At 44.2% G+C, this 72,089-nt stretch overlaps 3 protein-coding genes across 3 annotated transcripts; 2 read left to right on the top strand and 1 right to left on the bottom strand.

Annotated features, from left to right (window-relative positions):
- Positions 22,873–23,478, bottom strand: LOC110436456 (translation initiation factor IF-2-like). Its single transcript, XM_021463555.1, has one exon. The coding sequence runs from the start codon at positions 23,476–23,478 to the stop codon at positions 22,873–22,875; it is 606 nt and encodes a 201-aa protein (XP_021319230.1).
- Positions 32,412–38,511, top strand: LOC8070837 (DNA-directed RNA polymerase III subunit RPC4). The gene is made up of 11 exons (XM_002447671.2): positions 32,412–32,561; positions 35,531–35,619; positions 35,711–35,772; positions 35,882–35,951; positions 36,052–36,091; positions 36,862–36,948; positions 37,050–37,090; positions 37,163–37,223; positions 37,304–37,392; positions 37,848–38,084; positions 38,171–38,511. Exons 2-11 carry the CDS (start codon positions 35,557–35,559, stop codon positions 38,318–38,320), a joined length of 900 nt encoding a protein of 299 aa, XP_002447716.1. The 5' UTR covers positions 32,412–32,561; positions 35,531–35,556; the 3' UTR covers positions 38,321–38,511.
- Positions 47,485–55,678, top strand: LOC8070836 (zinc finger CCCH domain-containing protein 27). The gene is made up of 6 exons (XM_002447670.2): positions 47,485–47,642; positions 49,125–50,014; positions 50,482–51,621; positions 51,833–52,144; positions 52,971–53,499; positions 55,163–55,678. Exons 2-5 carry the CDS (start codon positions 49,238–49,240, stop codon positions 53,496–53,498), a joined length of 2,757 nt encoding a protein of 918 aa, XP_002447715.1. The 5' UTR covers positions 47,485–47,642; positions 49,125–49,237; the 3' UTR covers position 53,499; positions 55,163–55,678.

Raw genomic sequence — 72,089 nt, 5'->3', positions numbered from 1 at the left:
CTGAACAACTCGGCCTCTGTTTACTCACAGCGCACCCAATCCGTTTTCAGCAAGGCGGGTTGGTCACCGACAAGGAACGATCGTCACTACGTCAACATGGTGGCAATCCGAGAACTACGGGACGGCCAGGTTTCCAGCACCAACTCAAGCACCGGTTCCGTCCCCACCGAGGTTATAAACACCGAGGACGAGGACTACGACCTGGATTTTCCTTCACACCCTCCGGGTTTCAACCGATTCCCGATATTCCCCCCCCCCCCGGCGAGGAGATATTGTGTTCAATGTCAGCGCCGACGAACTGGTCGTTGACGGAGAAACAGATGACCAGAGGCAACTCCGCGAACAGCGCAACGCCGATCGCGCCCGACGACGCGCAGACGAGCAACAACAAATGCTACCCAATGATCTCAACGATGCCTTTGACATGGTCGGGGACCAGCCAGTCTACAAAACGCCAAGCGCCAACGTGGCTGTCGCCATGGCTAATCTAGATCGGCTTCCTGATACCCCCGAGTGCCAGGGAGTCCGGACCAGCATCCGAGCACACCTAATCGCTGAAATGGGACAGACAGCCACTCTGCTCAAGAGAGTCCAGGACGTCTCTTATACGGAAGCCGCCTCCGACCAGACTAATCGTAGCCGGGCCTCACCGTCTCCCAGCAGGCGTCACCGCAGCCGCTCTCCCGACAACCATCGAAAGGACTCACGGCGCGACGATGGTGGTCGGGACGCCGACGGTCGCCGCAAGCAGAACCACGTACGCGGTCAAGAAGTAAACCAGCACAGGGATCTCTGCCACAGCATCCCTCCCAAAGATGCCCGGGACCGCATCAACAGGCGCGCCACAGAGAGAGCAGTCCACGAAAACCTACGCCGCATCGAGTACGATGCAACGCACGGTCCTCCGGGCCTAAGACAGTTCTCCTCACACCTCCGCCAGGTCGTGTGGCCCCGCAATTTCAAGCTCGAAAAACTTAAAAAATACGACGGCAAGGAAAATCCAGAAAACTGGATCACCCTCTATGAAATCGCCGTCCGATCAGCGGCAGGGGATGAGCACGTCATGGCTAACTACTTCCCCGTAGTCCTCGACTAGGCTGGTCATCAGTGGCTTCTTGGCTTGCCCGAGGACTCCTTCGACTCTTGGGAAGAGCTACGCCAGGCTTTCATCGACAACTTCATCGCCACATGCGAGCAGCCTGGAAACAAGTATGACCTTGAAAGGATAAGGGACAGGAAGAACGAACCTCTGCGCGATTACATCCGACGATTCTCGGATATGCGCCTCAAAATCCCGAAGATTTCCCACGACGAGGCCATCTCAGCCTTCATCAAGGGCCTGCGTTTCCACGAAGCGCTGAGGAACAAGCTGTTGCGTAAACGTCCAACAACGGTAGCAGAGCTCCTCGCCATGGCCAAAAATTACGCCGATGCCGATGACGCAGAAAAACTAATCCGAGACGATGCAAGAGGTCCCGACCAGCCTCCCCGGCGAGATGATGGTCATGGTCGCTACGACAGCAGAAACCACCGCCGCTCCGACAACCGCGATCACCGAGAGGGTTGGGATCGGCGGCGCGACAACCGCGACGATTTCAGAGGAAAGCGCCCTCGCGACTACGACCACGAAGTAAACACATTCAAGCGTCCCAACGGACGACGGGACTACCAAGAAGACTACAACAAAACGTTGAAGGGACCATGCCAACTGCACCCAAAGTCTAATCATACCATGGAAGAGTGCCGCGTCCTCAAAAGCATCTATACACGGCGGGCCACCCAAGACGACTCCGCCAAGAAAAACAACAAGCGAGACGGGCACGACCACGAAGATGAGGACGAGGACCAAGATAGGGACCCCCGACACCAGTACGTCAGCCCCACCGACGTGGTCCACTCCATTTTCGGGGGCAAGGTCTCCATTGAATCTAAGCGAGAAAGAAAGCTGTTAAAGAGAGCCTGCCTCAACATTGACAGCACGGACGGGCTAATCGCAGACCCAAAATTCCCCCCGTGGTCCCACAGGGAGATCTCGTTCAGCAGGAAGGACCAGTGGGCCGCTATCCCAGAGCCGGGCCGTTTCCCCCTGATTCTGGACCCTTGCATCAACAGCATCAGATTCGAGCGTGTGCTCGTGGACGGGGGAAGCTCCATTGACATCCTCTTTCGCAACAGCCTGCCCGCCCTCAAGATATCTCCTGCACAACTAAAACCTTACGACGCCCAATTCTGGGGGGTTTTGCCGGGTCAAAGTTCAGTGCCTCTCGGACAGATAACATTGCCTGTCCAATTCGGCACACCCGACCACTTCCGGACGGAGTTCATCAACTTCGTGGTCGCCGATTTCGACGGGACCTATCACGCCATATTGGGCCGACCATCGCTGACAAAGTTCATGGCAGTCCCGCACTACTCATACCTGGTCCTTAAGATGCCTACGGAGAAAGGTGTCCTAACCGTCAGAGGCAATGTTTACACTGCGTATACCTGCGAAGAGGAGAGCTTCAAGATCACCGAAGCAATCGACCTCTTAATCCGCATGGCAGAAACAGCAACTCAAGCCGCGCAGCTGCTTCCCGATCAGCTCCGGTTACCTGAGCAGGAGACAGCCAGAAAGAACTCAAAATCCAAGAAGCACAAAGAAGTACAACTGGTCGATGGCAGCCCCGAGAAGACGGCCCTCATCGGGGCCAACCTGGATCCAAAATAGGAAGACGCGCTCGTCAGGTTTCTAAGGGACAACGTAAGCGTTTTCGCATGGAAACCCGCAGACATGCCCGGCGTCCCACGAAACCTGATCGAGCACTCCTTAAATGTCTCGAAGACCGCAAGACCAATCAAGCAAAAGCTGCGACGGTTCGCTCGTGACAAAAAGGAGGCTATTAGGACAGAAATCACACGGCTTCTAGCAGCCGGATTCATAAAAGAAGTGTATCACCCCGATTGGCTCGCCAATCCGGTTCTTGTACGCAAAAAGAATAATGAATGGAGAATGTGCGTTGATTACACTGATCTCAATAAACACTGTCCTAAAGATCCTTTTGGTCTCCCTCGCATCGACGAGGTGGTCGACTCAACGGCCGAATGCGAACTCCTCTCCTTTCTAGACTGCTACTCTGGTTATCCCCAGATTTCGCTAAAGGAAGAAGATCAGATCAAAACGTCTTTTATTACACCTTTCGGCGCATACTGCTACACGACCATGTCCTTCGGACTCAAAAACGCCGGAGCCACTTATCAAAGGGCCATCCAGCAATGCCTCCACGACGAGATTCGTGATGACCTCGTCGAGGCCTATGTGGACGACGTGGTCGTAAAGACAAGGGACGCGAGCACCCTAATCGACAACTTAGACCGAACTTTCAAGGCACTCAATAGGTACAAGTGGAAGCTCAACCCCAAGAAATGCATTTTCGGCGTTCCTTCCGGTCTACTGCTCGGCAACGTTGTCAGTCGCGACGGCATACGACCAAACCCTTCAAAAGTAAAGGCCGTACTCGACATGCGACCACCGAAGAACGTAAAGGATATCCAAAAGCTAACCGGATGTATGGCCGCCCTCAGTCGCTTCATCTCAAGGCTAGGAGAAAAAGGCCTCCCTTTCTTCAAACTACTAAAAGCGTCGGAAAAATTTTCTTGGACAGAAGAAGCCGACACCGCATTCAACCAGCTTAAGACCTTCCTCACTTCACCACCTGTCCTTACAGCGCCTCAGCCCAATGAAGACCTACTCCTTTACATTGCTGCAACCGACAGGGTTGTTTCCACGGCAATAGTGGTCGAGCGAGGTGAGCCAGGTCACGCCTACAAGGTCCAGAGACCAGTTTACTTCATAAGTGAAGTCTTAAACGAGTCCAAGGCCAGGTATCCACAAATACAGAAGCTCATATACGCCATTCTAATAACGTCAAGAAAGCTGAAGCACTACTTCGACGGCCATCGAGTCCTGGTGACAACCAGTTTCCCTCTCGGGGACATCCTGCGCAATAAAGACGCCAATGGCAGAATCGTGAAATGGGCAATGGAATTATGTCCATTTTCCCTGGAGTTCCAGAGTCGCACCACTGTCAAGTCTCAGGCCCTGGTCGATTTCATTGCTGAATGGACGGACCTCAACGAGCCTTCCGTTCCCGATGTCTCAGATCACTGGTCAATGTTCTTTGACGGGTCCTTGAACATCAACGGTGCCGGCGCTGGGATATTGTTCGTATCACCCAACAAGGACAAACTGCGTTACGTCCTTCGGATCCTTTTTCCGGCGTCAAACAACGTCGCCGAATACGAAGCATGCTTGCATGGCATAAGACTAGCCGTTGAGCTGGGAGTCAAGCGCCTCTATGTTTATGGCGACTCCGCTTTGGTCATCAACCAGCTCAACAAGGAGTGGGACGCAACCCACGAGAAGATGGATCTCTACTGCAAAGAAATTCGCAAATGGGAAACCAACTTCTACGGCATAGAGTACATCCACGTGGTCCGGGATAAGAACCAAGCAGCAGATGCGTTGTCGAAGTTTGGCTCATCTCGGGCCCAGATCCCGCGGGGTATTTTCATCCAGGACATCCACGAGCCGAGCGTAGGCTCCTCCCTGGTCGACAAGCAACCCACCGAGGCAATGCTCATAGACGACGCCACTCCGACAACCGGTGAGCGTGACTGGCGTACCCCGTTCATCAAATACATATCGGACGGGACAGGCCTTCAGGACAAAACAGAGAACGAGCGCCTCATTCGACGATCAAAGAACTACATCCTGGTCAACGGCAAACTCATGCGGAAAAATGCAAGCTCCGAAGTACTGCTCAAGTGCATACCCCAAGATGATGGTATCAAGCTCTTGGAAGACATACATGCTGGATCCTGCGGCAATCACGCCGCATCTAGAACGCTGGTCGGAAAGGCTTTCCGAGCAGGTTTTTATTGGCCAACCGCGGTCGGCGACGCGGAAAAACTGGTTCGACATTGCGAAGGATGTCAGTTTTTCGCTAAGAGGACCCACGTACCTGCCCACGAAATTCAAACCATCCCGTCGTCTTGGCCCTTTGCTTGCTGGGGGCTTGACATGATCGGGCCATTTAAACCAGCCCCGGGCAATTTCAAGTTTGTCTTCGTGTTAATCGACAAGTTCTCCAAGTGGATTGAATACATGCCTCTGGTCAAGGCAACCTCCGAGAAGGCTGTGGAGTTCCTCAATCAAATCATACACAGATTCGGCATCCCGAACAGCATAATCACCGACCTGGGCACTCAGTTTACTGGCACCACTTTTTGGGACTTCTGCGATGACAGAGGCATAGTCATAAAATACGTGTAAGTGGCGCATCCACGTGCCAACGGTCAAGTTGAACGTGCTAACGGAATGATCGTTGACGCCCTAAAGAAAAGGTTGTACACCGAAAACGACAGAGCACCCGGTCGATGGATGAAAGAATTGCCGGCAGTGGTCTGGGGCCTCCGAACTCAGACCAGTCGAAACACAGGGGTGTCTCCCTACTTCATGGTGTACGGTTCAGAGGCAGTCCTGCCGTCCGACATACACTTCGGATCTCCTAGAATCGAACACTTCGACCAGGCGACCGCTGACAACGCCAGAGAACTCGAAATCAATTGCATGGAGGAAAAGCGTTTAGACTCTTGTCTCCGAACAGCAAAATATCTCGCGGCAGTCAGGCGATACTACAACAGGAACGTCAAGGACCGTTCCTTCGTGGTCGGCGATCGGGTACTTCGATGGAAAACAAGCCAGGAGGGAATGCACAAGCTATCCACTCCCTGGGAAGGACCCTTTGTGGTGACCGAGGTCACACGACCTACGTCCTACAGATTGGCATACCCAGACGGAACACGAGTGCCTAACTCTTGGCACATAGACAAACTGCGACGTTTCTATCCATAAAGTTTTAATAACTTTCCTTTGTAAGTATCTTATAATTGTCAATAATGAAATTCTCTATTTTTTGCCTATACCTTGTCGCACACAGCACTCGGCAAAACTTCTGCAATGGATGCTCTTAACGACTACCAAGACGAATACGGTGACACGTCACTCCGATAATCTTACAGCGCTCAAAACAACAGTCATGACAAAAAGCAAACTTTATTACAAACTTTACATACAAAGTTTACAATAAATACCCTGACGGGCAGACACTAGTCTATTCCTACAGACTACTCTATTGGCCTAGCTGCTCGGGCTGATCACCCGCCTGGCCCTGCTGCCCGGACGAAGGGGTCGGGGCCACCGGCGCTTGGCTGGTCGAGACCGCAGGCGTCGACCGCCCATCTCCCGCAACGGACGCGCCCGACAACTCCCTGGCCGACCTATCTGAACTCGGCTGGTCTGGGGGAGTGGCCGTTCCGCACAGATTAATGTCGCCGATCACTGTCGACGACAAGTCCAGCAGACTACCCCGAAGCTCGTCCGCCTCCTGTGGGCCGACCTCCTTCGGGTACCCCTTCTCCAGCCTGCTCAAGTCGACCAGGGGGTAGTGGGCGCGCACCATGCTGAGGACGTGCGCGCCGGCAAACTCCCCGGCGTCCTTCACGAACTGCTGGAGCCAGTCCCACGCCCGTTGCGCCTTCTCGACCGGGGTCAACTGCGGCGCGCGGGGCTGGCTCTCCGGGAGCTCGGGACTGATCAGGTCTAGGACCGGGGACACTCCTTTCCAGATCCTGCAACAGTTGACCTTCCAGGAGTCCCGGTCCTTGATCAGATCATCCAGGTGCTTCTTGGCGTTCACCTTGAGCACTGCAAACGAAACAAAGTGTTACTTTCGGCATACCAAACAAACAAAGGGGCGGCAAGCAGCAGCTAACAAGGCGGCACCCATTACCAGATAATTCCCGGTCCTTTCGACCCAATTCCTCTCCCGCTCGCCGTCCGGACTCCAGCGCACCGGCGAGCTGTTGGCTGAGCTGCTCCTTCTCTTCACGGAGGCGCGCCACCTCCTCCTCCAAGTCTGCGTGAATCATAAACTGATCAGTAAAGCAAACTACACAAGTACGCAAAGCTGCTCGGAGCGTGTGACTAACCTTCTCGCTGCCGGTACTGGTCGGCCAAGCGACGAGTGAGGTCGAGACGACGCTCCTCTTGGGCGCTCATCTCGGCCACCTTCTCCCCGACTTCCGACCGCAGCCGGTCTACCTCCGCGGCCAGGGCCTTGTTCTCGGCCATGACGCCTTCTATCTGGTCAAAGCACCGTTTCCGGTACTTTGCCGTTTTCATTGCGCCCTACAAAGCGAACATATAACGACCATGCAAGACAAGGCATAGAATGTACAGCAGTACAAAAAGTCGCTTACCTTGACTTCGTCAACGAGGCGCTTGGCCGCGCGCTCCACCCTGGCGGCCTCCTCGGTCTCGGCGAGCTCTTCATGCCCGATAAAGTGATCCCCGCGTTGGCGCCACACATACACGTGTTGGCGGCCATCACGGGGACAACCCTCAATCTCCTCCACCTCGTCCTCGGAGGCCGCCTGAGCTTCCTCCTCCCGCGCTGCGTTGCTCCCGGTAGCGGTCCCAGGCATTACTGGTCCCCGGACCAAACCTGGGGAGCCTGCAGTCGAAGCGGCCCCTACTCGGGGCGGTGTGGAGACTTCACCCTCCCCGGCGGGAGGAGGGGTCGGGGCCCTTCCCTCCCTTTCAGTGGTGCTGGCTGGGGGAGGCGTCCCCATAGCCTCCTCAACCCTGGTCGGGCTGCTCAACGTAGCCGGTGCCGCGGCCGGGGACTCCTCGGCGCTTTCAGGCACGGCTGCAGCCGTAGGCTGCTCTGCGGTCTGCGGGGCCGCGTCTTCAGCAGCGCAGACCGGCTCACTCGTCCCCTGGCCAGCGGCATGGCCAGGGTCGACATCCGACGCAGTGCTAAAGGAACAAAACTACAATAAAAAAAAACATCAGCAAAATACGTAAGTTGAACACTTACAGGTTTGAGCGGCGGTGGGTCGCGGTAAACCTCCTTCTCGTTCGACCAGTCGGCACCTCCGCTCCCGACTCCCCAGCGCGAGGCGCAGGTGGATCGACGGCCACACGGTCGGCAGTGGTCGCCCCGCCGTCCGGACGGCTAGGAGGCCTCCGGACCAACGACGGAACGGCCTCCTCCTCCTCCTCCTCGTCGTCGATTCGAACGAGCCGACGCCGCTTCGGCGCTCGGCTGCTCTCCGCCGGCAGTGTCGGCATCGGCGACGGATCCACAGGCATTGGCCTTTTCCCCGACACCCTTTCCTCGGTCGTTGGGACGGGGTGGGCTTGTTCCTCCTCACTGCTGGTGTAATGAGCACACCGAGCAGCGTCCTCCTCTAGCGGGTCTTCTCCCGCAGGATTCTCCATCCCCGGTGCCAGTGATACATACACTGTGCACCGGTCGACATCGCCGATCTGCAAAAAGCAACAAAGATGAGCCAGCCACATACGATATACGAATACTAAAACAAAATAATCTGCAACATACCTTTGGTGCTGGTCGGCCTAACTTGAAGGCTTGCACCCGATCACTGCCACGGACGAAGCCTCCGTCCGCGAAGTTGAACAGCTCGTTCAACAGCCGTTGTACCTCCGCCTTCTCCAAAATCTCCGGTCGCATCCTGGTCGGGTCCACGCTTCCGGCATACTCGTACGCCGAGTGCACCCTCTTCTGGCAGGGCATCACCCGACGACAAATAAAGTTGCCGACCACGCCAAGCCCATCCAGGCGTGACCAGTCGATCAGCTTCATCAGATCCGCCACTTGACCATCGAACTCCGGGCGGTCGGTCCAGCTCACCCTCTTCTCGGGAATGTACCCCACGTCGCAGAACGTGGAGCTGCCCGGTTCCTCCCTGACGTAGAACCACTTCCTATACCATTCGGTCAAGGACGTGTTCCATGGACAGTGCAGGTAGTGATTCTTCATTCCATCACGAAGGTTGAGGTATACTCCACCTGCAACCTTGGAGCCTCCAACCGCTCCCTTCTTCCTCAAGCAGAAAAGGTAACGAAAAAGATCGAAGTGCGGCTCTATGCCAACATAGGCCTCGCACAGATGAATAAACGTGGAGATAAGGAGAATGGAGTTCGGGTGCAGATTGCAAATCCCGATCTCATAATACAAAAGAAGACCTTGGAGAAAAGGATGAACCAGAACCCCAAATCCCCTCTTAGCGAAATCTTCGAACACGACGATCTCACCGGCACGAGGGTCGGGGAAGCTTTCTCCTTCCGGCGCTCTCCAGCCGCCAAGCTCCGAGCTGTGCAGGAGTCCCATGTCGACGAGGTCACCGAGGGATTTGGTGGTGCTGCGGGACTTCTTCCACTCCTTGGCCATCAGTTCGGCCCTCTTCTTGGAGTCGCTCTTCGCCATTGGAGGTGAGAAGTGGACTTGGGTTACGAAGATGCAGGTGACTGAAAGAGGCGAGAATGGAAGGCTTGAGGGCAATGGCAGGGTAAGGAGTACATGCGGAACTGTCAGGCTCTTATAACCCGCAACTCCACCTCTCCCATTTCCTGTATTCTCGGGAAGTGGGCGGGCCATGCGGCGGATGCGGCGTTTCGGTTTACAATGATTATAGACAATTAATGCGGCGGAGTTTTCGTACCAATAGATGGTTTCCTTTTTCTCAAACCACGGAAAGGGCGGCTGCACAGTTGCCAGGCGCAACTTTTCATGCGTCCATCTGACAACCCATCAGGAGGCCTGGTCATGTCAACTTTAACTAAAAAGATCGTTTCAATAAAAAGAAGACAAATATGTCAGAGAGTCAACAATCCGGGGACTGCACCGACCACCGAGCACTTGACGCTCGGGGACTGGTCGCGCAGTCTATTAGCTCGGAACTTCAAGGACTGCACCGACCACCGAGCACTTGACGCTCGGGGACTGGTCGCCCAGTCTATTAGCTCGGAACTTCAAAGACTGCACCGACCACCGAGCACTCGATGCTCGGGGACTGGTCGTACAGTATAGCAACGCAGAATTCTAAGGAGCGCACTTGGTGCTTGGGGACTGGTCGTCATACTATTATACACCCGGGGACTGGTCGATTAGTCTATTTAATCTCAGACGGGTTGGTAAATTCAATTTTTTAGACCTTGCTACAAGGCTCATACTCCGCCTTCCAGCAAGCTCGGGGACTACATCGGTACGATGCATCTGGCGATGCATCTCAGTTACAGAATTTCTTTGAGGACTTTTATTTTGACCCTGGCACCACGTGCCTACGTCACCTACTACCAGGCTCGGGGACTAAGTGGGCACACTTCACCTTGCGGTGAATATGCATGCTTTTTTGATGTTTATACCTTTCAAAAAAGTAAAGTGGGCACACTTCACCAGGAAAGAAATCTTTTTTAATTTAGAGCACCATGCATTCTTCGAACAACTCGCTTCTTCGATGTCAATGTCGATCAACTGCCTTTTGAGTTGGTCAAAGGACCGTTGCAACTGTTTGGGCGACTTTCCCACTTATTGAAGACGTCAAGTCTCACTGATCGAAGAAGCTCAAGACGGCGTGTTACATCACAATACATGGTGCTCGGGGACTAGCTGTGGGGGTATAAACCCCTATACCCTTACGGCTAGACTTCGGCCAGGAGACTTGGCCCATTACGAGACGAGTTCAAGGCTTGATCCGACAACCTGGAGTTTCGCGCAAGGAAACAAGATGTGGAGATCAAGCAGGATTCTAGTCGGTTAGAATAGGAATTGATATCAAATTATCCATGGCAATTGTAACCGACTAGGATTAGTTTCCAGATCTGTAACCCTGCCCTCCAGACTATATAAGGAGAGGCAAGGGACCCCCCTAGGACATCATATTCTCTCAACACAAATCAATACAACCAGACGCAGGACGTAGGTATTACGCCAACTCGGCCGCCGAACCTGGATAAAAAGCTTGTCCGAGTCTTGCGTCACCATCGAGTTCGTAGTTTGCGCACCGTCTACCGATAAACTACTACCGTGGGTATACCCCAAGGTAGACTGCCGACCAGCTTTCGTCGACAAACAGGCCCTGTCAACATAAAAGAGCAGACCTGTTTCCTGAATATATGGTTAGATAAGTTCGTGTTTTGCGGCCCATCGGCAGGACCAACCGCCGTCTACTTAGCAGCAGCAGAAAATCTGGCTAATGGTGGCCGATTTCCTCTCGGCCGATACCTGCTCGGTGCAGCCTACCACCTCCTTCACCAAGTGACTAGGAAACTCTTACTCGACCAGTCTATCGGCAACCTAGGAGGTCCCTGGTGGTTCATCAACATGTGGCTCAATCTCCATCTACACAAGCACCTTGAGTTTGACCTTTTCGCACAGCGTTTTCCAACGGACATAGCCGAGAACCATCAACTGGATGAGGAAGAATCGGCAACACGCCCTCCCCTGAATTTTGGTGAAGCTGTCATAGTTCTCCCTGGTTCAGGGGGTAATGCAGACCAGGTTAGCCGATTCTTCCAGACCTTGTATGAAGGCTTAACCAGAGATGAGCGAGCATGGTTAGCTTATGACGATCCAGACAGTATGTTTCCTCTGGTCTTCAACCCGTTCAATGATGCCCTTGACACGGACCATGAAGTGAAGATGGCACTGATCACCCCCAGAGCCATACCAGTGAATTTCTTTGGTAGTGGGAAAAACACCATCCAAACCTACGAGTTTTACAACCCATCGGCATTAGCTCGTCAATTAGCTTTCGGCCAGCTGCCGATTGCACTCTGTTATGCCGATGTGATAAAACCCAGAGAAGCCATCACTAGCCTTCTTGAATGGATTCGAGTAGCTCAACTGCCATCAAGTGCCGATACAGATGTAGACCTATCGGAGTGGGTTCCAGCCGCTTTCATTACTCAGGCATACAAACAATGGTGGGCAGAATGGAAGGAACATCTGTTCTGTAAATCGGCTCTCACATATCGCGGCATGATCGACCCCGAGTACGAAGTTCCCGATGGCACTGTAAGTATTCTTGAACTGATGTTTCAATTCTTATTTCTATTTCCATCGGTAACTTACTCTTTATGTGCCTTGCAGGTTGACAACACCCCTCCATCAGTCAGTAGGAGTGGCAAACCGATTGACCTGTTTGCACCAGGTCCAATCTCTTCAATCGGCCACAACGCTCCCACTCTGGCCGCCATCGTGCATCGAGGCATACGCCTCAAGAAAGTTACCACCAGGAGAACTCAGACATCACCATCGGTAGCTGCTTCTACCCTAGCACAGGCTTTTAAGGTAACTGTTAAACCTCTTCATTCATACCGATCTTACTTTTACATCGGCTATACTGCTACTCACAAATTCTTCTTTTCTGTAACAGCAAACCAGTGCATCGGCAAGAACCAAAAGCAAAGGCGCCGATGGCCCCCAGTCCAGCCAACAGAAGAGAAAAGGTGCCAAGAGTACCAGGGCACAAACCAAGCGCCAAAAAGTAGCAACTCCTCCTCCTCCGGTATCTCCCATTCCGGTGGAATCTTCTCCTTCTCCCCCACAAACAGAGACTCAGCAAGCACCATCTCCCCCTCAACCACAAGAAGCACTGCAAGCGGAAGAACCCCAGCAAGAAGAACCTCAATTAGAAGCACTCCAGCCAGAAGACACATCAGCCGATGTAGGCGAGCAAACTACCGATCCGGCAGGTTCAATCATATCGTCGGTAGTTTCTTCAATCCAGACAAGCATCATCCCTCCTCAAGGTAACACATTTTTATAACATTACTACCGATAAACTTATTCCTTTTCGGCCTTATAACCACTTCTGTTAATTTTCAGCTGACGTAGTTCCATCGGCAACTCTGGCCGATCAACCCATGGCTCCATCGGCATCTTCCAGTCAGAGGCGAGAGATAGACTTGAAGCAAGTAAGCCATCCAATCTCCATCAATACTATTTGCCGATGCTCTGATCATAGAATGACTCACTTTGTTTTCCTTTTTAGGAACAGGATTCTCCCGACAGCCTATTCTCCTTTGCCATTGATATCTCCGAAGACGAAGGTGAGCAAGCAAGTTCCTCCCGGGCAGTTGGGATCGCATCGGCAGAGATCAGGGCTAAGCTGGAAGAACTGTCGGCTCTCCTCCATCAAGACACGGCTCAACTGGTCGATGACTCCGACCTGGCCAAGGTTCTGTTCAAGACCCTCAGAGGCCAGATTCCTGTCGATGCCGAAGAAGTCCTTTTCCAGGCCGCACATCTGGAGAGTCGTCAGCTGCAGTACCAGAGGGCCGCCCGGCGCCTTGCCGACAGAGCTGCTCAGACCCGGCTTTCTGAGGAGATGATGAAAGAGAAGCTCTTGACCGATGAGAAGCACAAGAACATCGGCACTTTGAAGTCCTCAGGAAACGTACTGAAGCAGAAGATCTCCGACCTATCGGCAAAACGAGAAGCCCTGTTGGCAGAACTCAAGCAGGTGGAGGATGCCCTATCCCAAGCCCAACAGGAAGAGAGTCAACTGCCAGAGACCATCAAGCTCCTTGAACAAGAACGAAACGCCCATGGTCGCAAAGCATTGCAGTTGAAGAAGAAGTTGAAGCCGATAGAAGGCTCTGCCGATGAAGACGTCAAAGAAGTAGAAGCAGCCAACCAGATCCGCCTGCGCGCTATATCGGCCATCCAAGCGCTGCTAAGTATGTGAACTCCTCATCGGCAACACATCGGCCTTTTCCTGCTTTTCAGCTTTCTTGATGTTTAGTCTAGCCGATAGGACTGTTATCGGCATCTTTTGCAACATTGAGTCCGACCTTAGATACATCTCAATCCAGCCGATAGGAATGTTATCGGCATTTAAACGTTCATGCATCGACCCATATGCTGGGGTAGTATTTCTTTAAATATTTACCATTTACTGCTCTGGGAAATTCGACTCCTTCGAGAGTTTCCAAAATGTAGGCATTACCAGGAGCCGATCGACTTATCCGATAAGGGCCCTCCCAATTAGGAGACCACTTCCCAAACTTTGAAGTTTTAGTCCCGATCGGTAAGATTAATTTCCATACTAAGTCTCCATCGGCAAATTCCTTAGCCTTTACCTTCTTATCGTACCATCTGGCAACTCTTTTCTTATTCTCTTCTATACTCATCAAAGCCCTCAGCCGATGCCCTGCTAGATCATCAAACTCGTCTGTCATCAGAGTAGCATAATCATCGGCAGCCAACTGATCTTGAAAAGATAGTCGCCTAGATCTAGCCTTAATTTCCTAAGGCAACACTGCATCATGTCCATACACCAACTGATAAGGTGAAACCTTGGTCGATCCATGACAAGCCATTCGGTAGGACCATAAAGCTTCGTTTAACAATGTGTGCCACCGCTTAGGATTCTCCTCAATTTTTCGTTTGATGAGCTTGATAATTCCCTTGTTGGACGCCTCGGCATGCCCGTTAGCTTGAGCATAATAAGGAGAAGAGTTTAACACCTTAATTCCCATACCGATTGCAAATTCATCAAATTCCCCTGATGTGAACATAGTACCCTGATCGGTAGTGATCGTCTGTGGAATCCCAAATCGGTAAATAATATGCTCCTTCACAAAATCAATCATATTGGCCGATGTAACTTTCTTCAAAGGAATAGCTTCAACCCATTTAGTGAAATAATCGGTGGCAACTAGAATAAACTTATGCCCCTTGCTAGATGGTGGATAAATTTGGCCGATCAAATCAATAGCCCATCCCCGGAACGGCCAAGGTTTGATAATAGGATTCATGGCCGATGCGGGTGCTCTTTGAATACTTGGTGGCTTGAAACCGAATCCGCCTTTCAACTTCTTAGATGGATCTTTCAAATAATCAATGATTTCTTTTCTCCAATCATCGGCACCAATTGCCGATATTGCATCAATCATAGGCTGATATCCTGATGCATGCTGAGCCAACCGATTGGCCTCTTCATTATGCAATCGAGGAACATACTCTAATCGGAAATCCTTGAATTCCTTCAATAATTGCATACTCCGCTCGTAATAAGTTATGAGAACTTCACTTCGGCATTCATAGCTTCCAGCCAATTGATTTATAACCAGCATAGAATCCCCGAAGACCTCGACAGCATCAGCGTGAACTTCCCTTAACAGTTCCAATCCCTTTATTAAAGCTTGATACTCAGCCAGATTATTCGCCGACGTGGCAACAATCGGCAAGGAAAATTCACACTTCCTTCCCCGAGGGGAAATTAATACTATCCCGATTCCTGCTCCTCGGTCGCACGTGGACCCATCAAAGAACAGCGTCCAAGGTACAATTTCCAAGGCTTCCACCGCGCCACAATGTTGAGTTACCAAATCGGCCATAATCTGCCCCTTAACTGCTTTAGCCGATTCATAACGTAAATCGAACTCCGACAGTGCCAGAATCCACTTACCGATCCTGCCACTCATAATCGGCATGGACAGCATGTACCGGACCACATCATCCTTGCAAATAACAGTGCACTCGGCCGATAGCAAGTAGTGCCTTAACTTGATACAAGAGAAATATAAGCACAAACATAATTTCTCAATAGCCGAATACTTGGTCTCAGCATCAATCAACCTCCTGCTCAAATAATAAATTACACGCTCCTTCCCTTCAAATTCTTGAATTAAAGCCGAACCGATGACCATCCCATCGGTAGATAAATACAATATGAAGGGCTTCCCTTGCTGATGTGGAATTAGGACTGGAGGATTCACTAAATAATTCTTGATTTCATCCAGAGCCAACTGTTGTTCCTTCCCCCAAACAAACTCTTGATTGGCCTTTAGCTTAAGAAGAGGGCTGAAAGCACGAATCTTGCCAGACAGATTAGATATGAACCTTCTGATAAAATTTACCTTGCCGATCAAAGACTGGAGCTCGGTCTTGTTGGTAGGGGCCACTATCTTATTGATGGCATCAATAGATCTTCGACTGATTTCAATCCCCCGTTGGTGCACCATGAAACCAAGAAATTGTCCTGCCGATACACCAAATGCACACTTATTGGGGTTCATTTTCAAACCATGCTTCCTTGTGCATTCCAACACCTTTCGCAAATCGGCAAGATGCTTTGTGAAATCTCCAGACTTAACCACCACATCATCAATATAAATCTCCACCAGCTTGCCGATGAACTCATGAAATATGAAATTCATGGCCCTTTGATAAGTAGCACCAGCATTCTTTAAGCCAAAGGTCATGACTATCCATTCAAACAATCCAACATGACCAGGGCACCTGAACGCGGTCTTTGGAATATCCTCTTCAACCATGAATATTTGATTGTATCCTACATTGCCATCCATAAAGCTAATAATCCGATGCCCAGCCGCAGCGTCGACTAGCAGATCGGCAACTGGCATTGGGTATCCATCCATCGGTGTAGCTTTATTGAGATTCCTGAAATCAATGCAGACGCGAAGCTTCCCGTTCTTCTTGTAGACCGGAACAACATTGGAAATCCATTCGGCATACCGACACTGCCGAATAAATTTGGCTTCAATAAGTTTGGTTATTTCGGCCTTGATGTCGGGAATAATATTAGGATTGCATCGGTGAGCCGGCTGCTGATGTGGCCGAAATCCAGACTTGATAGGTAACCGATGTTCGACAATTGATCGGTCCAAACCAGGCATCTCAGTATAATCCCAAGCAAAGCAATCTTTATATTCCTTTAACAAATCGGTTAACTGTTGCTTACACTCAGAATCTAACTTAGCACTAATAAAAGTGGGTCTAGGCTTATCACCACTACCTATATCTACTTCTACTAGATCATCGGCCGATGTGAACCCCTAGCCTAACTTTCCATCATCGGCGAACCTATCCATTAGAAACCTTTGCCACAACCGACTGCTTGGATCGGTGGAATCTCGTAATCGGCAACCTTGAGAAAAATATTTTCCCAAATTTCTCCTGAAATACATCTAGTCCTTTCATAGGTGTCTGCCTCTGCCGATGCGATGACATAAGAAGAATCTCCTGGGACAATTTCAATCTTGTCACCTACCCACTGGACCAAGCATTGGTGCATTGTAGACGGGATGCAACAGTTAGCATGAATCCAATCTCTTCCCAACAGTAGGTTGTAAGCACCCTTTCCACTGATCACGAAGAAGGTTGTCGGCAAGGTTTTGCTGCCGATGGTCAACTCTACACATATTGCCCCCTTGACCGGAGACACATTCCCTTCAAAGTCTTTAAGCATCATGTCGGTCTTGGTCAAATCATGATCTCCTTTCCCAAGCTTCCGATACACTGCCTTAGTGGTGTCAAATGCGAACTTCTCTAGTTCCTTGTGCCCAAAAGGGCAAGACATCGGCTTCTTATTTTTCACCCATTCTGCCAAACCGATGACTGGTTCTTCATCAGAGTCCGAGCTTGTTGCTTCATCAACGAACGACACCTTTTTGTTCCATGCCCTCTTGGGCTCGAAAGGTTTAATATCTTGATCAGAAATCCTCTGCACCAAATGACTTAAACTTTCAAACTCCTGAGAAGCATACTTGTCCCTGATGTGTGGCAACAAACCCTGAAAAGCCAAATCGGCTAGCTGCCGATCATTCAGAACCAGGCTATAGCATTTGTTCTTGACCTCCCGTATCCTCTGAACAAAACTTTCAACCGATTCATCATTGCGTTGCCTCAGTTTGACCAAATCGGTGATCTTCTTCTCATGGACCCCAGAAAAGAAGTACTTGTGGAATTGTTTCTCCAGATCGGCCCAGGTAATCACTGAGTTGGGAGGTAATGATATAAACCAAGTGAAAGTCGATCCCGACAATGATGATGAGAATAAACGAACCCTTAACTCATCCCTGTTACCAGCTTCCCCGCATTGGATGAAGAACCTGTTGACGTGCTCCATGGTTGACGTGTCATCCTGTCCAGAAAACTTAGTAAAATCCGGCACCTTGTACCGATGTGGAAGCGGGATCAAATCATATGCGGGAGGATACGTTGTCCGATAAGAGTAAGTGTTGACTTTGGGTTTTATCCCAAATTGGTCTCTCATTACTTCAGCAATCTTATCGGCCCAATAAGCATCGACATCTTGCCGATGAGGCGGTTGCGGATCTGGCACCTGCTGGTAAGCTTCCACGCGTCTGTGCGGCATACGATCTGCATGAAATATTGGATTAATCATTTGGCCTCCCACCTGCGGACCACCAAGCTGTTGCCCGCCAATCTGCTGCCCGAGATTCATTGGCTGGTTGGGAATCCCCTGATTCTGGAACCCGGAATAGATCTGTCCTTGCTGAAACCCGGTAGCTTGATGATTCTGTTGGGACGTTTGTGGAAAGATTTGCTGTCCAAGCCATCCATTATTAGCATTCATCGGCATAGGTCCTGCCGATGACTGATAGTTGGGTATCATCATTGAATTGACGCACCCTGGTTGAGTCATAGACCTCTGTTGCACCAGCATTGAGTCTGCCGATGCGTTAGGCATCTGGAACGTTGGAGCTTGAGAATTCCTAGTGTAAGGTCTTGCAGTAGTAGTCGTAGTATACTGGGGACTCTGGTTCATCGGCATATTGGGAGGTGCCGATGCCATAGGAGTCTTGCCTCTCATATCAGTTGTCTGCGACGTACCCGGCGTTAACTCTGGAGGCATACCATAACCCCACCAGATAGGAGGAGGAGTCAATCCTAACATTGCCGATGCCAACAGATCTGTAGCAAGTTTAATCTGCCCATCTGAAGTCTGTGGATTGGTTGGCATCGGTGTAGATTGTGCATTAGCGACTCCCAATGTACTTGGAGGAACGGTAGTCTGTATTCCCGCAGCGGCTGTAGTAGCTGGTGGAGCTGTAACCACCAGTGATCCTGGCTGATGATGAGAGGGGCCTACATAATCTGGTGGTATTTGTCCTTCCTTGAAAGTTCTTGCCACGACATTGAAAACCGTATTAGACAGCACACCAGCTTGGTTGATCAAAGCACGGTTGATAACGTTGTCAACCATCTCTTGAAGTTTGCTAGGATTGGCTTCAAAAGTAACCTGCTGGGGTGCCGGCAGTGCATCCTTCTGGATCACCTCGCCGCTCCTGTTCATGCTAAAGGACCTCAGGCATTGCTGCTTGTAATCCTCCATAGCCCTAACAATAGCTTGCTTCTGCTCATCCTTGAGATTGGCTTCCGTCACAGGGATGACGTTCTCTTGATCAAACTCAGAAGTTGACATGTTGATCTTGATCTTGAATCTGTCCCACTGGGCGTGCCAAAAGATGTGTTGGTGCAAAAGCTGATCTGCAAACACAAAGGGCTAATACCCGGTTCAAATGTTAAGGCGTGCCAGCCGATTTGACCTTACTATCGACAAAGGTGGTAACTCGAATACTTTGGTCCTGACAACAGCGATGCGCCCGGATGTCACGGCCAAGAGGTATTCACGCGGAACTTGAAAACACGCCGAGCTTAAGTCGACGAATTCCTAAGAACTCGTAAATAAAAGGAAAAAAGTATGACAAAGTCGTCGAAAAGTAGATGCTTGGAGTATAAGTTAAAACTTGTGTTTGATTGATTGATAGATAGATGTCATTACAAGGCCCTAGGGTCTACATTTATACCCTGCTCAAAGAGCTACAACCAGACATGACTAGAATTCGAATTCCAAATTTAAACAGAATCCGTATACAAAACGATCTAAATAACTAAGGAAAACGTAAAACTATCCTCACGTAACAAACCAGAACATCCCCACTAGCCGATCGGCAACTTCCAGACTCCCCTTCCGTATCATCGGCAGATTCCCTCGTCGTAGCCATCTGCACAGAAACATCAACACCTATGGACGTAGTCACGTTTAGTAACTCCTCCATCGGCAACCATCCTCATCGGCAATTCTTCCTTATCGGCAACTCATCCTGTAGACAAAACATTGCCGTCTTATCTTGCCAACCTACACTTTACCAATCATGGACACGTGCCCAAAAACGGTGTCAACAGCACCCCTTTTCCCTACTCAAGCGTTATTTATAAGCCCTAGACGTCGTCTCTGCGTAGTTTGGATCTCGCCGAAAACCGCACTCCTTTCCCCGTCGCGACGCGAGCTTCTCGCTCTCTCTCGGCCCGACCAAAGGCGCTAGGTGAGTTCACGGGCTTGGTTTTTGGTGCACAGAATCGCGAGAACACAGGCGCCGGCGAGCTTAGCGGCGGCGCAAATGGTGCACCACCGCGCCGGAGATCAGGAGCCGGCCGGCCCGCCGCCAGCGCCCCCCTGCGCGATGTCAACCGTCCGATTGAAGATCTGCGGCCGAGATTAGAAGATAACCCTTCGCTGCGCAAATTGTTAAAGAGCCCCTGGGAAACTTGTGTTTTGACCCGCGGTCCCTAGCGCCCTGGAGGAGTTTACGTTTTCCGGTTTTAAAAGCGTATTCCTGTCGGTTGAAACCTAAATGCGCTTTCCAATATTTACAGTTTTGCCATTGGGTTTATTTTGCTCATAAAATATTCGTTTTAACTCCGTTTTGGTCCATTCAAATTTTGTTAGATTCGTATTTACGAGCTCTACATGTTAGAGGTAATATTTCACTGTTTTAAAACTTTTTAATTTCCTGGTACTATTTAATTAATTATTTCTCTATAGGAAATCTTGGAAAATGCATAACTTCTCTATTTTAATTCCGATTTTTGTGAACTTTACGTTTGTGTGATCGTAGCGCTGCGTAGAATATTTTGATAAACTTTTATATTTGTTTTACCACTGTTTGGTGTATTTTTCTAATTATAGTTTGTTTGCTTTATGTATGATTGTCTACATTGGATTGCGTGTTGTTGATTGATGATCGAATATAGACGGTGAGCGATACGTTGGTAATCAAGGACAAACTTTTGAAGACCAGTAGGCTCAGGAGAGCTTTGATCAAGATAAGTATAACTTGGGATCATCCTTGTTACCTATTCACTTATAACTACACATATATATCATATGCATGCTATCACCTTGTCAACCTTAGCAAAATCATAGATGATTGTTACCTAGATTCCTTGTTACCCACTTGATACGCATTTGGTGTAGATGTGCTAGTGCTTGATATAATCCGTGATCTTGTAAGATGATTAATAGCTATGCAATGAACGTTAAAAGATGACAAATAACTATATGAGATCTTGTCTGTAAGTGATCACCGGGACAACAGTGCAACCATGAGGGCTATAATGGCTCCGGCTTTAGCTCAGTATGAAGCCCTTTTCTAGCTTGTTAGAGGTTACCCGAAAGGGCGGAGGGGCTGAACCATTTTGGGTATAGTGTGGCCTCTGTCTGTATGTGTATAGGCTGCGAGTCATTGTGCCATCGGAAGGGGGGCTCTATATCTGCGCGCAAAGGAAACCTTGCGGCCCTAACATGTTAGACGAACTTTTGAAAGGCTTCATAGTGATCCCTGCCAACCTCCCTAGGAAGGGGGTTAAGAGATTAGCTACCATGGGCGAAAGGGTAAATCATGACTCATGGGTAAAGATGTACAACCTCTGTAGAGTGTAAAACTGGTATACTAGCCGTGCTCACGGTTATGAGCGGCCTTGGGGGTTCTTGCTGCGCCGACGTTGAGCTTGTTAAGTTTTTATGTTCATTTGATTATCGTTTATGCTATGGATTAATTATGCTTACACTTGATCATGTGATTAATGGATTATTTATGCTACCTTGACATTTGCTATTTAATTATGAATATGCTATCCACCATTAAAAGCTAAATGCAGTCAAACCAGTGTCAGCTATTTGAGCCTCATGAACCTCTGGTTATACTTGTTGAGTACGATATGTGCTCACTCTTGCAATTTCCCAACACCTCAAGATATGATAATGAAGATGACTGGAATGAGGATTACCGTTATGAGTACTAGGCTTGGAGTCAACCAGTAAATAGTGTCCCTGTGTAGAGCTTCCGTCGAGAGCGTTGTTTACTTTATGCTATCATTCTTGTATGAGACTATGTGATATATTATATTTCGCTATGTAATAAACACTGCAATGGTACATTTGAGATTTGTCTACTTATGTGTGCGACTGTTTCTGGGGCACATATGAGTCTTTTATGCATCCTATTTTGTTCTTAAAATATGGGTGTGACATCTATCTTTTCATAAGGACACTTGGCAACAAAGTGATCGGTGCCATCACAATTGTAGCAAGTTTTCTTTTTCTTGTTTGGAAACTTTATTTGGACAACTTTATATCCATTTTGCTTCAGCCCCTTGTGATACTTTCTTATGAATAAAGCCATGTCATCAATTTTCTTGAAATCAGCCCCATGTACTTCTTCTTCCTCACTTGAAGATGAACTTGTATCCTCCCTTGATTGCACTTGTTTTGGTTCTTTAGGTTGACTAGTTGATGCTTGCTTGTTGTCCTTGATCTTTTGTGAGATTCCTTTTTTGCTTTATTTGTTGGCCTTGAGAGCAACTTCCTTGATCTTCATGCCATCTAGCTTTGCTTGCAGCTCACCAAGCTTCCTTCTTTCATTTGCCTCGTCTATTTGCATATCAAAGGTCAACAATCTTCCAACACATCATTTGGTGTGAAGTGCTCAAACTTTTTCTTATCTCTAATCAAGGTGACTACGGTCTCATTTCTTGGTGAGTAGGCTTCCAACATGACCTTCACCGCCTTGTAGTCATCGAGCTCATCACAACCATAGCCTCTAATATTGTCTACCAAGGTCATTAGTCTATCAAACATCTCTTGAGGACCTTCTCCATAAACTATCACAAACCTATTTAGCTTGGCCATCAATAAATCAATTTTGTCCCTTCTCACTTTGTCTACACCTTCATGTGTAAGATGCAAAGTGTCCCAAATCTATTTTGCCACATCAACATTCATCACTCTATTGTAATCATTTCCATCTAGAGCACTAAAAGAATACTTGTGGCTTGCCCACTGAGATGGACAGTAGCTAGCTCTTCATTTGTTGGCTCTTTGGGGTTCTCCGGTGCTTGAAATCCACTACACACAATTTTCCAAAAGACTAGGGTGAAGACCGATAAGATAAGCCCTCATCAAGTGCTTCCACTTGGCAAAGTTTGTCCCATCGAAATGAGGCAGCTTGCCCGTAGGCACATTAATGAAAGACTTGCGGTCACAGTTAGTCAAGTAAGAATAATTAAAGGATACGGCTGCATATTTCTTCTTGGTGCTGCTGCCTTTATCCTTGCTTTCCTTCTTCTTGTTCTTCTCGTGTCCCTTGGAAGCATGATATGATGCATCATCCAAGCTACTAGATAGCTCACTAGATGAAGCATCATATGCCTTCTTTGCTTCTTGCTTTGTTCTTGCTGCCCTTCTCTTTGCTCTTTCTTCACGTATGTGCTTCCTTTCTTCTTTTCTTTTTAGCTTCTCATCATCCTTTTGTTGTTCTTCTTTGGTTTTTCTCCTTGCTTCTCTTCTTGCTCTTCTCTCTTTCTTTATTTTCGCATCGATGGTCTTGTCATCCTTGAGGGTGGTGTTGCTTGCTATCGAGAGTGACATGTCACTGCTGCTACTAACATCTTCGACAAGCACACCACCATATTTTGGCTCATGAGCAGTTCTTAAACCTCCTCCAACTTCCATACTTCACGCGGTGAAGCATATCCAAAGCAACAAGGCTATGATACCACTTGTAGGATCTCCTGGAAGGCAAAGGAGGCCTAGAGGGGGTGAATAGGCCTGTAAAAAATTATCTTGAGTTTCTGTTAGAACAGAGGGCGGTACTACCGGCCTTATAGGGCGGCACTGCCGGCCTTCAACGAAAGCACAGGAAGTAATGAGACTTTGCAGAAAGTAAACTAAAACCGTGAATTACACAATCCTGCAATATGAAGCCATGATCCAATGCAAAGACTAGATACCACAGAAATGTCACACAAGAGTAGATCGGGCCACCAAAACACTGGAAAGGGTTAAACTTAAGAAATGATCTGCAAGAAGTACACAAGACTCAGTGATTTATCCCATGGTTAAGCTCACAACAAAGGCTTGCCTATGTCCATGTTGTTGAGGAAGCTACCAAAGGCTTAGGCTTGCCACAAAGGCTTGCCCTACCCTCTTCTCAAATCAAGAGAGTGAACTCTTGAAGTGAGGGGTAATTTTTTAGCTGCAAAACGAGATTACAAACCTCACAAGGCTGCCACACAAAGGGGACAAGCTCAAGGGCGACGCCTAGATGACTAGGAGCAAGCTCCAAGAGTAACAAATCCTAGAACTGCTAGCCAAACGTGAACCAAATGCTCTTAGACTTTGGGAATCCATGGATCTACTCTCCAATCGAGTTTTGTTGCCTTTTCTCTCAACGATTGATAGTTGGAATCAAGGATTTGCTTGAGGGATGGAGCAACAATGGAGGGAGAGAGAGAGAGAGCTCTAGTCTATCTGAGCACGAGATATGTCGACTGAGGTTGGTGATGACCGTTGTTGGGGTGTGTTCAAAGGTATAGACACCCCTAGGTCCCAACGATCAGAAATGGGCGGCACTGCCGCCCTGGCCAGAGCATGTAAAATGAAAAACTATTTTGCAGGCTGCTTTGGCTAGGAAAGAGGGTGTTATTCTATGAAGATGAGCATCTAATTGCACAGTTGAACAACTATTCTAGAATTCCCTTTTATAGTATGGCTTTTCCTAAACTCAATAAATAGAAATAAAATATAAAAGCTTCCTTGAGTTTAGATCAGCTCACTTCACACTTTTGGATACCTGCAACCTGTTCATCATTCTCAATATTCGATTCCCTACTCATTATCTCGATAAATCTCATTAGTCCTTTAATTTGATGGTCATTAACACCAAACCCATAATAGGGCTTGATTGTACTTACAGATTGGCACGTCGTGTGTGAAAGGATCAAGATGCCCAAGAGGGGGGTGAATTGGGCTTCTCTAAAAATTTAAGCAACCTATAAGCTCCAATTCAACCCCTTGTGCCTAGTGTGACTAGAGAGCTACCGGATAAAAGTTTTGCAACCTACTTCCAATCCTATTCTAGCATGACAATTCTAAGAATGTACAAACACAAAGTAAATGCTAGAATGTAAAGGAGTAGTGGAAGAAAGTGTTCGGCGATGTTTTGCCGAGGCATCGAAGAGTCGCCACTCTCCACTAGTCCTCGTTGGAGCACCCGCGCAAGGGTCTTGCTCTCTCTTGGTCCGCACAAGGACCAAGTGCTCTCTACGGGCTGATTCTTCGACACTCCATCGCGGTGAATCGCCCAAAACCGCTCACAAGCTTGACACGAGCCACCCACAAGAACTCCGGGCGGTCTTCATGCCTCCAATCACCACCGAACCGTCTAGGTGATGGCGATCACCAAGAGTAACAAGCAAAGAACTCTCACTTGACCCAAACAAGGCTCTAGAGAGTGGTGGATGCACACTTGACTCTTGGAAATCACTAGAGAAGGATTCTCTCAAGAAATCACTCAAATCTCAATCTTCTCTAGGCTCTTGCTACTCTCTTGCTCCACAACAAGTTTCTTAGATGTTCAAATGGGCAAGAGACCTCTCATGGACGAGATGAAGGAGTATAAATACCCCCCACGAAGTCCAAAGGTCAGCCAACCATTTTCCACTGAAAACAGGGTCACCGGACGCTGTTAATGTTGCACCGGACGCTCTGCACCGAGCGTCCGGTGCTCCACAACGGCTAACTGTACCTACGTCTGACAGGTCACCGGACGCTATCTCTCAGCGTCCGGTGGCACCGTCCGGTGCTCCGGGGAGTTTTACACACTCCCTGAGTACGGGACCGGACGCTACCCGGTGCGTCCGGTGCTAGCGTCCGGTGCTCAGGGGAAGATTACAACCTCCCTGGGTGTGGGACCGGACGCTGCCCGGTGAGTCCGGTGCCAGCGTCCGGTGCTTAACCCTGAGCACCAAACTGTTCCAACGGTTAAAGACCTCACCGGACGCACTCACAGAGCGTCCGGTGCCCCCTTGGGCACCCTAACTTCGTCGAAACGCGATCGCTCCAAAACGAAGTTGGTTCCTCTCAATCTAAGGACTATCTCTAAGCTACCTAGTGCTAGGTTTACCAAGTGTGCACCACACCTAAACTTAAAACCTTGCCTAAGTCAAGCTACTAGATCAAAGCCCCTCTTAATAGTACGGTCAAAGGAAAACAAAGTCCTAAACTACTCTAAGTGCCCTTCTTTACCATGTGGCACTTAGACCTAGTCTAGTCTTGACGATGTCCATCCATCCTTTGAAAACTGAAACGATTCCACTATTAAGTAGGCATGTATGTCCCTGTTCATCGAGTACCTATTACCATGACCTTACCTATGACTTTGCCTCTGCAAAACACACGTTAGTCATAGTAATCAACATTGTCATTAATCACCGAAATCACTAGGGGCCTAGATGCTCTTTCAGTGTGTGATCACCTCGCAAGCCAAGCGATCACCGTTGGCGACAGTGACCTAAAGATGCTCACCCCCAGAGGAAGAGAGACCGAGGCAGTGCATGGCAGCTCCCTGGATGAAGTTATGCATGGAGCTGGTGTCGAGGAGGGCCAGGAAGCATTTGCCTTTGCAGGTAACCGGCAACAGCATGGCGTTCGGTGGTCAAATGCCAACCATTGTGTAGAGAGAACCACTAGGGAGGTGGCTGCAGGGGCCTCGGGGTCGGCCTACTCCTCTAGGTGGTTGGCCAGGTGGCCATCCTTCCTAGTCGTGTCCCCTGGCTCGTCGACGGGCTTGATGTTGAAGAGGTGCTTGCAGATATGGCCGCAAACATACAGCTCATCACAATTTAAGTAGAGGCCTTATCGGCATCGTTCCATCTGCTCGGCCAGCATGAGACGCCGAAAAAATGTGGCTGCCTAGGGGCGGCAACGGCAACCGGCTGGACCAGAGCAGAGGTAGAAGACGTCATTGCCATGGGTCGAGGGCCAAGGCCACCCCGCTGCTGCTGTTGCAACTGCTATAGAGCAAGGAGGAAGGCCACCATGCGTTGCTCATAGGCGTTCATGTAGTACATTGCCATTTGTAGGTCCGGCGGGTGGTGCATCTCCACATCAACCCTGATGTGCTCAAGAAGACCACCCACATACAACTAAGCCTTCTAGCGGGTGTTGAGGTCATGCTTGTGGTAGAGGATGGCATTGTAGTGCTGCGAGTAGTCCTCGATGGAGGAGGAGAAGGGTAGCCAAGCAAGCTTCACCAAACAAGTGCCCTATGTTAGAGCCAAAGCAAGCTGGCATAGCTCATAGAACCGCTCCCATGTAGGCATGCCCTCATCTTGTTTGAGCACTTAGTACCATGTCTTTGCCATGCCACGGAGGTGGTAGGAGGCTAGCCACATGCGATCGGAGGCGATGGTGCAATGCCCTCGAAAGAACTGCTCGCACTGGTTGAGCCAGTTGAGCATGTCGACGGTGCCATCATAGATGGTGAACTCCAGCTTGTAGAAGCGCTGCGAAGCATGGGCGCCTGCATGGAAGCCACTAGGCGTGCCGGTGAGGACACTACTAGGCGCGTTGCCTTCAGGGTGGTCGTCGGCCCCCACTGCCGAGAAAGCAGGGGCATCACCATAGAGCAGCGTCCCATTGATGCTACCGTAGAAAGTCTTGGCGCTCGGGGCTAGATGCCCGATGGAGGTGGCCTCGGCCAATGGCATGATGGTGGTAGCCGATGTGTAGATGGGCGGTGTCATACCCATCAACGCCCATGACGAGATGGGCGACAGGGAGACTGGCCACCGCATCTGGTGTAGAGGTACCCCCGAGTTGTTCTGTGTCATGCTAAAGGGGAAGCTGGTTGGCAGAGACATAGACAACATGGGTGGCGGCGGCAGTGATGCTAGTTGTAAGGTGGGTGGAGGGGGTAGTAGAAGGAGCCTCGCCAAGGACTGCTACATGGCAGCCATGGTGTGGCTAAGGATGTCCATAGTGCAGCCGATCTGATCCATGTTACGGCCAAATTGGTCGACCACACCGGCCAAACCCTCTAGTGTAAGGGCAATGCCGAAGGACTCTGTGATTTTGGAGGAAGCAGCCGATAACGGGACGATTGATCCCGGCGGTGTCAGGACACCGGTGGTTAGTGGGAGCATGGTTATCGTTCTGTAGTTCCCTCATACCAAGGTGATAGGAACTCTAGTCCTACCGAGGAGGTTGTGGCTTGAGCACACGAGGAAGACGGCGTGGTGGCGTCGTGGCTGCTCACGTACATGAGTTAGGGCTGGAGACTGGGTGGAACTCCCAGCTCCCTTCAGGAATCTGGAAACAAATAATGTTCCTGCTTAATTTCTCCAATAGAGTTTACAAATATTTATATATCTCTAATAATAGCAATTATATGAAAACCCCCTAAGAATATTAATAATAGCAACATATATGGGCTAAGCCCCTCTAACTATCGCCTCCTCCTAGCCACTGGTGGGCTTACAACGCTGGTACGTTATGCCCATCATAATAGGTACAATTTATTTATTTTGATTGGTTGCGGACGAAATTAAATTGTTGGGGTACAATTTATTTATTTTGTACTTAACTATATTTTTTGTGTCTATATTCATATTTGAAAGTTTCCTTTACGTGTACAGATCTGATTCAGATGATAGTGATTCTGACATGGATGATAGTGATTCTGATGAGTATGAGAGGGTTTCGAATATTATGCAATTCATGTGGTGCCATCAAAATAATTTATTTGCTACTGCCCTTCTTGCAACCAAGTACTACATGACTTATGTTGATAAAAATGAAGCAATAACTCCAGCACAGTCTAGATTTGGTTGGACTTTGGAGATGCTCAACACACCAGGTGAAAGTCATAATATGTTTAGAATGAATCTATTTCACAAGATGTATCACTTGTTTGTGAACAAATATGGTTTGGAGTCATCCGTACACATGAATTCTTTGGAGGCGCCCGCTATGTTCCTTGTAATATGTGGATACAGTACATCCTTCACTGCTATACGTGGAATATTCAAGCATTCTAGAGAAACATTTAGTAGGAAATTTGATGATGTCTCACTTATTTGGTGTCCATGTGTGAGGACTACATAAGGCCCATTGATCCTAACTTCTATACAACACATCCTAGGATAAGTAATGATAGTAGGATGATGCCTTATTTTAAAGATTGCATTGGAGCTCTAGATGGCACTCATATCTCAGCTACACCACCTCTGAATGATGTCATTATATATATTGGTCGAAGTCGCAAACTGACTCAACATGTTCTAGCTATTGTCGATTTTGACATGCGCTTCACAAATGCATCTATTGGGCAACCCAGATCTATGCATGACACTAGTGTGCTCTTTCATGCACTTAGACATGACCACAACAAATTCCCACACCCCCCTCTAGGTATGTACATGTAACACTGTAGAAATTATAAAGTTTGGTTGTATACAAGTTACATGCTATTCAATTTTGCTCTATTGTATGTAGGAACGCCGGATATCCAAATAGACATGGATTGAATAGCATTTGCATATCATCCAGGAACTTCTATACTTGAATATCCAAATACAAGAATGCCAATCCGGCACATTTGGATACCATCTGGCCATATAAGGGTGAGAGGTACCATGTGCTGGATTGGTGGAGGGGGGCTGCTCCAAGTAACAGTGGTTTAACCATTTGCATTCAAGTATTCATAACGTGGTGGAGCGCTCATTTGGTGTGTGGAAGATGAAGCGGAGGATCCTTCTTAATATGCAGAGTTATCCGATGGAGAAGCAAAAGATGATTGTCGCGGCAACCGTGCATCTACATAATTTCATTCGTGAGAACCATTCTAAGGATAAGGATTTCAGTAAATGCGATCAAATTCGGATTATGTGCCCACTATACCTCGAAAGTATAGAAAGTATTATGGTTCGCACAGAGATGATACATCAACTTCAGAATCTAATGATCGAAATATAGATAAATTTTGTGATGATCTTGCTCGAGCAATTTATCTTTCTAGATCCTCGTAACTATATATGTTTGTATTATACCATGATATAGGATTTTTGTACTATATCATAACCTTGCATGGACATATTTGATTAACGGGTCTGTACTTGCATTACTACTGCTTGCGAGTTCCTTGTGTTATTTTATATTTATAATTTTTCAATTTTATTTGTAATTAGTAACATTCGAATTTAAAACTTAAGTACGAGAATAGAAAAAAAGCAATGCATTATAGTCATTTTGTGCTTTGGAAGTACTATGAGGAGCTATTTTGCCAAACTGGTAATCAAAACAGTTCGAGCTCCACCCAAAAAGCAGTTCATGAAGCTGAAGAAAAAAACGGCGGGCCTTATTCGTCGCTAGCGACTATTGTCTCTCTTACTTTTGTTGTCCATGTCATATTGGCTAACCAAATAGCTAGCTATTGGGGACGCCAAGTAAAGTCTGAGAGGAGAAACTAAAATAAGGCGGCATCGGGTGTTACTGAGGAGGCGCAAAATATCAATTTTTTTGTCGTGACTTGGTTTATTCATAAAAGTTCTTTAAGATTTGATTATGTTTGCACAAATTTTTTAAAATAAAACGAGTGGTGAAACTTGAGGTAAAAAAAGTCAAACATTTTATAATTTGGGATCGAGAGAGTACAATAGCATTGTGTGAAACTTACATTTGGTGTGTAACAGTCTTCTATCAGTAAGTACAAGCATTAAAGATTAAAATACATTAGCGGAATACAACTGTCTGCAACACTAGATATAGATATAGATATAGATATAGATATAGATATAGATATAGATATAGATATAGATATAGATATAGATATAGATATAGATATAGATTCATTTGGTCATAGGACTAGAGATGGCTTTCGTCAAGCATATTGATACCATTAGATTTTATGGGTATATAGGTATTGAATTTCACATGTTCTCATTATCTTATTTTTCCCTCCTTTATCCCCTCTCTCATAGTTAAATTCTTCATCGCCAACTCGCCCAACTCAATTCACTGACCACCCATTATCCTCTGCTAATTAATCTATCGACTACTCCTTATTCGTCACGCCACACAAGGGCACCTCTCCTTGCATGAGGATTGCTTCGTTCTCGTCCTCTCCTTTGCGGTGGTGGTTTCCGCGATCAATGGGAAGCGCATAGGGCTCCATGTGAGAGACACATGCCCTAACACTATCATCCTCCTCAAGTTCCTTCACACCCTCACCCACATTACCAGTCCAAGCTTGGTACAACAAAGACATGCCAACCCCACCTACTCCCCTCTCTTGCTCTCATCTTGTTCGGTTAATTAAACTAAAAAGCTCAGGCTCCTGTGTAGGTGGATGCAACACATGTGTGGAGCTGCTCTTCGTCTACAATCAATGTTGAGCATGCCGTTGTATGCGGCAACATAGTTGTCGCCTCACAGTAAGGCATGGGCTCCACCACCAAGGGGCTTAACAATGACCAAGTGAGCCTCCATGTTGTGCATGAGTACCTCTACCACGAATTGCAGTAAAGAATGTCAAGTCGAGGAGGAGGTCGACCGTGACCAAAGAATTCGTGAGGATCATGACGACCGATAGAGAAGGATAGGTGGCCAGCGGTAGCAACGATAAATTTTATCATGTGAGGCGACATAGATAAAGGCTAAAGAAAGAAGATGGAAGAAGAAGACAATGAATTAATAATGACATTTGGTCATTGCCATTTTTACTCCACGTCAACAAAACCATCCACCAAAAAGTTGATTGACTCATTCTTGGTTTTCGAGTTTAAGCTAAAATCAAACTAAGGCCTTGTTTAAATCTAAAACCTTTTTGAATTTAGACACTGTAGCACTTTCCAATTATTATCCAAGCATGGATTAACTAGACTCAAAAGATTAGTCTCGCAAATTACAGATAAATTGTGCAATTAGTTATTTTTACCTATATTTAATGCTCTATGCATATGCCGTAAGATTCGACGTGATGAAGAATTTTTTTTTGGATTTTAGGTGAAACTAAACAAGGCTAATAGCCTTTTTTTAAGAAAAGCTATAGAAAGAGTTTTGCACACATGTCAATGTAAATCAAATACAATCAAACAAATATAATCAAAATATTTATATCGGACAGCTGACCTAAGATGCAATTTAGAAATTCACGATTCTCACGTTTACCTTTTGTATTACTTACTTAATACAAACATGTATATATATTACTCCTATCTATTTACACCTACCGATGATTAGTTGGAGACCAATGCATTAGCCCTACGGATCAAAACGAAATTAAAGCTCAGGTTCAGCGTCGTCGACACGCTGTAGAAGAGAGGACATGGACAACCTGCACAAGAAAACTGAAATTTTTTTGCTTTTGCGAACTATAATATTTTTGTTTTTATTTAATAATTATTATCCAATCAAAACTAACTAGGCTCAAAAGATTATTTTATAATTTATAGGCAAACTGTGTAATTAGTTTTTATATTTGTCTATATTTAATGCTCCATGTATGTGCCACACAAGATTCGATGCGAAAGAAAATCTAGAAATTTTTTTGGTTTTTGGTAAACTATAAACAAGGCACGAAACGAGAGCAAAAACCCTAAGCCCAGGCCAAAATTACCCAAGTGCCCCTCGCCGTTTAACCATCTCATCTCCTCACCTCCCCGACGGCGACTCCCCTCGAGCTCGCCCTCCTCCCCCTCCCCCCCGCCTCGACGCTGTCGCCTGCTCCTCCGCGGCCGGCTGTCCTGATTCGATTGGTAAGCCCAATTCCGTTCCACGCGCCTCCGTTCCCTTGCCCAGCAGGCAGGCCGCAGCTCGCGGGAGGCCCCCGCCCCGGCGTGCGTGAGCGCTGCCCTGCTTTGTGACCTGCGGAATGCGCGACTAGTAGGAGCCAGGGTGGGACGCGACCGGCTGTAGTGTGGTGGTTATACTGATGCGATTGCGGCGGCGGCGACTCGTGATTTGTGCCTGGTTCTGGTTTTGGGGTCTCTAGAGCTAATTGCTGTTCGTTGGGAGGCTCGGACTGCAGTTCTTCATTGCCGGGTCTGTGGGTCTGTGGGGGGGCATGGGGTGAGCTGCACAAAATCGCCTCTTGAGTCTTGACTCGACCGAGAGCTCCAGGAGTAGAGAGTGGGACATTTGAGGTCAATAGAGAAGAGCATTTCTGGGGCAATTATCTGTTGGAATGTTATGCCTGTTAGGTTTTGTTTGCGCACCTCTTCGCGAGCAGTATAGCTTTGTAAATCATTTTAGTGTTTCCTATGATAGAGTGAGCCATTGAGCTTGGGTAGATCCGTAGATGTTTTGATGCTTTCATACCAAATTCACATTGGTTTTTAGTCTTCCTGAGGTTTGCTGGACACCATTTTGTGGAGAATGTGTAGATATGGCATTTTGCTTGACCCTATGTGCCTGTGTTTCTATGGCCTGCAATTGTAGTTGGGTACAAACAAATCTCTTTGTGCACAATTTTTGACCTGCTTACTTATATTGTTTGTTCTGATCGACATGAATTTGTATTGAAAGGGGATGTGGGACTGTATGAAAACTCCAGCTAGTGCTATGGTTGTTGCTCAATAGTTCAGATGTGGCATCTCTTCAGTAATAGCAGTTTGCTTTGATGAGTTTGCCTATATCCACCATCTGGTAACAATTTAGTGATGTTTAACTTATTGAAACCCTTAGGGCGTGACTTGAACCAGTATTCGTGTTTCCCATATCTTTCTATGTTTCTAGGAGCTACATAATATGATTGGAGGGCAGAGAAATGTACTCACCATTTTTCATGGTGCCAACCACTTGTATGTATGATGCTGATCAAAATTAGGGAAGCTCAACAAGACTAGTTCCACGGTTACATTTCTTTTTATTGCTGGAGGTGGTATAAGAAAATCTATTAACATTGATAATCGAGTAACTGACTTGATTTGTTGTTTCACTTTAATCATTAAGCATAGCCCAACACCAGTTGCCGAGAGTTTTGTCGGCGACTAGCACCCACCAGAGGTACGCCCACCCCTTCTCTTCTGTTCCTGCTGGGCGAAACGAAGCACCCAAACAATGTTTTCAAGACGGCTGGTCGTGTCTGGACGCTGGGGGACCGTCCAGGTCGTCCAGGACGATTAGTCGTCATCCAGGACGATTAATCGACCCTGGACGAGTCCCCTGGTCGTACCCTACATATGGGGACTGATATATAGCATATATATTATGTAGCTATATACAATACACATTATACCATATATATATACATGTTCTAGGCTCTAGAGTCTAGATAGGTCAGCTGGCCACTTACCTGGCTGCTGCACGTTGCACGCTTGAAGGGAGCATCTTCGTCGTGCAGTCCTCCTCCCTTGCACAGAGAGGGAGGGCAGCTGGAATGGAGGAAGGGAGGGAGGAGAAGCTGGGAGACGGAAGGGAGGAGAGGAGAGGAGGAGGAGCAGCTGGGAGACAGAAGGGAGGAGAGGAGGGCAGCAATGGAGGTGGTTGCTGCTGCTGGACGGGAGAGGAGAGGAGTGAATGTGTTGTGCTGAAATGAGTGAGGGGTAGACAACATAAACCCTAATGGGCTTGGGCCAAAATATAAGGCAGCTTGCTAGGCCCAACTCTGAGATGCAGCCCATCTACTGCCTAGACCATCTCCTGACTGGACGCCAGACAACCTGGACGGACGATTAATCGCGACTGGACGACGACTAATCGGACGACCAGTTTCCTGGTCGTTCTGGCCAAGTCGGAGGCCTGGTCGAGTGCCTCCAACCGTCCAGGACGATTAGTCGCGATTAATCGCGATTAATCGGACGTCTTGAAAACATTGCACCCAAACCCTGGGCCTGCCCCTGCGCATAGTGTCCCGACTCCTGAATCCTCACATTTCCCCTCCCTCGTCCTGTTGAGCGCCGGTGCCATTGGCTGGTTTGCCCCGCCGGCCCGCCCTTCCACAGCCGCGTACTTGGCTACCCGTCCTCCAGCGCTGGGCGCTGTCTGTGCAGCCGTATAGCCGCAGCCCCTGAGCTCCGCCGGATGCCCGGGCTGCTGGCGGCTAACCCCAGTTCGCATCGCGTGTGCACCAGTGCCGGCCGGTGGCCGACCGCAGTTGTTGCTTTGCCTCTGTTTCTCGCCTTCTTTACAAGGCTGCATCTCTAGTGAGTGAAATGAGGAGATAATAGACTGGATGTTGGCGCATGCTTGAAATTGTTGATTGACTGATTGTGAAATGTGAATGGGTTAGTAGGTGGACAGTAGAGAATAAGGACGAAGGTTTCCATATGCCTGAAATTGGTGATTGGTAGATTGTGAAATGTGAATTTGTGATTCAACATATCTGCATATGATTGGGGCTTAAGCCTGAGCACTGATGTGCCCTTCTTTTTTTTTGCTTGTCTTCTGTAAGACCTTATTCTATGTTTCAACAACTTAATTGCTGTTTGTGTAAGTTTTGAACTTTTCTGTTGAATTTAAGGTATTATGAGATCTTCTAGATATACTATTTTTATGTACAAACTGTTTACTTTGCATAAGGGGTTTTTTAGTTATATAGGCTGTAGGCATACCCTGGACTCAAATCCTGAGTCTGCCACTGATTGGTTCGTGATGATAAACATGGGAGCTTAATGTTTTATTCCGTTCCGGAGTCAAAGCAATTTGAAACCTCTCATTTTGGTTGGAATATGTAGATAAATGCAGTGCTGAAATTGATGTTTACTCACACCAGTCTGCTCCTCAGGTTTTGCAGGTTTCACACTTCTTACCATGGACGACAAGAACAAAGTCAAGAAGGAAATAGATGGTCCCCTTGGACCCGCTACTCGCAAGGTTGGCATTTCCTTGGTCATTTGTTATATTGTTTGGCTCTATGCTATTCTTACTACTGCTGCTGCTGCTGTTGTTGTTTTGAAAATGTAAGGGGGGACTTAAATTCGCACCAAAAGTACCTCAGAAGAAACCTGCCAAGGTTGTCCCAAAGAAGTATGTGATTCAGTCTACAATTTATTTCTCCTTGTCTGGATGTCTTCCATTTGAGATTTGCAGGATTGGCAATTTTGGCGTGGAGTGAGATTTTATTGTAACCTGGCAGGGAACCAGTTGAGGAGAGCAAGGAGGAAACTGTGGATAAGGAGTTATTGATGAAACTTAAGATGTCGCAGGTGCTAACTGTTGTCTTTGGTTCTTTGGCAGCTATTTGTGTCTACAAACTTTTCATTTGAGAATTGGTTGATGTATACAGTATCTTGCTGCATTTTTCAGAACAAGAGTCCCTCTGCAAGAATTAAGTCCGGGGACAAGCGTAAGAATGCTGGTTTTTGTTCACCACATGCTTTATAGTCTAAACCTTATCACTACCTGTTAAAATTGTAGTTTCTACTTCCTACTCACTGAGCATGCTCAAGGCTACTGTCATTAATTGTTATTGATTAGTCACTTATCATTTTCTGGTCTGTTTTACATTTTTAGCTTTAATAAATATATCTAACTGTGAATCTTTGAGGCTGTCTATTGGACATGCTTGATTGATTCCTTACCACTTGATAAAACTGCCAACATAACAACTGCATATGTCGTGCACTTATATGAGCAAAAGCAATCTTATTTACTATGTTATATACTTAGCTTCTGTACTTCACTTGAAAAGCAATTTTCTGCCAATAATCCTAAAAGTATATTTGTTGCAATGTTGCGAGTAGTTTTGAGCTGATAAAATACAAGCATGTGATTTGGTTTGCATCTATGTATGATGATGTGCTCTGAGTTGGCTAACTATAATTGTACACTTTGGTTGGGAGATTCATCACTATTTAATACAGGGACATACTTCTGCATTAGGTTGTCTTAAAAATGCAGTGTAGAGCATGTACCAAAATTTTTATTAGATAGAATTGAAGTTTAGTACATAATATAGTATAAAAGGGTAACCAAGGTTTTTGTTACAAAGAAAATAATCTGTGTTCTTTCTTAGGTGTTATGGATTATTGGTGTATATAATTAAAAATTTTAGTGATATTTTTTTTTGTTCTGTTGCACACCTGCTAATAACAGTGTATTTCTGTGTTGGCATAGCAAAAAGTGGTACACAGGTTGCATTTGGACAAGGAAGCTCTTCTTATGCAAGATATTTTCCCATGCCCAAAAAGGATTCTTCAGCAGGTATCAGCGAAAGATATTTATCTTCATTGCTCATGAGTCGAACCATCCCATACAGATTGCTGTTTTTGGACCTTAACACCTTGTTTCCGTTGCATATTCAGGTGAAGCTTCGAAGTTACCAAAAGAATATGCAGAACCATGGGTGTGTAAATATCAAATTACTAATGTGGATTGCTTCTTCAGAATTATTCATTGATTTCCCTTTTTTTTGCAGGACTATACCCATGATTATCCTGTTACTCTCCCACTAAGGAGGCCCTACTCTGGAAATCCTGGTATATTGATAGTCTTTAGTTGAAATTGCAAGAGATTTTCGTCAACCGACCCTTACACCCTTCCTACATCGCTGACACAGAAATTCTGGATGAGAAAGAATTTGGAGAATCTTCTACCAGCAGGTCTGAAGATGCTCAATTATCTGCAGCAGAAGAGCTTGGATTAATGGTATGTATCAATGCAGATTCAACACCTTTTTCACTTCTGGTTATGAAATATTTTCATCTGCACCACCAATTGAGGCCTTGTTTGGATGTAGTCGGATTCACATCAATCCACATGTGTTGAGGTGGATTGGAGTGGAACTTGAACTAAATTCCACCCCAACCCACACCAACACACATGGATTGAAGTGAATCCGATAACATCCAAACAAGGCCTGATGTGTAATTTTCACTTATGCCATCATTCTATGTCAATGACATGTGGGACCAGAACACATGTATCATTGACTAGCTAGGTGGCATAGTTGAATGCCCCTCAATGAGTATCGATAACAATTACCCTCTAGTTGTCATATACACAGGGTTTACTTTGTAAGGTCAATTATATAGACCAAGTATACCAGCTTGATTTTTCAGGCATTGTTGATCTTGCCTGGTATGCATGTTTTGTGTTGATAGGATTGGCCGGCGGAATCACAGTTCCTGTACTTCCAGTTTCCATCCTCTCTTCCTTTACCGAGGCAGCCACAATCAGTTGCTAACCCTAATGTAGTCTCCAATGAGAGACGTGAGGACATGAGGCCATCATCGCACATTGGCTCAAGACTCAAAGAGATTCCTGAAGGCTATATGGGGAGAATACTTGTATATAGGAGTGGTAAAGTGAAGATGAAGATCGGAGACGCTCTCTTTGATGTGAGAATCAAAACTTGAAGATGTCATATTTTTCTGTTTAGGTTTTCTATGCAGTACTAAGGAAGTCACATTAACAAACTGTGCAGGTTTCATCTGGCTCGAATTGCATGTTTGTCCAAGAGGTTGCAGCAATCAACACCAGAGAAAAACATTGCTGTACGGTGGGGGAGATCAGCAAGCGTGCTGTTATTGCCCCAGATATTGATTATATGTTGGGTTCTGTTTACAAGGAATAGTCCATTGGCTTCTCTGACCGTATTATTTGACTCCCAAGATGGATATGGTTTCTTATTTTGACCCAGGAAATTTTTTCCCTTCTCTCTATGACACTGGGTTTATTTTTTGTGCCTAATTTGACACTACCAAGTTTCCACAGCAAACACCGTAATCCGTCAATGACTAGGAGAAAGGATCATTTTGTCTCTAATGTCTATATAGCAGAAGCTTGAGACGTCAGCAGCCTTAGGATTCTAGAGGAATTCTGCGTTGTTTTATCTGTATGCTTAGTTGTCAGATCTGGCGGAAACACCCGAAAAGGAAGCCAACAGAGGGTGTCTTTGGTGTGTCATCTGCTGACCAAGCCAAAATAAATTGAAGTGGCCAAAGCCGGGTTGCGAAGCTAAAATTTGGTATCTGACCAAATGGTGACCAAAATTGGTTCAAGTAGCCAAGATTTGGTTTGGCCAGCTTGGGCACTAAACCAAACAGGTAAACACAACCAAAATTCAAGTTTTGGATTAATTTCACACTTAGATATTAGAGAACGTCGGATGCAAATCTGACTTCTATATGAACAATATAAAATATACATAAAAGTAACACAATGAGCATACAAGTCGGATGTGGCACACATGCTGACATGCAGCTCAAGTTTGGCAGGTAAAACATTGATAGTTACTCTACGAGAGAATCTAAAACTAAATTTAAAGCATACTGAACAAAGAAGACATTTACAGTAGCATTCTGCGAAAATTACATTTGGGCCTTGTTTAGATGTGAAAATATTTTGGATTTTGCTAATGTAGCACTTTCGTTTGTTTGTGGCAAATATTGTCAAATCATAGACTAACTAGGATCAAAAGATTCATCTCGCAATTTACAAGCAAACTGTGTAATTAGTTTTTGTTTCCGTCTATATTTAATGCTTCATGCATGTGCCGCAAGATTCGATGTGACGGGAAATCTTGAAAACTTTTTGGTTTTTAGGGTGAACTAAACAAGGCCCTATGTAACCGTCTTCTGTCAGTAAGTTAAAATACATTAGGGGAACACAACTAAACAGGTTGCCTGCAACACTAGTTGTAGACAGTTTTCTCTTTGTACTCTCCATTACAAGACAAAATTAGTTCTCTGGATACTACTAACTGTGACTGCAATAACATGGGATTTTGTGTTACTTTTTTTATTTATCTCCTTGATCTTTGTTTCCACCTGGGCAAAATCTGCCAGTTTTCCTATGCTGTGTGCAAGGAATGGTTCTTCTCTCTATAAAATCGATCTACCTTTGATCCTAGCCTTCAAGCTCTTTTGGTTTCCACTTCTCTGTGCTTTTCGTCTAATGCAGAAGGCTGAACTCGCCCTTTTATCTGCTGTATCAACGCCAAATTCTTTACAGATCAAGAAGATGTGACGAACTCAATGTTAATTCAAACACTGCACCACCGGCTGAACCAAACACTGCCTGCCATTCCCTTCACACAGGCAAAGATATCAGAGCTTCAACCAATCAACGCTATAAAATTAGAGTATGCCTGACCAGACAATTTTGCCTACAGAAACAGGCATGTCACTTGCAACTTTTTTTTTGACAAAAGGTCACAGGCAACTTAAATGCCCAGGGTTTATGGCTTGTTTGGTCGCAACCTAAACAAATTTTGCCTAGCCTGTATGAAGCCTAGGACCTTCTTGTACTTTGTTCGGTTGAAGGTCTGATTTCTTACTTCATCCAGGCAACAACTCGCTCAGGCATAGAAAGTCGATAGCCTGGCTCCAAGGTTTTTAATTTCGGTATCGCAAAAATTTCGGCCACCACCGAAATTACCGAATTTCGCGAAATTCGGTCGAATTTTTGTCAAATTTTTTTTTACAGACTAGCATATGAAGTAGGTTTTTTTAAAAAAAATAGATCTAAACAAGTATCAGTATGATTTATGATTACACATCTATTGAATAGAAAAATATGTAATATAAACAATACAGAATATGAGTCTAAAGTTATATACCATATGTATTAGTATATAATGGATTTTCGGATTTTTTTTCGGCCACCACCGAAATTACCGAAATTCGCGAAATTTCTGCGAAATTTCACTGAAATTTTGAACCCTGCCTGGCTCTCACAGTAACAAATGCTTGGGAAGATTCATCTGTAATTACTAGGCACCAAACTTAAACCAAACAATGCAGGCTGTTGTTGCCTGGACAGGCAAAATCGACTGCGTTAACAGGCAGGTTGCAGGCAGTGTATTTTTCCAGGCAAGAATCCAGGATTACAACCAAACATGTCCTTATTTTCCCAGGTAAGAATCCAGGGTTGCAACCAAACATGCCCTAATAAAACCAAACATGCTAGCCCTGTGGCATGCTTGATGCCTTGTCGACAACCTGGCCTGGGCACTAAACTAAACACACCCAAAAAAAAACAAGTGTATCTAAATCACATATTAGGGTCAGAATCTTAATTGTAAACTTTCATCTCCTTAATTCATATCATTTTCATCTTATTGTTTCAGATCAATATATCACTCTAGGGGAAAGCTCCCTGGCTCTGTTCATTTTGCAGTCAAGGTTCACTTTACATCTTCTTAGTCTCGGTTTACTTGTGCTAGCATTTACGCAATCTATATTGTGACGTCTTTTATACGTATATCCGATGTAATTAGTGAATTCTTTTATATTTCAGCATTTCTATATTTCTAATGTACCGTTTTAGAATAAGCATCAGGACCTGCAGCCTTCAGTGAAGCAAACTGAACCCACGGTTCAAGCAAAACATTAGGGTTGCAACATTGTTATGGAAAGAGTCGTTAGCCCAGTTAAGTTGGGGCAATCCATGTAAACACACGAATAATCTATAAAATTTGATAACTTCTGTAGATTGTTGGCTGCGATAACATTGTGTTATTCATGGCACTCAGGTTAGTCAATAGAGAGAGAGTCCAACTACGAATTGTCCATGCAAATGCAAATACATGCTCCAATGCAAACATATGAAAAATAATCATTCTTGATAGTACATCCTACGGTAAATTTCCTTGCTTTTGCTTTTCGAGGGCTTGCTATGCGTATACATCCTTTTTGTGCTTGGAACACAATAATACTTCAATAGGCACATTAGACCATTAATTAAGCTGTCATTAACACCATAACCCATAAATAGGGCTTCAGTGCACATTCAATTTTTTTTTTGAAAAATTGGCAGGAGCTCTACCTTTCAATTAAGATAGAAAAAAAAATGTTTATGTACAAGCAGAAACCAAAGACAATGCGCGCTTTGGGGGCAATAAAAGGAAAGGTTGTCTCCAAATACTAATTCCCCTCTAGCGAAAAGCTCTCTTTCTTTGCTCAATGTCATCTTTGATCCTTGCTGATACTTGCAGCACTAATTCTGAGATGTTGTTGAATAAGATGTTGAATAAGTGACTGTTCCTTTCTTTTCATAGGGGGATAATGGGCAATTCATCATGCGAAAGTGCAGCTTGGGAAATACATCCCATACATCTGGGCTAGGCAAGGCACTATCAATATAAAGAATAGATGAATACATTCCTAGGCAAGAACAGGTTATAGACTTGAGTGACTAAGGACAAGAAGGCACAGATTGTGGTGTAGCTTCCTTTGGTAGGAGAACCCTACTGCGCTAGGAAGGAAGTAGCCATTGGTTAAGTCCCCTCGGGGGGGCTTGCCTCAAAAAGTGTAAATGACCATGCCATTGAATCGTCTCTAAACTGCTAGGGGCACTTTGCTAGCAGCCTTCTCCCACCAGGGCATTATCTATAGAGGTTCTCTAGAGGTTCTCCCTACTGCTGACCTAGAACACCATCAAAGTGCTCCCATGCGAGAACTTGAATCCAAACCGCCTTGGCATAGGGACAGCAGAGACAAAGATGGAGTCTGGTCTCTACAGGGCCATTGCATAGAACACAATGTTCTCGGTGTGGCCAACCTCTGCACATTCAATATCTCCTTTTTTTTGTTTATTGATGATAACCCAACTAAGACTTACAAAATGAGATACAATTAAAGCATTTTGATAACTTTAATATATAGGGCTCTCTTTAAGGGGCCCGTTGGACGTAAATTTCATTTGAAAAACAAACGTAAAAAATTTCCAACATTCCAAACATACCCTAAAATATTACTGAAACAAAAAAACTTCACCCATTTGGCATCAAGCGCAAAAAATGGAAGCAAGAAGACATGAAGCGTAGCCACTCGTTGTCCTTATTATTGTCATCATCAACGTCAACATTTTAATATTAAATATGTGTACATGAATATATACTAGCAGATACATCCGTACATTGTAACCGAATATACACCTTGCATCATAGCTTCTAGTTTATCTTGGAATCAAATTATCTATCGTGAGTGGACATACACTATCCTAACTCCTATAAACAAATGTCATGAGTTTAGTTTTTTTCGAGATCCATTACAAATATAGACGCTCACATACACGAGCGCACACTCACCCCTATGAACGCACATGCACACACACCCTATCTCTATGAGCATCTCCGAAGAACCGAGTTGGACCGGCAAATCTCAAAATTGACAAAGTCACCCGTGTCAAGTCGAGGACTTGAACTCGGGTGGACAGGTTCCACCACAAGGAATCCAAACAGCTGATACAGACCGGATAAATAAATGAAGACTCCGATGACTTATTTAACTCTTCAAAAAATCATCTCTTATGCTCGAGGGAGCGGAGGGGTAGACGGAATTGGAAGAGAGCGAAGGGCAGAAATTTGAAGAAGACAATATTTCACTCTTCAATTAATATTAGTATATAAATTCCTTTTGTACAACTAGCAATATATGTAGAAAACCTCTCGTAATATTATCTGACCAAGTAGGAGTAGTAATTAGAAATCATATCAGGCTACTTAATAAGAAATGACTTGTTGTAGGCATATATCATGCTAATTTCTCTTGTCTTTTAGAAAAAATATAAATATTGTCGACTTAATAACATTCTTAATTTATCCATTTTATTTGCACATGGAAAATTCGTTGATATATGACAATGCAAGGATACTGATACCCAGGACTATGTCTTAGCACTAACTAACAAAAATACTTCATAATATTTTGACACCACAATCAACTATCAAATATTGTCATGCTCTCGATCACTTTTGTCATTATTTTTCTCATACACTTCTGTTCCTATGCCTTCGGCATAGTCTCAAAGCTAATAAATGCCTACATTTGATCATCAAATAAACTAAAAGGATACATGTGTGTTGTTGCGGGACTCTCTTAGAAATAAAGTTATTGTATATATGAGTTAAATCATCTACATATTTTTACATCCATTCTTATCAAAATTGGTTACATTTGAGAGGTTTTGCAAGTTAGTGAGGTGCCATGGTTATTAGTGGGAGATGATGTGGATAGTTAGTGAAGATGATATAGATGCCTTGCATGTTGAGATAGAATTTATAGATATAGATATAGATATAGATATAGATATAGATATAGATATAGATATAGATATAGATATAGATATAGATATAGATATAGATATAGATATAGATATATTCAGTCATAGGGCTAGAGATGGCTTTCGTCAAGCATAACGATACTATTACATTTTATGGGGATGTAAGCATTGAATTTCACATGTTATTGAAAGGATCTAAACAATGCCTAGAGGGGGGGGGGGGTGAATAGGCGTATCTAAAAAATTCTACACAAAACTCAAAAACACTTGTCAGTAACTGTCGGAAGTCCCGGCAGTTTGGGTCAGAACTTCCGACGTTGTCAGAAGTTCCAACGCAAACTGTCAGCAGTTCCGACACCTTCGGAAAAAGAACTACAAGTGCTTAAATGAACTTTGTGAGATCCACAACTTACAACATCACTGTCTAGTGGTTAGATGAAGATGTTGAGAGCCTTCCTTGACACCAAGAGTCCCTCAAACCGTAGATTGAGACCAAACCCTAAAAGGAGGTTGAAGCACAAGCAAATACAAGTAATACAAGTAGATCTTAAGAATAACAATCACAAGTGACACAAGGATTTAACCCGAGGTTCGGCAACCCCACTAAGAAGTTCCTACGTCCTCGTTGTTGAGGTGACCACCAAGGTCGGAGTCTCTTTCACCTCTTTGCCTCCCTCAAAGTAACCACAAAGGTCACTCGAGCTTTCCACTAAGAAAAACAGGGTAATACAAACTTTCCAAGGCTCTTCCACAAGATGGAAGCTCTTGGACGACGCCTAGCCGGCTAGGGTTCCAAGAACCCAAGAGTAATAAACTCAAAACCTGCCGGCTTGACGAAGAGATCAAGTGCTCAAGCTTCTCAAAGTGTTGCTCTCACTTATCCGCTCTCCAATCACTCCAAATCTTAGGTGAATCGAAGTTGGGAGCAAAGAGGAAGAGGAGAGAGGAGTCTTGAATGCTTGGGAGCTGTTTTGCTGAGGGTTGGTCGCAAAGAATGAGTGGATAATGGTTAGAAGTAGAGAGAGAGCTATTTATACTACTGGGAGAAAAGTTTGCTCAGATCTACGTCGGAAGTTCTGACGCGTCAGCACTGCTGACGCTGGTCGGGACTGCTAGCACTCGTGCGAGGAAGCAGCCAGCCAAAATCCTAGCGTCGGGACTTCCGACGCTTGTCGGGACTTCCGACACACGCGCGCGCAGAACTCAGCGTCGGGACTTCCGACTCACGTCGGGACTTCCGACGTTCACAGTCTTCGCGCAGCACGTCGGGAGTTCCGACCCGCGTCGGGACTTCCGACACCAGAAGTCACAAAAAGAATATCTAAGTGCAAGAGAGGTGCCAGAGTGTCTCTAAACAGTTTTAGTTAAAAGACTTGAGCACTCTATCTTCCCCAAACCAACAACTTTTGAATCCCTCTTGATAGTACGGCATACCTAACTCCAAGTTAAAAAAGATAAACAATTAAGCTCTAGATTGATTCCAAAGCCTTTCTCACGATCGAAGATTGGGGAATACCCTTTCATCTTAAGTCAAACCTTTGAATCTTTCATGAGAATAGTAGCTGTAGCAAATCTCAAATACAACGCATTAGTTGGATGCCATCAATACACCAAAACCCACATAGGGGGTAAATGCATTTTCAGTTATCATGATCTTATTTTCCCCTCCTTTATCCTCCATCTCATAGCCGAATCCTTCATCGCTAACTCGCCCAACCTAATTCACTGATCACCCATCATCTTTTGCCAATTAATCTATCGACTACTCCTCCTTATTCGCCACATACCCCACAACACATCTCTCCTTGCGTGATGATTACTTCGCTCTCGTCCTCTTTCGCGGTGGTGGTTTGCGCGATCAATGGCGACCACATAGAGCTCTACGAGAGACACACAGACCCTAACACTATCCTCCTCCTCCTCAAGTTCCTTTGCACCCACACCCACATTACCGGTCCAAGCTTGGTACAACAAAGGCATGCCAACCCCACCTACTCCCCCTCCCTTGCCTCTCATCTTGTTTGATGAATTAAGCTAACAAGCTCGGGCCCTTGTGTAGGTGGATGCAACATGCATGTGGAGCTGCTCTTCATCTATGATCAACGTCAAGCATGGTGTTGTATTCGGCGAAAAGCTACCGCCTCGCAGTAATGCATGGGCTTCACCACCAAGGAGCTAAACAGTGACCAACCGAGCTTCCATATCGTGCATGGGCACCTTGTGAGGTTCCACACATTGTAGTAAAAAATGTCAAGTCGAGGACAAGGTCTAACGTGACCAAAGAATTCGTGAGGATCACAACGGCCGATAGAGAAGGATAAGTAACCAACGAATCATGTAACAACGACAAATTTGCTCACGTGAGGCGACATAGATAAAGGCTAAAGAAAGGAGATGGAAGAAGACAATGAATTAATGATGACATTTGACTCATTGCCATTTTCGTTCCATGTCAACAGAACCATCCACCAAAAGTTGATTGATTCATTCTTTGTTTTCGAGTTTAAGCCAAAATCAAACTAATAGATTTCTTTTAAGTGAAAGAGTTTTGCACATATATCAATGCAAAACAAATACAATCAAACAAATATAATCAAAATACTTATGTCGGACAGCAGACCCAAGATGCAATTTAGAAATTCACGATTCTCATGTTATTTACCTGTTGTATTAGGGCATCTCCAACAGTTATGCAATTGAAATTTGCCATTTGTTGGAGTTTGCCAAGTCCCTAAACGTTTTTGCCAAAGGAACAATAAGTTCATCTCCAAGTGTTTGGCATTTCCCAAAATAGTGGACCCAACTATTTTTGTCTGGGAATCTTTCATCTTTGCGGGAAATTTTCTCGCCCGTCGCGCGGCCGTGTCGTCCCGCAAGTCCACATCGCCGCTTGGTCCAGGTCGTCGAGATCCGATCTTGTCGCTGCAACAAAACGAGGCGGTGATGGATCTCCTAGCCTCGCGTCGCTGCAAGAAAAAGAGGCGGCGATGGATCTCCTTCGTCCCCGCGCCAAGAAAGGAGGCGACGCACAGAAAAAAGGAGGCGGCGCGCGGGGGAAAGAGAATAGTCGCGCGCGTGGACTCGTATCGCGGGAAACTACCGCGACGTGGGGAGTACGAGCACGACAAGGAGTCCAAGATTCTCGGGATATCAAAATTGCCAAGTCATTGTGCCTATGAAAAATGTCAAGTTTGGTCCATCAAATGCCAAGTTTGTCAAAATGCATAAGTCAAATGCAAAACTGTTGGAGAACAATTTTTAAGGTTTTTGACAAATTTCAAGAATACAAAGTCCAATTGCATAACTGTTGGAGATGCTCTTAGTTAGGGATGAAAACGGTACGGATATTTTCCGACCGTATTCGAGACCGAATTCGTTTAGAGAGGTTTAGATCTGTCCGTATCTGAGCCCGAATGTTTAACATCCGATACCGTATCCGTATCCAAATACTTAAATCGTATATTTATGATGTCGACATCCAATCATATCTTATCCGATATGATTGACATTATCCGTATTCAAATCCGAATCCGATCAGAAATATGAAAACAAATATGATATCGGTGATATCCGTTCGTATCCGATCCGTTTTTATCCCTACTTTAATACAAACACCGCTGATTGAATAGTTCTAGACCAATGGATTAGCACTACCGATCGAAACGAAAATTGAAGCTGCCTGCACAGGAAAACTGAAACGAGAGCAAGAACCCTACCCTAGCTTCCGAACACGAGAAGCCCAGGCCAAAATTACCCAAGTGCCCCTCGTCATTTAACCATCTCATCTCCTCACCTCCCCGACGGCGACTCCCCTCGAGCTCGCCCCTCCTCTCCCCCCCGCCTCGACGCTGTCGCCTGCTCCTCCGCGGCCGGCTGTCCCGATTCGATTGGTAAGCCCCAATTCCGTTCCGCGCGCCTCCGTTCCCTTGCCCAGCAGGCAGGCCGCAGCCCGCAGGAGGGCCCCGCCCCAGCGTGCGCGAGCGCTGCCCTGGGTTGTTACCTGCGGAATTCGCGACTAGTAGGAGCCAGGGTGGGACGCGACCGGCTGGGGTGTGGTGGGTATACTGATGCGATTGCGGCGGCGGTGACTCGTGATTTGTGCCTGGTTCTGGTTTTGGGGTCTCTAGAGCTAATTGCTGTTCGTTGGGAGGCTCGGACTGCAGTTCTTCATTGCCGGGGTCTGTGGGTCTGTGGGGGGCATGGGGTGGGCTGCACAAAATCGCCTCTTGAGTCTTGACTCGACCAAGAGCTCCATTTGTCAAGCGGGTCTGATTGGTGAAATTCTGCCAGGAGTAGAGAGTGGGACATTTGAGGTCAATAGAGAAGAGCATTTCTGGGGCAATTATCTGTTGGAATGTTATGCCTGTTAGGTTTTGTTTGCGCACCTCTTCGCGAGCAGCATAGCACTGTAAATCATTTTAGTGTTTCCTATGATAGAGTGAGCCATTGAGCTTGGGTAGATCGGTAGATGTTTTGATGCTTTCATACCAAATTCACATTGGTTTTTAGTCTTCCTGAGGTTTGCTGGTCACCATTGTGGAGAACGTGTAGATATGGCATTCTGCTTGACCCTATGTGCCTGTGTTTCTATGGCCTGCAATTGTAGTTGGGTACAAACAAATCTCTTTGTGCACAATTTTTGACCTGCTTACTTATATTGTTTGTTCTGATCGACATGAATTTGTATTGAAAGGGGATGTGGGACTGTATGAAAACTCCAGCTAATGTTATGGTCATTGCTCAATAGTTCAGATGTGGCATCTCTTCTAGCAGTTTGCTTTGATGAGTTTGCCTATATCCACCATCTGGTAACAGTTTAGTTATGTTTAACTTATTGAAACCCTTAGGGCGTGACTTGAACCAGTATTTGTGTTTCCCATATCTTTCTATGTTTCTGGGAGCTACATAATATGATTGGAGGGCAGAGAAATCTACTCACCATTTTTCATGGTGCCAACCACTTGTATGTATGATGCTGATCAAAATTAGGGAAGCTCAACAATACTAGTTCCACTGTTACATTTCTTTTTATTGCTGGAGGTGTATAAGAAAATCTATTAACATTGATAATCGAGTAACTGACTTGATTTGTTGTTTCACTTTAATCATTAAGCATAGACATGTTTTTTTTGTTTGTATAATCCTGCTAGTATATCAAGTGGGGTTTGAAAAGCTGAGTTAAACTACCAACGTTCAGTTTCTGTTTTAAAGGGAAAATAGTGACATGTGCCCTTGTCAATTTTCTGTTTTTCCGGGCCTATCATCAGTTTATTGTCATTATTAGGTATATTACAAACTACTTGGTATTCTGATCATACGATCAACTTTATATTCTGTCACTCATTGTTGTTTCTGTGTTCTGCCTCATGTAGTGATATATCGACGATAGGACTGAATCACTTCTTGAAGACTCGGAGTTGAAGATGATCATGACATTGCATACAATCTAGATGCAAAGTTTTCTGCTGTATTGGTAACCTTGAAGATGCTCAAAGAGTCATCATCACCACTGTTGGATGCTGACAGAATAGAAGTTCCTTCACCAAAAGAAGAAAATAATTCGACAAATTCTGAAGCTGCTACAGATAGTGAAGACATTGAAATTAGCGATGATGATGACGATGACCGCAACCACAAGCACCGAAGACGGGAGGCTAGACAACAATCTGATGATAATACAGAGGAGCAACTTCCAGGGCCGCCTCTCAAAAAAAGGAGTAGGGTTTCTGGTAATGGACAGCCTTTTGGTGGAGCTGGTTCTCAAGGTGAAGTACAGAAGGATTTTGTGCCAAAATTCAAAAGGCGTTCTGGAGTAGGAGGTCACACTCGAGCACCTAGAGTGAACCAATCCTTCCGAGCTGATTCATCAGCTTCTGCTGCTACTCGCCCTCCTATGACACGAGGAAGAGGGCGGAATAGTGCACCCTGGACTCATCATGATCCAAGATTTAACTCACTTGATATGATGGATTTTGCATCCCAGATGGCTTCACAAGGACCACCTGCACATCCTAGCTTATTTATGGGCACTGCATTGCCAAGTGGTCCATATGGATTTATTCCTGGAATGCCTCATGGGATTTTGGATCCAATCCATCCACTGGGAATGCAAGGCCCTATTCAGCCCTCCGTATCTCCTTTGATCGATCTTGGCATGCCTCGTCAACGTTGTAGAGACTTTGAGGAACGTGGATTTTGCTTGAGAGGGGATATGTGCCCCATGGAGCATGGTGTAAATAGAATTGTTGTTGATGATATGCAGGTCTGTCTGTCTATTTCACACTCTTCATAATCTTCCTGCATTCTAACATGCATGCTTTTGCTTATTTGTTGTGTTGTATTGTAACTTCCTGATAGGATATTTGTGTGTTTGCTATGTTGTGCTTTAGTGCTGTTATTACTAGTCTGAGTTGTGGTCAACTTTACTCGCAAGTCACAATACCTATCCAAAATCCAAACTGAGAAATCTTGAAGAACTTTACATCTTTATGTGATTAACTTCAGCCTGCCTTGGATCTTGTCTTTGTTGCAACATTTTACCTTCTGGTTGTTATTTCACTTGAGTTAGCTTTCTATCTTTTACCATATTGTTTTTGGTAATATAGAAGATTGAACTTGTTATGCTATGCTTATGTAATGTGCAGCAATGTTCCTCAGGCCAAATACTACTTGATGTTCTATTGTCCTTAGGTAAAGATACTGTGTTTATAATTTCTTATCACTTTTCAGAGTCTCTCTCAATTCAATCTTCCAGTATCAGTTCCAAATGCTCAAGGATTGGGAATCCAAAATGAGGGAGGAGCCAGTTCTGTTAACTTATCAAGCCTTGGAGGGAGTAAAAGCGTTCCTGTAAAAGATGTGAAATCTGGTGTAGCAAGTGATGCATTAAAGCCAAATGGAAGTGCTGTTTCAGCCGTTGCTGATGCTGATGTATATGATCCTGATCAGCCTCTCTGGAACAATGAACACCCAGAAGCATCATGTACTGGCTTTGTACATAAAGATGTTGGAGTTTGGAATGCTGAATCCTCTGGCTATGAAATGGGGCAGGAACATTCAAACCAGGTTTTTGCTTCTGATGGTTCTCAGAGTTTGAAGTCTTCTGTTTGGGGGCGAATAGCATCAAAAAGAAAACCAGGAGGTAGTAACACAGCTAAAAGTACATCAACAAGTATCACTGGAAACCAAAAAAGTGATTATGATGAGATGACTCTCAGCATGGGCCAAGTAAAATCTGCTGCTAAGGATACTAATGGTCAACCCAATTCAAGAATATATGGAGATGTGGGCCGGCAAAGTAATCGAGCTGCTCAGAAAGCATCCCGTACACTATATGTACATGGAATTCCCCAAGAAAGCAACAGATGGGATGCTCTTCTATCGCATTTTCAGAAGTTTGGTCAAGTAATAGATATTTATATTCCATCTAACAGTGAAAAAGCTTTTGTCCAGTTCTCGAGAAGGGAAGAAGCTGAAGCTGCTCTAAAAGCTCCAGATGCTGTTATGGGCAACCGCTTTATAAAGCTATGGTGGGCCAACAGAGATAGAATTCTTGATGTGGGAGAGGGCAGAATCTCTGGAAAGTCTTCCCAGTTGCCTACTATGCTGGCTAATTCTTTCCCCAACAGAGTCAAGGAAAATGTTCAATCAACAGCTCCAAGGCCCAGTTCTGGATCTTCTGCTGAACCGTTGAGTTCTGGTACACCAGGTTCTAAAATGCTGCCAGCAAGTAATACAAAACCAGTACCACCCCATGCTCCTAAAAGGCAAGAAAGTCTAGAACTATTGGAAGAACTACGTAAAAAACAAGAGATCTTAGCTCAGAAGCGTGATGAGTTCCGCCGCCAGTTAGAGAAACTTGCAAAACAAGTAATTACTAGTTTCTCTATAGTAGCGTGAATTCATATTGTTTATTGTATTATTTTGGTGGTTAGTTTTTTTTAGCTTAATTTGGGTTGTTAGGTGAACTGACTTTCATTAGGAGGAACAGGCTGACTGTTTATGCTTATTTTGCCTATGATAATTGCACTTTTAGCCGTTTCTGTTACCGATTTCTGATAAGTAAACAACTATGTTGCAGAAAGGTTCAGCAAACTCAGTTAAGCATGCAGAGGCTGGTGGAAAAGAAATTGCTTCTAATGATGCATCAGAAGTAACGGATGCAAGGTCCATGAGGGCTGAAGGGGCACAGGAGATTGCTGGTTCATTGGAAAAGAGAAGTTCTGGAGAGTTTGCTTCATGCTCTCAAAAGTCTGCTGCGACATCCACACAGAAATCAGCAGTGGTTACAAAACAGACTACTCTGCCAGCACCACCTCAGAATAGGTTTAAGCTTGACAATCGAACCACATCATTCAGAATTCTTCCACCATTGCCACTTGAAATTGCAAATGTAAGTTTTACATCCAACCACCTGCCATTCCTTGACATACTGAAGCCAACAAAAAAATGGCGCTGTTGTCGCAGGATTTTATTTGTGCTGTTCAATGTTTTATGGAATTGTGGATAGTGACCACCTACTCTTTGAACTACTTAACTGAACTTTTGGCACCCTTACCATCACAAATTAATATGAGAAGGCAATGTTCTTGCTTCTGATATATGTCTGCAAGATCCTGTGTGACATTCAGGATCTTATCATGTGGTGCTGTAAAATTTATGTGAGCATATTGGAGTAGTTCTATTCATGTTATGAGCAAGTCACACTTGTACCCCTAGATTGCTAATGGCCCTGTATATTGGAGTAGTTCTATGTTGGCTGTTAAAAATTGTCAACCTTCAATGCCATGTATCTTTTAGGTTCTGTTGTGTTGTTAAAAGTTTAAAACTAATCATAGCATGGATGGATGTAAGTACATAATACATGAGACCATGTATCTACAGCAATATGTATCATAGACAATGGCCTAATTGTGTTTGCTTTTTATTATTCTTAGTTTAACGGATTTGCAGGCTTTTATGCCACTGTGTAACCATTCACATCTTGGGCTATGCGTAATGTCAAAAATTGAACAATACTAATGTATACCTATGTGATGAACTGGAAGTTGCAGTCTCTTCTACATTTAGTGGAATGAGGCGCTGATAAAAATCAGTCATCAGTCTTACATCTACGCAACCAGTGACTTGCCTTGCCTTTCTCATGCTGTATTTTGTGTTGATGTGTTTGATTACAAGCTGTTCCATTCTGTTTCTGATGCTTACTACTTCATTTACAGGAATCTGTCTTGGCAGACCATTTCTCATCATTTGGGGAGCTTTCGTCAGTTGTCCTGGAGGATACTGAAGCCCATAACCATGATGCAACCCTAAAACCTTCTCTGAGTTGCTCGGCTTGTGTGACTTACACAACGCGACAATCAGCTGAGAAAGCATTTAGTGGTGGTAAATCTTGCAAAGGACACACACTACGATTTATGTGGTTGACAGCATCTCCAGGCTCGAATAACCATTCTAGACCCCAGAATACCTCAGTTCCTGTGAGGGCCTCCAGTATCTCTGGCCATACTCAAAGCATATCATCTGAGTCCCCCAGCCCTGTTGGGAAAGTATCATCTCTTGCTACATCTGTTACAGTAGCCATTCCACATAATAAATCCATCTCAACTGTGGAAAATGCAAAGAACTCTCCAGTTGGAATTTCCAAAGCTTCATTTTCTAGCTCCTCTCTATCATCAAATGATGAGTGTCCTCCTGAACATGGTTCCACAAAGAATGTTATCTCAGATTCTGACATTCCACAATGAGGTACGTTGCACTGAATATGGAAATAACCTGTTCTTAAAATGTTAAAGTTGATTTATTGCCAATTGTTAAATTAGGTGTTTTGAACAACGACACAATCCCAAAACACAGCTGCTTTAGGAACGTCTTTATGAACCTCAGTTGCAATATATTTGTAAAATCAGTAAAAGTATAATATTGTGAAAAGGGTGTCACTATCTTTCATAAGTCCAGTATATTCATGAAGATATTATTACCAACGATTAAAAGTTGCTTACATGCATTCCAAAACTTATTTTTTTACTGGAGGGAGTGTGTCCTAGGAGGACATCAATACTTGGTGCAGGATTTCAGCATTGATTTTTCAGTTGTCTGTCTGCCAAATAGTTCGTGAAAAGGAACTGATGTTAGCAAAGTATGCCATAATCTTATAATTATCAATACTATCACTTACTCTGGTATTATGCAGTGGCCCGTCTGCATATATGCATGTTTAACCACCCACCCACCCCTGCAGATCAATAGGCAGGGATGCTTATCAGATAGGTTGTCTGTGAAGTTTTCATATACAACAAGAAAATCTATAACATTACATTATATTCACTTTAGATGATAGTTGTTTCATTTTCTTAATAATTATTTCCACGAGCCTTGTATTACCTTTATTGGTTCATACAATTACTGGTATCTGAATTTTGCCAGAGGTGACATAGTAGACTTGATGCAGCATTGTGCTTAGCTTGTCCAATGTCCAAGACCTGCCTTACATATAGGTTTATCATGTTAAAATTGAGCCTGTATGATCTTCACTTCTATCAACAATGTGGTATGCATCTTCTGTAGTTGTCTAGTATGGGGATTAATCATTTAAGCTCACCAATGGTTAGTGTCTAGTATCTAGTAACTCAGTGAGCAACTAATCAAAATCTTTGTCCCTTAGCTTAGAGCCTTATTTACATCAGGTTAAATAGCGATGTTGGTTTGTACACTTTGTGTGTGTACATGTGTTTCTATCTCCAGTTTTATGAGTGCAGTAGCAATCCTTTATTTGGCCTCCACATTGTACTTCAGGCTGTTCCATAAAATTTATTCTGGATAGATATTGTGGGTAACCTCCTGCTGGTGTGTTGAAACACGTTGCTGTCAACATTTGATGCAATAAGTATCAATTCTAGTTTTATGTATTTTTATCTGTATGTGATACACTAATGATAGCATGGTCACTCATATGTGAGCCATTTGCTTGATACCAGAAGTCCACTGTGACATATGAAACACCTACTAGTGTGCAAGATTGTCTCATGAAACCTGGTTCCATCCAAGTTCCTTTATCCCCTCGCCTTGCCCTCCCTCGCAGTTATGGGATCTGTTATTTTAGTTCACAAATCACAAGCAGTGAGACACCTCAGCTGCTGACAGGTTGGCAAGGGGAACTATGCACGTTTTGGCCTTCCACCTATCATGGAATGGAACATTTTTTTTCCTGGTGCACAACACTTCTTTTTTTGTTTGATATATGGCACTGGACTTGTAGTTTGTACATTCCACTCTTGATTTTATTTGATTAACCAATTTGCTTTTTGCTAAGAACCCAGTCTTTTTAGTTTTTATTCATTGATGATTGGTTTTTCTCTTGGTATCCTTTTTTTTTCTAAGAAAATGGCGTGTTAATCTGATTTTCCCACAGGCCACTGCAATCCAGACGAGTTGGTGTCATGAATCTTGATTTGGTGGCTGAGCTGTTTCATCGATCTATCACATTTGAAGCTATTGGAAGACCTTTTGAAAACTTTGGTATTTAATTGTAGGGCAGCACGGGTAAGACTGAAAAGAAAAAAGAATGGTTAAAGAAATATGGGTTCAAAAGCATACCGGAGGTTGGAGATTTTCTCGGTAATCACCCTAATTATCTCATTGTTCACGGAAACTGAGTGGTGCTAGGTTATTTGTACACTTCATTTTGGGGGTACCATCGTGCTGAAAGCAGTTGGTAATATGCTAGTTCTGTAGTCTGTAGCTCCCGCTGAAATCAGCTTTATGGATTCTGTTATGAGCTCGATGAACATCAAACTCTCGTAAGTCCTATCGAGGCCTCTTGTCGAAAAACTTATGCTGTGCATAGTGAACTGATAGGGAATACGTAACTGACCCATTCAATCCAAATTTTGTGGCGGGGTATCATCTGGCTTGTTGGTCTATTTAATAGCCTGTGTGGTCGTTTACCTTGTTTTGTGATTCTGATTTCGTATTCATTTATTTATATGTATATATTATTATCTTTATGTTATCCCCCACACCCCTGAATAAAAAGGAAGAAAGAAAGAAAGAAAAAGAAAAATAAAAATTGGTGAAAAGAAAAAAAAGTGAGAAAAGTCTAGAACAAAAGAGAATTGTGATACTTTTTGTTGAAGTATTGAATGTAAATGATAGAGCAAATAGTCAAATGGAACAAGTTACATTTTGCATTGATCTGATACTTTTTGCTTGGCCTCTGCTCCTCTCCTTCCTCACTGCTACCCCTCACTATGGTCCCTCTCCTCCTCATTGCTACCCCAGATGCTCTGCTCCCTTAGACTGATTTATGTTGTGACCTCCTTCCGTTGCCCGCAGATGACCCAGGCGATGCTGTATGGCGACTGGGCGTCAAATTGGGTAGGGACGACAGAGGAGCCGACTCCATGGCTTTTCTCCCTAGTTTTTTTTTTTTCTATTATTATGCCTCCAATCCCTTCTCTTTCACTACTTTTGGCTAGGCGTCGAGGATGCCTGGCCTTCTGCCAGCACGTTACCTAGTAGACACCTTTAAAACAGTGGAGATCGATAAATGAAAAAAAAAACTAGATCTACGGTAGCTAGACAGCTGCTTAAGGTAGAGACCTCTCATGTTAGTCAAAAGAACTCTCGAACCTTGTACTCCGCTTTGCGCACAGGGATCCCTAACCCCATAAGTGGGCTGATACCTACAAATCTTATGAACGCAAAGCAAGCACAAGTTTTTTTTCACACACTGTCCGTTTTAACTATTTTAGCCAGTCAACCGTTCACGGCGCCGATAACATTCTAGCACATTGGCACATTTGGTTGGTGCAATCGATCACGCAATGAACAGTTATGGATTATATATACAGACTAATATTGAACACTGAAATGTCTCCATATCTATATGATATGACTCATCTACTCTACGAAATATAAGAGTTTTAATCAGTTTTATTAAGAGCAATAGTACGAGATGAATTATAGATTAAAGTTCTAATTAATTTATTGTTTTGTCCGTGACCTAAAATCACAACTCATGTTTCAAACGAGTATGGGGTCTGATTCCAAAATATAAATTATAACTAATGACATAAAACGTAAATCCCTTTACAACATCTTAGGCCTTGTTTAGTTTGCTAGGTGAAAAGTTTTTGAGTACTATAACACTTTCGTTTGTATTTAACAATTAGTATTATCTAACCATGGACTAACTAGGTTCAAAAGATTCGTCTCGCAAGTTGCAGGCAAACTATATGAAGTTATTTTTTATCTATATTTAATGCTCCATGCATGTGCCGCAAGATTCAATGTGATGGAGAATCTTGAAAAGTTGTTGGATTTTGGGTACAACTAAACAATGTCTTAATTGAAAGCATGACGAGTACAATGGTGAGGGTTTGGATAGAAAATAGATGGCTAGTTTTAGGAGGGAGGGGTACACCGAATTGCTCAAAGGGTTATGGTATCACATTTAAAATACTGTCGGATAGATCTAGACATTTGATGTTTTTAGTTGTACTAGCAAAATATGCCATCATGTTACAACGGGAAAGACAAAGTCATTGACAACTTCTCCTTACAATGTAATTTTGATCTTTCATATAAGTCAGCCAAGAGTTTGTTGTCTGGAAGGATCAAGATGCTCAAGAAGGAGGGAGGTTGAATTGAGCTAATTCTAAAATTTAATGCGGTAGTTAAAACCTACTAGCCCATTTCACCTCTCGGTGCCTATTGTGTGTTCCCTAGCAATTCTATTGAGATAAAAGTTTTGCACCCTAGGTTCCAATCCTATACTAGCATGATAATTCTAGGAATGTAAAGATAAGAATTGAAATGCTTGAAAATAAATGCTCAAAGTAAAGATGATAGGAACACCATGATGTTTTTCTAAGGTATTGGAGAGTCGCCACTCCCCACTAGTCCTCATTGGAGCACCCATGTAAGGGTGTAGCTCCCCCTTGATCCGTGCAAGGATCAAGTGCTCTCTACGGGTTGATTCTTCGTTGCTCCGACGTGGTGAATCATCCAAAACTGCTCACAAGATGAGTTGGGTCATCCATAAGCTTCGTCGGATGATCACCAAGCTCTCAATTACCCCAAGCTATCTAGGTGATGGCGATCACTAAGAGTAACAAGTACAAACTCTCACTTGACCACAACAAGCTTAATGAGAAAGGTGGATGCACACTTGCTACTCCCTATGCATTAATGAGGTCATTAATCTTGGATTATCAAATCTCAAATACCTGACTAGGCTCTTGCACTCCCTTGCTCTCAAATGGTTGCTTCAGCTGAAAAAATGGGCTATAGAGGTGCTATGGACGAGTAGGAGTTGTATTTATAAGGCCAACCATCAAATCCAACCATTACCTTCCATTATCGCACCTGTCAAAGTCACTGAACACGTCGATGATAGGCGTCATATGTGTCTAACGTGTTCAAACTTAGTGCTAAAGCAATTAGCCATTAGGGCTACGTTGGACTCTGGCCAGCGTCCGATGCTTATCCATTAGACATGCCCGATGGCCCTAGCAACTCTTTGGGAACTCTCTGCATAGCGTACGACGCTAGGCTCAGTGTCCGATGCCAAACCCCAACGTGTTCGACGCATTGCACTACTGAGTCCCTCTACTATAGTGCGAGTATCAGCGCGTCTGATGCTGAAGCGTCCACACATCTGATGCTCACTTCTCTGCTACGCATGGAGTGAACTGGTTGGATGCTGACGCTCACTTCTTTAGCTTCCGAAGCAAAAGAAACCTCTTGGTTCACATCCAATTCAACTTCTCTGTGAACACTTTTGACTTCCATCAATCTTAGGGCCAATTTATAGCTATCTAGTGCTAAGTTTGACAAGTGTGCACCACACCTAAATCATTAGACTCAACTAGGTCAAGCTACCTGTTTGCACCCCCCCTTAATAGTATGGCCAAAGGAAAAAAAGTTCTAGTGACTAATCCGAACGTCACCCAACACCTTTGATGCTTGGAACTAACCATCCTTAACCTTGTTGTCCATCCTTTGAAAACCAAAGCAATTTCCATCGATAGGAGGCATTAAAACCATATTACCCAAGATTGCCATTATCTTGACCTAACAATCTAAGTTTCTAGAAAACACACATTAGTCATAGTAATCAACAATTGTCATCAATCATCAAAACCCTTTCTAGGGGCCTAGATGCTTTCAATCTCCCCTTTTTTGGTTATTGATGACAACACCTCTAGAGTATGTGAAAGAAGAGTTTGAGGTTTTCAACATTCTTGATCCACATGAGCATTTGACAATGAGAACAAAAGGGTTAGAAGTGCTCATGTGTCCCAAGCCAAAATAATGTACTCATAAGATCTACAATAAAGAGTTAGTACACAACATAACTCATATGAAATCAGAGTAAAACACGAAAGCAAGGCATATAAGCAGCATAAACAAGTGACATGATATAGGATAAACAAAAGGACATAACATGCCACAAAGAGTATCTCACAAATGCACATGCAAGGAAGTAGACATGATGCATGAAGTGTGTCACACAAAAGAACCACATCCCTCTCACTCACTTCCCCTAAGTCTACATACTCTCTCATCTCTCCCCCTTTGGCATCAAGCATCAAAACCTAAGGGTCTAAAGGAGGTAGGGAAGCAGACAAGCCGGTCACTGGAGGATGATGAGAGACCACAAACTGATCTTCATCGTTAGGACTAGTCTTAGGACTTGGCTAGGGCTGATCTACAGTAGTTATCTGACCCTTTGACTCTATCATTGGTCGAGAAGTGGTCTAGATCTGCTCTGTAGTCTCTGTGACTAGGTTGGCTATCTGAGAAGTGGAAGCTAAAGCTGTAGCCTAACCCTATGGCTTAGAAGAAGTACCAGTCTGTATGGGAGCCTAAATCGGATCTGTCGAAGCAATTGAGGATGGAAACATCTCTATAGTACCAGTCCCTGTGGCTACCTTTAGAGCTAAAAATGAAGCTGTTGGCTGACCTATGATCTCACTATATCTGGCCAAGAAAGCACCTAAGTTTGGTGTCAACAGCTAGGACTAGGAGTGCATGATTGATGTGAACCCTGTGTGAACAGGAGTGTATAGTGGGGACAAGAACGGCTGTGGCACCTGGTATGGAGGCAAAGTGAATGATCTAAGTGCCTGTGTAACAGGCTGAGGCTAACTCTGAAGCCCACTGGCTATATAGCTAGAGTCACCTATAGAGCACCCAGAGGTAGTGAGATCCTAGCCACCTAAACTAGACTATAGATCAACCCAAAGTACTACTGCTAGGTGACCATGGTCTGCCTCTGGAGCTCCTACTGCTGCCTCTGAAGCTCCAACCATTGCTGCTAGAAAGATTCCTATCATGCACGAATCTTAGCAAAAGCGACAGCTAACTCAGTCCTGTGTCTCTCACACTTTTGGTCCTGAGCTCCTGACCCTAAGTTAATCTCTCAAGCAGGGCCACTATAGCTAGGTCAAAGCGTGGAGCAGAGCTAGAACCTTCAGCCTTGGCATCATGGGGTCTGGACTCGTACCTTAGAAGTAGCTGGCAGTCCTCATCTAAGCTGTCTGTTAGGTCAAAGTCTATCTTGACATCTGCTTCCTATGCCTCAAGCTTGGCAATCTTAGCCTCTGCTATGTCCTAAATGGTGGTGTGTTGCTCTACAACTATCTCAAGTACCTTTGCTCTGTGGCTCTATTTGAGGGGAGTCACCCTAGTCACTGATTGGACTAGCTGTGAAGCATCATAGCATGGAAACTCCGTGGTGGTTGAAGGGTCAAGATGAAACTTAACACACCAGCTAACCAAAACAAATGTGAAATTAAAACTATCGATCTAGCCAAGACTATACCCCTTTACCTAAGTCCTCTAGCACCTTGTAAAAGATCCCAAACAAGCAAACAAGGTTCCACCTTAGCAAGAGCTCACCTAACCAATTCTAGGAGCAAGGTCATACAAACCTATGCCACTAGTACTTTACACACCGGAGAGCTCCTACACAACTAGTAAGCAAAAGCACAAAGCTCCTAAGCTCACTAGCAATGCTCAATAATAAGGAAACCAATGCCAAATTAGAGAGCATAAATTACTTAGCTACACAAACTAAGCAATGTGACTAACAAGGTTACATAAACCAAATTAATCACACAACAGGAGCTACTTCTAGCTATACAAGCAGGAAGGTAACTTGCAAGCTACACAAGCACTATATAAAGAATATAAATACAAGCTTGTGTATGGTGAATGCAAACCACCGAGAAGAGTAGACAATGTTGACATGGTGATTTTCTCCTGAGGTTCACTTGGTTTCCACCAAGCTATGTCCCCATTGAGACAAGCTCCAAGGTTGCCGCTAGTCCTTTTGCTAGTGGTGACCTACAAGTCACACTCTTCCACGTGGAGTGCTTACCACAAGCTCTAGCACTTGACCTAGCCAGACCGCTTGTCGCCCTTCGCGTCTCACTCTATTAGAGTTGCTCTTCATGATCCTTGTAGGGTGAGCACCTTACCCCTCATAAATCCTCCTCTGGAGCACCGCACAATCTTCATGTTGCTTCAATAGAGTCACAAGCCACCAAACAGTTTAGGAGGTGGCAACCTCCAAGAGTAATAAGCACCACTGACTTGAAACACAAATACCTAGTGCCACTCGATACAATCTTTCAATGCAATCACACTAGAAATCACTCACTCACACAACTAGAAGATCACCATCAAGCATATGTGAGTTAGAGGGCATCCAGGCACTACACAAGACACCAAGGCATGAGGGTGCTCAACAACTAGCCCAAGGCTGGCTACCACTTCTTATTATAACCCTAAGCCAAATAGAGCCGTTGGAGCCCCTATTGCTCTGAAAACATAGGCATCGGATGCTCCAACGCCAAGGCATCGGACGCACCCCCAGCACTCGATACACATAGAGCAACCACGTGTCACTAGTTGTTGACATTTCTAACATCACTTTGCGTTAAGTTGTCATCCCCAACATGATGCCAAAAATGCTGGAAAACAATCTACACTTGTCTACCCTAAAAATAATGCTATATAATATATCCGCAAGCGCACAAATAATTCTCCTATTGTAGCATTTCACCTGGTAAGATTCCCAAGTATCGCTGATTTGTTTTAAGCCAAAAGGAAAACTCATTTAATGCGTTGGATCTATCTAAAAGGGGATAGAAAGGAATTGTGACTATGACTTTAAATGTGCAAACCTATAGTGATCAACCACGCTAGTGCTTTTAGCAGGGGTGAGTCAAGATAAACAATAAAGATAAAGATAAAGATAAACATGAAATAAAAGGACTTTCTAGAGACATAGATTAAAGACTCAACTAATATGATTGGTCAGACAGGAGATTCGGCTAAAGTAGGCCTGGGCAAATTACCCGATACCCATTACCCGTATCTAAATTACCCGGATCCGAACCCGAATTACCCGAACCCGAGGTACCCGATCCTAAATTCGGATAGCGATTTTGATTACCCGAAATTAGTTAGGGTAATTCGGGTAATATCCCCCGGTACCCGAACTACCCGAATTACCCGAATATTTGTCTATATCTTTGTATTTATCATGTGTTGATGTTAAATATTAGAACTTATCAATTTATTAGAACATAATTCTCTTTGTTTGAACAAGTGATTGTAATATATTATTCTCTACAAAATGCAATTGAAATTCTAGACAAATTCCTGCTGAAATTATATTAAATTGTTATTGAAATTTTGTATAGTGTGTTGTTTTTTGAAAATTCGGGTAAATCGGGAATACCCGAACCCGAACCCGAACCCGAATTAGCGGGTACCCGAAATTGCGGGTAGTGTTTTTTCGAAACTAATATCGGGTAACAATTTTCATTACCCGAATTTTGAATTACCCGAATTACCCGACCCGAAAAAATCAGGTAACCCGAATGCCCAGGCTTAGGCTAAAGTAAAGAACTTCTAGATTATCCCTAAATAATAAGTCTACAGATCACACCAATATACACACTTTCATCTATAGCATAACCAACTCAGAAAACAGCATAAGGAGCATCAACTAGGGAGGATATTGAGACATAAGTCACCTCCTTCACGACCACGCTCTACTAGCCTACATAAGAGGGGTGGAATACAAAGGACTCAATAGGCCTGTACGCCTATGATCTACCACACTACCCGGCACATCAGGATGCAATCGTAGGTATATATGATATCTAAGCACCACGCTTACATAATACATATTTTAACCCACTCAAGTATTGAATTAGGCGCTTTATGAACATATGACTATAATCATCACCAATCATAACTATATCAAGAATGCAACGAGAGAAAACTAAGAACTTAATAAGTAGCAATATAATAATTAAGAACAAAGTCATAAACAAGATACAAATTACCAATCTCTTGACTGCAGATCGGAAGCTCTGAGTGAAGCGCCCAACTTTACTTGAACCTTGCTAGCTAAACCTAATCTAGAACTTGAAGAATTGGAGCTCTAATTCTAATCTCTGGAAACCCTAGCTTCTAGTCTAATCTTGACAAATGAATTGAGACAAAACCCTAATTGCTCCTAGCGGTGCAGGCACATATTTATAGCCCTTGAAGGAAACGACGACCGTTGGATCAAACCGACTTCACGTAGGGCCAAGATTCATCCTCAAAGGCGGTGGAGGAATACTCTAGAAGCTGGTGGAAGGCCATGGAAGGGGGAGGCCAGCCGGCCTGACCAGTGGGGCCGATCGGCCCCACCAAGTGGGCTCTGCTTCTCCGCTTCGTTCTGGTGTCTTCAGGATTCTTCCTGTGTCTGATAATGATATTTTTCGTCGCGGTTAAGTTTTGTGTAAATCTTGCAATTAAGTCCTCCAATTTCTCTTTTCTAGAATAATCCTACAAAAAATGTGAAATCACCAAAACTCATGGAAATTGTAAGTTAAAGCCCTTATGAGTTCTAGTGGTGATCTCCTTTGTGCATTTAATTGATGGTTAAAAGTGATCATTATCTATCGTCAACAAGCTCCCCTAAGCTAAACCTTTGCTAGTCCCTAGCAAAGCTAACTCTGAAATGATAGGACTTAATACTCAGGGTTTCTTATATTTATTTGATAACTTCCAATAAATACTCAAGTATTTAAATTAAATTTCTTCTCTAGGTTGAAATTCATTAGCCTTATTTTCAAATCTTACTCTTATTATTTTCAACCATGGAGCTTAACATCTTTCACATTGGGTCATGAGCAATTGGAAAACAGATAGATCAAGCCAAGTACTATGTCTCAAACTCTTCTATTTAACCAATCTTCTGGAGTTTTTTTTTCAGAAATAAAACTCAGAGATGCTTCGTATGACACTCTCAAGTCGCTCATATATGTGGTATTTTTGGTTCCTCACCTAGGCAATAAAGCGTATGCCTTTCTCAACCTAATTCTAAAGGTTTATCTGGAGCTCATAGGTATGGAAATAATCATGGATGACTTAGTTGCAAAACATATATTGTAAAATCAAACAATGGATCTAGAGAGAAACAAGTCATACAATCAAATCAAGATGTGCATGTGTGTGGAATGTAACACCCTAAATTTTGCTTCCTTGAAAATAAAGCTAAAATAATTTATTTTGTATTTCTGTGCTTATGAAAATATAGTAAAATGAAAATTTTCCTTAAATTAAAATTCATCATAGGGTTTAGCAACGTTGTTGTGCATACATGCTGGTACATATGTTTTATGTGATGTTCGTTTGTTACTCCTTTGTGTGTCGAGACTAAACAAAGTTTTAAAATTTCGTTTAGTAGAACGATCTTCCTTGGCCAATACATCTTTATCTTTATCTACAACCAAATTCCTTGCTTCTAAGCTCAAGTTTTTATTGGGAGCTTCCTAAAATCTTTTCTTTGTCACTCAAAGTACTTCTTTTAGTTCCTCGTCCATCAAGCAGTCTCTACAAACTTTGTAGGAATTTTCCAGCTTCCGTTCTCACTTTTCTGTAAGCATAATCTAATTTGTAGATGCTCCAAATTATATTATCATGAGATCCAAATATTTTAATTGGTTTTCTCATGTTCCATAATGTCTCCGAGATTTTTCCTTGAATTTCTGGAGTATTTTTCATGGCTTAAATCATAATTCTGAACTTTTCTAGGATTATTTTATTCATCAAATTAATTAATTTCGAAAATAATAAAATCTTTCATTTTATCCCACGCTCAAGCCCATGATCTCAATGGTCAATGTCTTTACTTACTAATGGCCTTTAATAATTAATTAGGCCTATTAGTAAAGATGAAGGTTGCAAATCAATTAGTACCATATCGCTAGTTGACGTGGAGGTGGGGAGTTTTTCTCTCTCTATATATGTACCAACCCCTTAGGCAAAGCACATCAAAGACTTTCATATGGGAAGCCTCTAATTTGAGAATTCCTAAGATAGTAAAATAAAATTTATATTTTCTTCTCTACAACGTGATCGCCATCGTCTCGCCTATACACGACATCTACGAACGGTCGGCTCCTCCGGCGTTGCTGTAGCTCTAAGAAAGCGCCACTGCCGGTGAACCTACTCCCCGTCCACCAACGTAAAACCAATCACTTTGTCCTTCAGTTTGGAAAACACAAACAGCTCGGTTTTAGATTAAAAATACGTTTTCACTATTTACAGACTGACTTTCTTTTGGCCATAAAATATCCATCTTACCTCCGTTTTGACCCATTCAAATTGCGTTGGATTCGTATTAATGAACTCTACATGTTAGTAATATTGTTTTCTCAGTTTGAAACTTTTTATTTTCGTGACCCTAATTAATTAATTACTTTTCTATATAAAATCTTAGAAAATTCATAACTTCTTCGTTTTAGCTCCGATTTTCGTGATCTTTACGTCTATGAAATCGTAGCGATGCGTAGAATCATTTTCAAACTTTTTATACTATTTTTATATGATTAGTGTACTGTTCTAATTGTAGCATTGTTTGCTTTATGTATGTTTGCCTCCGATTGTTTGTGTGTTGGTGATCGATGATCGAGTTTAGTCGGTGAGCAACTCGTGGTGATCAAGATAAGAGCTTTGGACAACTAGTAAGATCAGCAAGATCAGCAAGAACAATTGGATTAAGGCAAGTATAGCATTTGGATTTTATTTCTGTGACCATGATCCTGTGACTAGATTAATGTTAAGTAATAAATGATAAAAATGACTTTTTAGCCATTTGATGATTTATCTGTAAGTGATAACCGGGACAACAGTGCAACCATGAGGGCTATAATGGCTCTGGCTTTAGCTCAGTATGAAGACCTTTTCTAGCTTGTTAGAGGTTACCCGAAAGGGCGGAGGGGCTGAACCGTTTTGGGTATAGTGTGGCCTCTGTCTGTATGTGTATAGGCTGCGCGTCATTGTGCCATCGGAAGGGGGGCTCTATATCTGCGGGCAAAGGAAACCTTGCGGCCCTAACATGTTAGACAAACTTTTGAAAGGCTTCATAGTGATCCCTGCCGACCTTCCTTGGAAGTGGGTTAAGAGGCTGGTCACCTCGGGCGAAAGGGTAAATCATGACTCATGGGTAAAGATATACAACCTCTGCAGAGTGTAAAACAGGTATACTAGCCATGCTCATGGTCATGAGCGGCCTTGGGGATTCTTGCATCGACGATGATGATTCTTGTGTGTTAAATATGCTCACTATTTATTGTTTAATGCTTTACATTATTTATGTCACACTGATCATGAGATTGTGGGATCTATACAATCTAGTTGCTATACTTGTGAAGTTCGACATGGACTCACTCTTGCTATTTCCCCCAAACCTCAGGAGAAGTTTCGGCTTGTGATCAACCAGTCAGTTGGATCCTGTTGAGTGAAGTTAATACCCGAAGTTTGGAGTTTCCTATCCGCTGTTTGCTATCAAAGGTTATCTCTTTTATACTAAGTACGTTATATAATTTATGCATTGTCTTTTGATATTAGCCCTTATTTGTAGCTATATGTGAGATTTGCCTTTTAAAACTCGCATACGGTGCATATCTGGTTTTATCCTTAAAATCGGGTATTACATGGAATATGGTCGATATTTGGTGGAAACTAATAATCCTAATTTTATTATGCTCATCCTTATCTCTCTTTTGAAATTCAGAAATATTGCCATGCATTGTGAGCTATCCTTTTTCTTTCTTTCTCTCTTCTCTTTTTCTCTCTTTTTTTGGGACACTTGTCCATTTTTCTTTATTTATTTTGCATAACTCACAGCCTATAAAACTGAGAGATAATAACATAAGATATTTGAGCATTTATTTGGTGGCTATCCTAATGGAATATTTTTGGGTGTTTCCTCCCGGTGTAGGAGTAAAACATTTTTCTAACAAGAGTGGAATGGCATATTGTTGCGCCTACTCTAGTGTAGAGTAGTGCATATATATAAGTGGAGTGCATGTGAATCTCGATTTTAAAAGCATGACAAGTCTCTCATTAGGGTCACAAAGGTTGATCAAACTCAATGAAATGACAAGCAGTATTATGTTGAAAGCTTCCTAGCCTAAGTATTCATTATGGCTTTGGTAGGAATTTAGCATTGCCATACAAGATCTCATCATGTAATATTTTGCATTTTTGAAAAAGTAAATCTCCAGAATTTTAGCATTGTTTAGAGTAAGATAAACAACAGCTTAGACCTTCTCTAATCATGTCCAACAATTACCTAGACTTAGGGTCAAGAATATGCTACCCACAAATATCAAGCTTAGAATAAATTTTCATATAAGGACAACTTCATTCAATCTGTAGGCGAATCTTGATTTAAATACTAAGCATGTGAAGGAAGTCATATTTCATATTTTTATTACTCAGAAAAGTCTAGCCTTCAAGTTCTACTACCAACTAAAAATTAAAGCAAACCTTTTTACACACTCTATTTTTGGGGTTTTATTTTTTTCATGCATGAATTAAATTTCAGCAAACACCGGCTATGAAGACACACTATCTAATGTGGAATCCATAGAATCTCTCGAGCTTGAACGCTGGTGATCGCCCATGGGATCCAGTGGTGCAGCTAGGATTTAATCTTCGATGGTCTAGTTTAATAAATTTTTTTGTTAATCATATAGTCTCGTTTAACATGTCAACAAACAACTTTGATTTTTTTGCTATGATACATGGAGGAGCTAGAACCAATAAAACAAAAAAGTGATTTCAATGAATCCTGATTCATTTTAAGAGAAATAAAAATGGCTCATTGCTCTAATGCATAAAGCAGATAAAATCAAAATTAGATGGAGCTCTACCAAACAAGACCTAATGTAGCATGTCATTGTACAAATATGTAATATATAATTTACTAAAAACATAAGGCAAATACATTTAAAAGTGTTACAAGTAATTTTAAAATAAGTAATAAACTCTAAAAATAATTTAAAGTAACTTACTATCTCAATACTTATACACTTTTCTTAAAATTCTAGGGTGGTCCGTGGCCCACACGGACCACCCTCTAGCTATGCCACTGGTGGGATCCCTCTAAAACTAAAGTGAATAAAGCTATGATCAGGGTGAATCTAGACAATGGCACAGAACTCTCTGACCCAAGACTGAACATAGGAGCCACTCTTACCAATCAGATCTACAAGCCCTGGTAAGTAGGTCAAATGTGGGTGCATCTGCTCTCCACTAATGTGGAAAGGTTCTCAATCGAAATCAGCCTATGTGCACCAAAAGGTATGTTAGTGTCAATGTACGCCATGTAGAAGTCCTTGTGGAGAGCGGTGTGGAAGTGCTCAACTCCAGCCTGCCACCTCTCTAGCCTCTATCGTAGGCATCTACCACTGCCTTGGCCACAATTGCCTCACACTCTGACCTAGAGCATTTTCTCTTGGTTATCACCTTTGATTTACCCTTCTGCTTAGCTAACAAGTGGGGAGAGGCAGGAGGTCTATCAGCGTCACCTCCTAGAGCACCACCAACATTCTTACACTAAGTCATGGTGCTAAGAACGAGAGAACAACTGTCTCTGATAGAATCAACTGTTAATCAAAGCAAGTAGGAACTCTCCTTGAATCAATGAACCACTAATAGAAACAAGATCAACTGCACAGTCACTGATAAGACAATGAACTGATGTCTCATGAGGCTTGGCCTCAATCCTTACTCATGGGCTTGGCCCTGAGTTGGTTGTCGCTAAAAATCTATCACACATGCATTCCTGACTCTCTTCATAAAATAATATTGAGGTATATATGAGAATTGTATACACTAGAGATAAGAAACCCTAAATAAGCAAGCAAATGAGATAAGAAAGAATGCAATGGATTGCTACCTTGGAAACCCTACGAAAGAGATGAGTCAAGACAACTGTAGGGCACCACCCGGGATAGAAGACACACGATCAAGTCACCAAAGTTGAGTGAAAGCGAAGTTAAAAGGTCAAACAGTGACAAAATTGGTTTAGCCAAAACATCGAGCACTTAAGGAGCAGAGGTTGAACTCACCCAAGGAAGGAGGATTGATGGCGACCAAGATGAGGAACAAAATCATTATTGAAGTGAACTAGCTTTGGATCAAGACAGGGGCAGTGCATTGGCTCGGTGAAGGCAGTCTAGGGGCAAGGTCATGGTGGCGGCATGGGAAAACTGGAAGATGGCGGCACTTCCAGTGATGGAAAAGGTGTCCTTGTGACTACGGAAGGGTGAGGAGGCGTGGAGGGCTCAAGCACGGTGAGTAGATGGCAGAGGAGCAGTAGCGCGTGGTGGCGGGGTGCAGGTAGGGCAGCAACAACGTGGCGTGCAAGCAGGGAGAGAGCTCAGCTGCTCAAGAAGGAAGAGCGAGGGCTCACGGTTGCGGGAGAGAAAAGAAACCAGATGGTCCCCACTGACAAGGAAATAGAAATAGATCTATTCCGCAAACCATCCACTCGTTAGACGCTTTGGTGGCTTGCATCGTACATGGCTTCTCAGCATTGGATGCTACTCAAAGAGGTTCAACCATTGGACACGTTCAATGACATGCCACCAGATGCTCTCCTGTGTGGCTGCGTTAGATGAGTTGGGCGCCTTTTTCCACAACACATTGGATGCACCGACGTGTCTTCCTCGGACATGGGCTGATCACTGTTCAGCATCCGACGACCGCAGAAGTGCAAATGCCAAGTGTAGTATACATCGAACGCACACTTTAGCGCTCGATGCTCTACAAGCCAGCGTCTGATGCTCATTTTTTAGAAGATTTTGAGATCTTTCTTTGTGAATCTTTCTCCTAACCAAGTTCCAACTCAAAAAAGCCAAATAACCACCAATTGGAACTAGTATGATAACCCCACTCTCCAGCCCTCAAATTTTCAAATATTTTGCCATAGTCTAAGTACTTTCTAAGAAAATAGATGATAAACAGGGCGAGAAACAACATGTGGACATGCAATAGAGTTTCTTGACCAATAGGAGTATCAAATGCTCTTTCTATTCATGGATGAACACAGTGGTTGCTCAAAAGATAACCGAAAAGAAACAACAAAGAAACAACTATGAATATGCAATTGAATTCAAGAAAGTAAATCTAGTTGCTTGTCAAGTTTGATCCAAGGTTTTTTCACACCTCCTAATGAGGGTTATCTTAACCATGCTAGACAAGCCCTATGTGCATTACTAAAAGATAGACATGTTTTATATTCATTGCAATACAAGGAACAACACAAGTTCATTTCTTAGTGAAGTTGCTTAGGGCATGAATGTTGAGTTCATTCCTTAACCTACAATTTAAGCTGATTCATCAAGTGGTTTAGTAAAGATATCCGCTAGTTGATCTTCAGTCCTCACACCTTTAAGAGATATATATCCATTTTAGAGACATGATCTCTTAGAAAGTGGTAGCAGATATCTATGTGCTTAGTGCAAGAGTGTTGAACTGGGTTATTAGAAATTTTAACAACAATTTCATTATCACACAAAAGAGTTACTGGACCAAGATTAACTCCATAGTCAAGAAGTGTTTACTTCATGTAAATGATTTTGCACAACAAGCCCCATGCGGCTATGTATTCTGCCTCGGTAGTGAACAAGGCCACACTTTTTGATTTATAGATGACCAAGAAACAAGTGAAATCCCAAGGAAATGGCACCCTCTAAATGTGCTTTTTCTATCAATTTTGCAACCAGCATAATCTCAATTAGAATAGCCAACAAGCTATAATCTTGCTGCTTTGGGATACCCTAGGACAATGATTGAGGTGTGCTTTAGGTACCTAAGGATTCATTTTACAACACTTAAGTTAGATTCCTTAGGATTAGCTTGAAATATAGCACACATACACACACTAAACATGATGTCGAGCCTAGATGTGGTCAAGTATAACAAGCTATTCACCATAGAATGGTAGAGAGTTTGATCAACTGAGTTACCTCCCTCATCTAGGTCGAGATGTCCATTGGATGGCATAGGTGTCTTGATCGGCTTGCAATCATCCATCTTGAATTTCTTGAGAAGATCATTGGTATACTTATCTTGAGAGAGAAAAATCCCTTCTCTGATTTGCTTGTTTTGAAGCCAAGAAAGAATGTGAGCTCTCTAATCATAGACATCTCGAACTGTTTTGACATCAATTCACCAAATTCTTTGCAATAATCTTTAGGCACACCCAGCGTCATTACATCGTTTGAAGGACTCCCTATGATGAGATCTTGTGGATGTCAGAACTGATTGGACACACACCTAGCGTCCTATGCTCATGCCACCTGTGTTCAGTGAAACACTTCCATGGCTTCACCACCTCTTTAACTCTGCCTCTGGTGCAGTAGGCATTTCATTTCCACAAAAATGTCTGAATCGTGCCTCACAAGTGAGGGAGAGAGAGATCCAAAACCCCTATACCCTTCAACCCTTACTCAAAAGTGCTAACCACCAATTGTACCACTGTTGACGGTCCTTAAGTACCAAATATAACAATCAAATAAATAAAGAAAATGATCCAAATGCAACCAACACCCAGACTTAGGGTTTTAACTGATAGAATTCCACGAGTTTTGGTGTTTGTCTATTTCTATAGGGGGTTATCAGGAAATACGGAAGAAAGGCCCACACGTCGGGTTTACATAGAGATATTAACGTGCCGCGCAATTTTCTATCATCTAGAAGACTCCAGAAGCCACGAGAACGAACGGGAAGGTGATCGGGCCCGGGGGCAGGGCGCCCGCCCTCCCCCCTTGGGTGCCCGCCCTGAGGTAGAGACCAATCAGGTCCCGTCTCGCGTATTACGCTCCACCGACCTAAAGGATTAAGGATAACCGTTCAATCAATGTCAGTTTGATCCGACGGCCTAGATTCACTTGAGGGGACTATATAAGCAGACCCCCTGGCCCCAGGAGGAGAACAAGTTCATCATAGAGTTGAGAGGAGCCCTC

The sequence above is a fragment of the Sorghum bicolor genome, chromosome 6 (genome assembly GCF_000003195.3).
Source record: "Sorghum bicolor cultivar BTx623 chromosome 6, Sorghum_bicolor_NCBIv3, whole genome shotgun sequence".
NCBI lineage: Eukaryota > Viridiplantae > Streptophyta > Magnoliopsida > Poales > Poaceae > Sorghum > Sorghum bicolor.
The sequence above is the reverse complement of the archived record's forward strand: the minus strand, read 5'-3'. Positions and strand labels throughout refer to the sequence as shown.

Coding starts and splice junctions, on each gene's coding strand:
- LOC110436456 (XM_021463555.1), bottom strand. CDS start 23,478: ATGGAAGTTGGAGGAGGTTTAAGAACTGCTCATGAGCCAAAATATGGT.
- LOC8070836 (XM_002447670.2), top strand. CDS start 49,238: ATGCTCAAAGAGTCATCATCACCACTGTTGGATGCTGACAGAATAGAA. Junction 50,015..50,481: donor TTGTTGTTGATGATATGCAG/GTCTGTCTGTCT, acceptor ATCACTTTTCAG/AGTCTCTCTCAATTCAATCT. Junction 52,145..52,970: donor TGCCACTTGAAATTGCAAAT/GTAAGTTTTACA, acceptor CTTCATTTACAG/GAATCTGTCTTGGCAGACCA.
- LOC8070837 (XM_002447671.2), top strand. CDS start 35,557: ATGGACGACAAGAACAAAGTCAAGAAGGAAATAGATGGTCCCCTTGGA. Junction 35,620..35,710: donor TTGGACCCGCTACTCGCAAG/GTTGGCATTTCC, acceptor TGAAAATGTAAG/GGGGGACTTAAATTCGCACC. Junction 38,085..38,170: donor TCGGAGACGCTCTCTTTGAT/GTGAGAATCAAA, acceptor CAAACTGTGCAG/GTTTCATCTGGCTCGAATTG.